The following is a 60,948-nucleotide window of genomic DNA, read 5'->3' as shown; positions in this document are numbered from 1 at the left end:
CCAGGTGAAGTATTTCTGACAGGTCATTAATGATTTTGTGGACTCTCACTACTATTAGAAGGAAAAGTACATTGGAGTTGTTTAAAATTGCATGTTCTATCTGAATCATGAAAGTTTAATTGTGCAGCATCGAAACGTTATGCCTTTACTGTCATATTTTAAATTTGATGGAATAAACATTATGTTTTATGCAAAAATATCTAGTGAGTGTTTTCTTGGACAATAGGTAAAATTATATTATTCGCATTAATAAAGTCATAATATAAACTAATTCAATCTACTAAGTTATTTTGCAGATGTGCAGTAAATCACTGAATGGTTCAGTTTACCAAAAACACAGATGTTTTTTCAATCAATACATAAAATACACATATATAAAACCATGGGGCTGTATAAAGATTTAAGTACTGTTCATATAAGCAAACAACCTTGCATGGCTTTTAAAATTAAATGCATCAATTCATGCTAAAGGGAGATTTTTCCTATTGAATATAGATCAGTACATTTTTAAAACAATATTTATATTGAGCTGTCGAAAAAAGGATGTTAAAACACAGTATTTAAATTAAATATTTTATTGAAAGCACTGAATATACTTTTTATGCTAGTAACTTGTGCCAAACTACAAACAGCCATAAGCAGGATAAAATTTCATAAACCACATTTTTAGAACAAAAGGCAGTCTGAATATATCAAATTACAATTTAGTTTTCTCCCTTTTTAGAAATAAGTGCACAAAACAAAAGTTACCAATCCTTTAGTATAATACAAAATAAAAGCTGTCTGGGCAAAATGTGGAACATATATTAGATCTCAACGTCATCAGAACAGGAAGCTTTATGATAAAGGTCAAGATGAAAATTAATATAAACCAGTATTTTCAAGGTTTAAGTGCTTACCAATCAAATTTATATGATAAAATAGCAAAGTTTGCTAAAAAAAAAAAAAAAAAAAAAAAAGACTTTCCTATACAAATAAATACTCACACTTATAGTAAAACTCAGCCAATTAAAAGAAAAAAAAATAAGGCAAAGTAATTTAAAAGTTGAATTGGTTGCCAATAAAATGCCCATGTTGTAAAATGTCATGGGAAAATGGCAGAGATGTTTGTGTATTTTTAATAAAATTAGCATACATAGCTTATATCGGAAGCAGAAATCAGCAATGTACCAAGTATTAGGCGGTAAAGCTTTAGTCATTGCTAAAATAGTCACCATTTTAAGAGATCACTTCCACTACAGTAATTTTGTGTCTGATGTCCCAATATAATAGCTAAATCTTATTTAGCATAACACAACTGCATATTAAAGCAATATAAAGTGGCTTTTAGGCATTTTGCAACAAACAATATAATTGAGCCTTGCAATTTGCAAAATAAGAAAAATATCCTAAAAGCGCTGAATATTAAAAATTTAGTGTTTGCAAATTAGATCTGAAAATAGTTTACTACAAATCAATACCACCATGTAAAATACCCCCGTTAAAAACAAGTGCTTTATATCATAGGGCTCATTTTATGAGCAACTCTAGACATCTACATTTTGCAAGCTTAACCATGTTTAAAAATGCTTTTGCATGAGTGCGAATATTTGCACTTTTCCAAAATGAGACTTTACCAAAACTGATGTGCAACAATCATGATATTTATACTGCTTGCCAATGTTTATTTTGCATGTGTTAGTAAGTAAAAAAAAATAAATAAAAAAAAATAGAAACATTTGTTCAGTAAACGTTATCAGTTTTACCCTGGTTTGCGAAGAGGATGATAATGTTACTTGGGGACAGAGGACTTTATATCTCCTTTGAATTTAAAGAACACAAAGTTTAGCAAATAAACATGTTAAGCTTGTAAAATCTAGCTTTTCCACAAAGGTGTAAAAAATATCCCTGTCTTTTTTCCATCCCATATTTACAAAAATAATTATATAACAAGACTTTACAACTATCTTTTACCATAAAAAGTGCAATTCTCTTGCCCCCAAATCAGGAAGCAACAACATTCTTCATAAATTTCTACAGGATAGCAGCCTATGTCAAGCAAATAAGGTGCTTAGCTTAAAACCCAGAGCCATATTTCTCAGCGCCTCCTCTACCTAGAAGGGCAGAAAACATCAAGCCACTTTTGGAAAATAAAAAGGCGCCAAGATACAGCTAGGGCAGGATACTTCGTACGTCTGGTTAATGTTACTGGTGGAGCTGTTAACTAGCCAAATTGGCTAACTCAATCAGAGCCAAAGCGCCATGCATACGCTCTCTCTGTTCTCGCTGCTCCTGGAGGCATCGACGAGTTGCAGAGAGTGTTCCATTCTTCTCATCATCATCTTCATCTGACTGAAGATACTCTAATGGGTCTTGTTGCTCCTGGTCAGCTTTCTGGAGAGATTTTACCTTTAACGTAGGTGGCAGTTCTCGTGTCTCCCAGTGTCTAAGTATAGTAAAAGACAATATTAAACACTAAGCATTTAATGGTGTAATAAAATCTCAAAGAATTGTATCATTAAACAATTTCTCATTTCTTACTCTTTTAATCCCTGTAAAAAATAAGTTAAACACAAAGATGTGTAACCTGTGTCTCTGGCATGATTTTTTGTCCTGCTCAAGGGCGGCAATGCATGACTCCTGCAGAGGCGTTAAATACATAGTTACGGGACAATGTACCGCAAAAATGTCTCCACTTTAATTTGCTCCCAACCTGTTGGAGTATATTTTTTAAAACAAATTAACATCCTTTTTACTGCAATTATTTTTCAATAGTCCACCCACCATTTGCCATATTTGGAGGAGCCAACCAGGGCATTAGTCTGCAGACAACAAGGTTAGTCACAGTCACAAAGTTAATGTAAAGTACTGTTTTGCAGCAGTTATCAGTTAAAGCCCATTAGTAAAAGATATGTAATAGAGTTAGCCTTGAGAAGACAGCAGGATACTTTTCATGTAGGAAATGCTCTATTTCAGAATGAAAAGGGGGCAAAATAAATAATTAAAATATATTGCATCGTTGCTTTATTATGTATAACTGAATATTTTATTTAAAAATCTGAAGGTGTTTACTGTCCCTTTAAGTATTGGCTGTAGAAAAGCTATGTAAACACAACAAAAAGAAATTACACTCCCAGTGGGAAGTAGGAGATTTTCAATTGTTCACTGTAAGTATTGGGCTTTGATATACATACATAGATAAAATAAGGAATAATGTGTGTATAGAAAGGGATAAAATAAGGACATCTGATTTCCTTGAAAGATCAGCTCATTTTAATTGGGAGTTGTGCTAAAGGGACAGTCTAGTCCAAAACAAACTTTCATTATTCGGATAGGGTATGTCATTTTAAACAATTTTCCAATTTACTTCTATTGCTTTGTTCCTTTGGTATTCTTAGCTGAAAGCTAAATCTAAGGTTCATATGCTAATTTCTAATCCCTTGAAGGCGGCTTCTTAGCTCAGGGCATTTTGACCGTTTTTCACCACTAGAGGGTGTTAGTTCATGTGTTTCATGTAGATAACACTGTGCTCACGCACGTGGAGTTCCTAGGAGCCACTGATTGGCTAAAATGCAAGTCTGTCAAAAGAACTGAAATAAGGGGCAAGTCTGTCAGAAGAACTGAAATAAGGGGAAGTTTGTAGAGACTTAGATACAAGATAATCACAGAGGTAAAAAGTGTATTAATATAATTGTATTGGTTATGCAAAACTAGGAAATGGGTATAAAGGGATTATCTATATTTTAAAACATTAAATATTCTGGTGTAGACTGTCCCTTTATAGAACAAAACCTATTTAATTTACAAAAACAAACTATAGATAGATTATATTTAATATACATTATAATCTAAAAGGTAATTAATAATGAAATATAGATTCGTTTTCAGTTATATAGCAAGATGCTGTATATTCATGGCTGTACTGTTTAATTATTTGGTAAATTAATTCCATTAATCCATTCACAGTGTCATGCTCCCCAGAGATTGCTGTCAGATTATGTATGGCAATTTTTCTATCTTGAAGATATTATTGGAATTTGGTTTTGAAGTTCTAAATACTGTGAATTTGTGTTTGCACAAATAACATGCATCTTCTTCACAGCAAAAATATTCTAAAATAAACATATAGAGTTTAGAAATAAACCTTAAAAGGGACATAATCATGAAAAAACGTTTGGGTTTCAGATAGAGCATACCATTTTCACATTTACTTCTATTATCAAATTTGCTTCATTCTCTTGGTATCCTTTGTTTAAGGAGAGCAATGCTCAACTGGGGCCTAGCTGAACACATAGGAAGTGACAGGGATAAGCAGCTAGTTTACAGTAGTGCATTGATTCTGAGCCTTCCTATGCATGCTTTTCAACAATGGATACCAAGAGAATAAAGCAAATTAGTTAAGAAGCAAATTAGAAAAAGTGTTTTAAAATTGCATGTTCTTTCTAAATCATGAAAGTTTCATTTTGACTTTACTGTCCCTTTAATGCCATTACTCCCCTGTAAATCTATGTACACAGAATCAACCCATACTAAGTAAGGCAAAGACACCCCAGCCAAAGGCTTAAATACCTCCCCCACTCCCCAGCCATTCTGCCTAGGGAACAAGGAACTGTAGGAGAAATATCAGGGTATTAATGGTGCCAGAAGAACAAAAACTAAATTTAAGTCCGCCCACCAAAGCAACGGGCGGGAGCCGTGGACTCTCCTCCCCTCAATGGAAATAAAATTATCAGGTAAGCATAATTTATGTTTTCCATCTAAAGGGGAGGAGAGTCCACGGCTTTATTCATTACTTGTGGGAACGAATACCCAAGCTCTTGAGGACACTGAATGAAACGGGAGGGCAAAAAGAAGGCGGACCCTAATCTAAGGGCACCACAGCCTGTAAAACCTCTCTCCCGAAAACTGCTTCCGCCGAATCAAAAACGTCAAATTTGTAAAATTTTGTAAAAGTATGTAAGGAAGACCAGGTAGCTGCCTTACAAATCTTCTCCATAGAGGCCTCATTCTTGAAGGCCCAAGAAGAAGCCACCGCTCTAGTCGAATGAGCCGTGATCCTCTGAGGAGGCTTATGTCCCGCTGTCTCATAGGCTACGCAAATCATGCTCCTCAACCAAAAGGGCAAAGTTGAAGAGGCTTTCTGCCCCTTGCGCGTCCCTGCATACACCACGGAGGGAACTAGTTTGTCTGAAATCCTTTGTAGCCGGAAGATAAAACTTCAAGGCTTGAACCACGTCCAAATTATGAATTAGGAGAAGAGGGGTTAGAACACAATCTTAAGAAGAAATCCCAAACCAGTGCGAAGAACAGCATTATCAGTGTGAAAGACCAAATAAGGAGGCTCAAATTGCAAGGTCGCCAACTCAGAGACTCTGCGCGCCGAAGCAATGGCCAACAGAAAGAGAACCTTCCAGGAAAGAATCTTAATGTCAATAGAGTGCATAGGTTCAAGCGGAACCCTCTGCAACAGCTTCAGAACCAGATTCTAAAAACAGGCCTGATTTTAGACAGAGCCTGAACAAAAGACTGAATATCAGGAAGCTCAGCGAGCCTCTTGAATAACAAAACAGATGATGCTGAAATTTGTCCCTTTAAAGAACTTGCGGCAAGCCCCTTCTCCAACCCTTCCTGGAGAAAGGACAGAATCCTGGATACCTTAATCTTGTGTCAAGGATATCCATGCCTCTCACACCAGTACAAGTAAGTCCTTCACACCTTGTGATAGATGTAACGAGTGACCGGCTTCCTGGCCTGAACGAGAGTATCAATCACTCTCTCAGAAAACCCTCTCTTGGCCAAGACTAAGTGTTCAATCTCCACGCGGTCAACCTCAGAGAATCTAGATTTTGATGCTGAAAAGGACCCTGCATCAACAGATCCCTGTGACAGGATAACCTCCAGGGAAATTTCCGACATGGTTTGTGGATCTGCGACATCCCCACCAGATCCGCAAACCATGTCCTCCACGGCCACGATGAAGCAATCAGAATAGCCGAAGCTTGCTCCTGCTTGATGAGGGCCACTAAACGAGGTAGATGTGGCAACGGTGGAAAAATGTATACTAGGTTGAACCCCCAAAGCATCTATCAGCTCCGCCTGGGGATCCCTGGACCGCGACCCGTATCTGGGTAGCCTGCAATTGAGCCTGGATGCTATGAGGTCTATCTCTGGTGCCCCCCATCTGAGACAAATCTCTGCAAACACCTCGGGATGGAGAGACCATTCGCCCGGATGAAAGGATTGCCTGCTGAGGAAATCCGCTTCCCAGTTGTCCACGCCGGAATATGGATTGCTGAGAGCGAGCAGTTTTGGGACAATATCCGAGAAACCTCCCTCATTGCTAGAGAGCTTCTCGTCCCCACCTGGTGGTTGATGTAGGCCACCGAGGTAATGTTGTCTGTCTGGAATCTGATAAGGTTGAATGACCCCAGTAGAGGACACACCTTCAGAGCATTGTAGATTGCTCAGAGTTCCAGAATATTGATTGGGAGGAGAGACTCCTCTCAAGACCATTTTCCCTGTGCCATCTTGGCCCCCCAGACAGCCCCCCAGACTCGCGTCCGTGGTCACAATCTCCCAGGACGGTCTCAGGAAGGATGTCCCTTGGGACAGTTGTTTCCAGACGGATCCACCAAGAGGAGTCCCTCGTCCAAAGAAATTTGTTGGCCAAGGTCCGTATGATTGCCGTTCCACTGTCTCAACATGCACAACTGAAGAGGTCTGAGGTGGAACCTGACGAATGGAATGATATCGATGCTGGACACCATGAGCCCGATCACCTCCATACTCTGAGCCACCGAGGGATTGGAGGAGGACTGAAGGGCAAGACAGGTGGACGCAATCTTCCTGCGTCGCTGATATGTGAGAAAATATCCTCATGGATATAGAATCTATTATCGTTCCCAGGAACTCCACCCTGTTGCTGGGAATCAGGGAGCTCTTTCCTGAGTTTATCTCCCAACCGTGGGATTGGAGCAAAAGAATTACGGCGCCTGGACTAGGATGTCATCCAGATAAGGGCGCCACAGCAATGCCTCTGGATCTGGCCACTGCAAGTAGTGCCAGAACCTTTGTGAAGACTCTCGGGGCCGTAGCCAGACCAAAGGGAAGGGCCACAAACTGGATATGTTGGTCCAAGAATGCAAACCTCAGGAACCTGAAGTGATCCCTGGGGATTGGCACATGAAGGTAGGCATCCTTCAGGTCTATTGTCATCATGAACTGACCCTCTTGAACTAGGGGCAGAATGGATCTGATCTTTCCATTTTGAACGATACAACAGCCAGAAATTTGTTTAAACATTTTAGGTCCAGAAACGGAACGTGCCCTCCTTCTTTTGGACCACGAAAAGGTTTGAATAGTACCCTAGACCACTTTCTGCTGGGGGTACCGGTACAATTACTCCGAGGGAAGAGAGATCCCTCACACATTCTGGAAAGGCGTCTCTCTTTTCTGGTCTGGAAGACAGGTTTGACAGAAGGAATCTGCCCCTGGGCGGATGAGATCTGAACCCTATCCTGTATCCCTGGGTGATAACCTCCAGAACCCAAGGGTCCTGAACATCCTGCAGCCAGGCTTCTGAGAAGATAGATAATCTGCCCCCAACTTGGTCCGTAGACAGATCGGGGGCGGCCCTTTCATGTTGACTTTGTTTCGGCGGTCTTCTTGTTCTGCTTAGACTTATTCCAAGACTGAGCTGGTTTCCAAGTACCCTTGGACTGATCCGCTTTCGTGGCGGGCTGTTGGCGTTGGGCCTTGTCTGCACGAAAAGTAGATCCCTTAGGCTTAACCTTCTTATCCTGCGTTAGGAAAGCACCCTTGCCTCCCGTAACCGTGGATATGATCGAGTCCAATCCAGGACCGAACAGGATCTTTCCCTGAAATAGAAGGGATAGCAGTCTAGACTTAGAAGTTATGTCCACCAACCACGACTTTAGCCTCAGAGCCCTGTGGGCTAATACTGAAAAACCTGACAGCTTAGCATTCAGGCGAATAACTTGCATATTAGCATCACAAATAAAAGAATTAGCGACCCTCAAGGCCTTAATTCTCTGAGTGTAGAAATCAGGCAGCGAAACTCATCAACGCTGATTGCTTATGGAGCTGTTAAAATGAGTCGGGATGGTTTCACAGAAAGACTCTCCCTGCATCTCCGGACTCTAACTTTCACCCAAGCTCTCACTGAGAGGCTGACAGGACTACCTAAAACTCCAGTCCCATTCCGAAGAGTACTACCCTCCATAAGAGACTACTCCGAATCTTCTGACACTTCTCTGCCAACCTCCTGTGCCGAAAGGCAAAGAATGACTGGGGGATGAGGGAGGTGGGGGAGGAATTTAAGCCTTTGGCTGGGGTGTCTTTGCCTCCTCCTGGTGGCCAGGTTCTTTATTCCCACAAGTAATGAATGAAGCCGTGGACTCTCCTCTCCTTTAGATGGAAAAAACAGACTTCAAGTTATAATTAACTGGAACGAACCCCAGGTAAGCCTAAAACTCCCATAAACATAATTCCCAAACTGAAACTGTTTAGACTGCAAAGGGAAATACACAGACCTGACTCATGGCAAATATATACAATATACATTTAAAACTTTATAAGATAAAGTGCCAAACATAGCTGAGAGTGTCTTAAAAAATTATATATACTTACCAGAAGACACCCATCCACATATAGCAGACAGCCAAACCAGTACTGAAACATATCAGTAGAGGTAATGGTAGAGGAGTATAATGTCTATCTGCAAAGGGAGGCAGAGATGAATCTCTGCAACCGATTACAGAGATTCTTAGAATAGATTTCCATAGGTGAAAACATGACATTGTTAGGCAATACTCCCTTCACATCCCTCAGATAAACACTGTACTTTGAGAGGAACTGGGCTTCAATATGCTTAGAAGCACCTATCACAGAAGAAAATCAAGCACAACTTGCTTCACCACCTCCACAAGGTATGAGTGAGGTGGGAGGTGTATTTATAGGCATTTTGAGGTTTGGGAAACTTTGCCCCCTCCTGGTAGGAATGTATATCCCATACGTCACTAGCTCATGGACTCTTGCCACTTACATGAAATAAATTAAATATAATGTCATTGTTTTAGTTAAATAAAACAATTTAAAATTGTTATTAAGGTAATCATTTTTCTCCTTCCAATAAAGTACAGCTGTAAAGTTGATCAAATATGAATCATTAAAGGGATACAAACTTTCATGATTCAGATAAACAACTCTGTAATTTACTTACATTTAAAAAATGTGCAGTTTTTTATATTTATACTTTGAGTCACCAGCTCCTACTGAGCATGTGCAAGAATGCACAGAATTTACGTATATGCATTTGTGATTGGCTGATGGCTGTCATATAATACAGGAATAGTGGAAATATAAATAACTTAGACATTTGTCAGAAAAATCTACTTATTTGAAGTTCAGACTTGGGCCCTGATTTTCAAAGATTCCTCAGCTTGGAGAGAAATTGTAGTTTAGACTTCACAAAGGCTGAATTCACTGAAGTTTCAAAAGAAAAAAAGGCGGAAGTCTCCAGGACTGCAAGATCTGTCAAGCAGAGACAAGCCCAGTGCAATATAGCACTGCATTATATGAGATTTTTGTTACACTTACACTATGTGCTTTGTATTTTATATTACTATACATTTGAGATTGGGTCCTTTCAGTATTATTGCATTTAAAGGGACATTCCAGACAAAATTGGAATCCACATGGATGCATTAAAGGTTTGAATAGAAGCATTTTTGTAATATACATGTATTAGCAAAAATGCTTTTAATAAAAGTTATAGCTGTTTGAAATGTGTATTTAAGTATGCACCGTGCACCAGCATTTAAATACAGCACTTGCACAGAGAGCCTAAAGTGCTTGTATCCTCTGGTAATGACTCAATTTGTTAATTGTTGACATGAGACAAGCCATACTGGTGCTCCAAGCAGCTGCAGTATTTAAAATGCTGGTGCACTGAGAATATCTAGCTATGCTTCACATGCACGTGCAGAGAAAATGCTAACAATAAAACAGTGATAACTTTTACTAGAAGCACATTTGCCAATACATATATATTTCAAAAATGTTTCTATTCAAAGATGTAATTCATCTTTGTACATTTACATTTTGACTGGAATGTCCCTTAAGTTTTGCATTCTCATTGTTTTTTTTAAAACATTTAAATTTTGATCTAGCAGGGATACACATTCTGATAATGCTTTGAATGTTTCTGTGTTACTTTCTATAACTTAGGATCATACTTTGTATATTTCTATGTATCTTTTTTCAAAATACATTGCACTTTGTCAGTTTACAATGGAGACAATATAGTTTCAGAACATGGGAGGGACAGGACAGTTTCTTGGGCTGAACAAGGAAGTTTCCAGGGTATGTCTGAAGCTCTCTCAGAAGTCTTGTGAAATTTTCTAAGCATCTTAAACAAGCTGGTCTCACCAGCTGTATGAAGATAAAGGTTGCCCAAAATTCACAAGACACTTACTTTAACTAACAGAAAAGTAATGTATACTAAAATAGACAAAAGCAAGTTAAATTGTAGTGAAAACATTTCGGTTTAACTTGGAATTGATGCAAACGTAGCCTTTATATCAGCCCCAGGGGTTCTCCAGACACGTTCTCTCTTCCATGTGAAATTTTGTATCCCAGATAGCTTCATTACTTTATATGGAAGGCATCTCACTGGGATTTCCAGGTTCCTCTCCTTTTCTTAGAAAATTCAGTACTATAATCTCTCTCCAAGCTAAAGAATGTTTGAAAATCTGGCCAATAGAAAGTAATGATGCGTTCTGGGAAACTAAAGAGGACAGTTTTAATTTAAAGGCATGCAAAGTGCAATCTAATTTGTAAAAGATACACATACACACACAAAATATGATACAAATTTGTTAAAGCTGCACGGAAACTGTGACGGCATAATCAGAATTTGTAAAATCATAAACGTACTGCTGTATACAAAATAAAATTCAAAATAGAAAGTTTAAATATAATAAAATTTTATCTGAAGCGTAAAGTGATATAAAAACGAAATTTATGCTTACCTGATAAATTTATTTATTTCTTGACACTGTGAGTCCACGGATCATCTAATTACTATTGGGAATCAATACCCAAGCTAGAGGACACAGATGATAAGGGAGGGACAAGACAGGGAACCTAAACAGAAGGCAACACTGCTTGAAGAACCTTCCTCCCAAAAGAAGCCTCAGCCAAGGCAAAAGTATCAAACTTATAGAATTTAGAAAAAGTGTGAAGAGAGGACCAAGTTGCAGCCTTGCAAATCTGCTCCACAGAAGCTTCATTTTTGAACGCCCAGGAAGAGGAAACAGCCCTCGTAGAATGAGCCGTAACTCTCTCAGGAGGCTGCTGTCCAGCAGTTTCATAGGCCAAGCGAACAATACTCTTCAGCCACAAAAAAAAAAAAAAAAAAAAAAAACGTAGCTGTAGCTTTCTACCCCTTACGAAAATCCTTAGTTGCCTTTAAATAGAATTTTAAAGCACGCACCACGTCCAGGTTGTGCAGCAGACGTTCCTTATGAGAAGAAGGGTTAGGACATAAGGAAGGAACAACAATCTCCAGATTAATGTTCTGATCCGAAACCACTTTAGGGAGAAACCCTAACTTAGTACGCAAAACTACCTTATCCGAATGAAAAATAAGGTAAGGAGACTCATACTGTAATGCCGAGAGCTCTGAAACCCTCCGAGCAGATGAAATAGCAACAAGAAACAAAACCTTCCAAGATAACAATTTAATATCTAAGGAATGCATAGGCTCAAACGGAGCCTGCTGAAGAACTCTAAGAACAAGGTTAAGACTCCAGGGAGGAGTAACAGGTTTAAACACAAACCCGATTCTGACCAAAGCCTGACAGAACGATTGTACGTCTGGTACATCCGCCAGACGTTTATGTAACAAAATAGACAATGCAGATATTTGACCCTTCAAAGAACTTGCTGATAAACCCTTCTCCAAACCCTCTTGGAGAAAAGACAAAATTCTAGGAATCCGAACTCTACTCCAAGAGTAGCCTCTGGATTCACACCAATGCAGATATTTACGCCATATCTTATATTAAATCTTCCTGGTAACAGGCTTACGAGTCTGAGTCATGGTCTCAAAAACCGACTCAGAAAAACCACGCTTGGATAAAATTAAGCGTTCAATCTCCAAGCAGTCAGCTTCAGAGAAACTAGATTTGGGTGAAGGAAGGGCCCTTGAAGTAGAAGGTCCTTCCTCAGTGGAAGTCTCCAAGGAGGGAGATGACATCTCCACTAGTTCTGCATACCAGATCCTGTGAGACCACGCCGGTGCAATGAGCATCACCGACGACCATTCCTGTTTGATTCGAGCAATGACCCGAGGAAGGAAAGCGAACGGAGGAAATAGGTATGCGAGACTGAAATTCCAAGGGCCCGCCAGAGCATCTATAAGTACAGCCTTAGGGTCCATTGACCTCAAACCGTACCTCGGGAGCTTGGCATTCTGACGAGATGCCATGAGATCCAGTTCCGGCTGTCCCCATTTGAGAATCAAGCTGGAAAACACTTCCGGATGGAGTTCCCACTCCCTCCGGCTGAAAGGTCTGTCTGCTCAGAAAATTCGCTTCCCAATTGTCCACTCCTGGAATATGGATCGCAGATAGACAGCAGTTGTGGGTCTCCGCCCACTGAATAATCTTGGCTACCTCTGTCATGGCCAAGGAGCTCTGAGTTCCTCCCTGATGGTTGATGTAGGCCACAGAAGTTATGTTGTCCAATTGGAACCTGATAAACCGGGCCGAAGCTAACTGAGGCCAGGCCAGAAGAGCATTGAAGATTACCCTCAGCTCCAGAATGTTTATGGGTAGAACAGACTCCTCCTGAGTCCATGTCCCCTGAGCCTTTAGAGAGCCCCAGACTGCTCCCCATCCCAGCAGGCTGACGTCCGCTGTCACAATCACCCAGGTGGGTCTGCAGAAGCAGGTTCCCTGGGAGAGATGATCCTGAGACAACCACCAAAGAAGAGAATATCTTGTCACCTGATCCAGCTGTAATCGCGGAGACAGATCTGCATAATCCTGAGCATGCATAACTGCAGAGGTCTGAGGTGGAAACAGGCAAACGGAATGATGTCTATGGCAGCTACCATCAGACCATCATCACCTTTATACAGTGAGCCACTGACGGCCGAGGAGAAGACTGAAGCGCCAGACAAGAGTTGAAAATCTTTGATTTTCTGACCTCTGTCAGAAATATTTTCATTGATAGGGAATCTATTATAGTTCCCAAGAACACTACCCTTGTAGCTGGAATTAAGGAACTCTTTCCCAAATTCATCTTCCATCCGTGAGAGCGCAGGGAGGATAACAACATCTTCGTGTGGGAGTTTGCTTGTTGAAAGGATGGCGCCTGAATCAGAATGTCGTCCACTTAAGCGCCACTGCAATGCCCCGCAACCTGAGCACCGCCAACAGGGATCCCAGGACTTTTGAAAAAATCCTGGAAGCTGAGGCAAGGAAGAGCCACAAACTGGAAGTGTTTGTCTAGAAATGCGAACCTCAGAAACTTGTGATGATCGCTGTGGATGGAAACATGCAGGTATGCGTCCTTTAAATCTACTGTAGTCATAAATTGACCCTCTTGAACCAAGGGAAGAATGGAACGAATAGTTTCCATCTTGAAGGACGGTACTCTGAGGAACAAGTTTAGACTTTTGAGATCTAAAATTGGTCTGAAAGTTACCTCTTTTTTGGGAACCATGAACAGATTGGAGTAAAATCCCAGACCCTGTTCCTGCATTGGAACAGGAACTATCACTCCCAGGTCGGAAAGGTCCCGAACACAGTTTAAGAACGCCTCTCTTTTTATCTGGTCTACAGATAATCTTGAGAGCAGGAACCTGCCTCTGGGAGGAAAGGTCTTGAACTCTAGTTTGTATCCGTGGGACACGATGTCCCCCGCCCAAGGATCCTGAACATCCCGAACCCAAGCTTGAGCGAAGAAGGAAAGTCTGCCCCCCACAAGATCCGGTCCTGGATCAGGGGCAGACCCTTCATGCTGACTTTGAGTCATTAGCGGCTTCTTAGATTGATTTCCCTTGTTCCAAGACTGGTTGGACCTCCAGGAAGGCATGGACTGTTCCTGCTTGGTAGAGGGAGAGGAAGGCTTACCCTTAAAGTTTTGAAAGGAATGTAAATTACTCCAACGTCCCTTCTGCTTATTCCTCTTATCCTAAAGGAGGAAATGACCCTTTCCTCCCATAATGTCAGAAATAATTTCCACCAATCCCAGCCCAAACAAGGTCTTACCCTTGTAAGGAATCGCCAAAATCTTAGACAGACGACACATCCGCAGACCAGGATTTCAACCATAAGGCTTTGAAGGCAAGCAAGGCAAACCCAGAAATTTTTGCTCCCAGCTATCCTGGATCCCTTCAAGGGGAGTGTCTGTCTGAATATAATCAGACAACGCATCAAACCAGTATGCCGCCGCACTAGTGACGGTAGCAATACACACCGCGGGTTACCATTGTAAACCCTGGTGTATAAACATCTTTTTGAGCAACCCCTACAACTTCTTATCCATAGGATCTTTAAAAGGAACAACTATCCTCTATGGGAATAGTGGTTCTCTTAGCTAAAGTGGAAATCGTTCCTTCCACCTTGGGGACCGTCTGCCAAGACTCCTTGATAGAGTCTGCAATAGGAAACATCTTCTTAAAAATAGGGGATGGAGAAAAAGGGATGCCACGTCTCCCCCATTCCCTAGCAATAATCTCTGTAGCCCAAACTGGTACAGGAAAAACCTCCATCATGGAAGGTACATCAAAATACTTGTTAAGTTTACTAGACTTCTTAAGATTGAGTACAACAGTAGTGTCGGAGTCGTCCAAGGTAGCTAAAACCTCCTTAAGTAACAAACAGAGGTGTTCCAGCTTAAACCTGAAGGATACAACTTCAGCATCAGAAGAAGGAATTACACTGTCTAAGATTTCACCCTCAGATGCTACCAAAGTATACTCCTCCTCAGATTTCTGGGAGGGAACATTCGGAATAGCCACTGTGTCAGAAACCTTACGCACTGATTCCTTACATTTCCTCTTGCGCTTTCTCTGCAGCATGGGAAAAGCAGACAATGCATCAGATACCGCAGAAGACATGAGGCTAGAAGACCCCTGGACAGCATCCGCTTTAGACAATGTTGGCATCAAAACACAAAGAACAAGAAACATTTTGCATGGCCTCTTGATCCATCTCTACTCACAATTGATCAATTTAGAATAAATAAATGTATAAACTAGGTTGAAATTAACACACTAAAAAAAACGTTACTGTCCCTTTACATGTTAAAACGTAACTTTTTTGCTTGAAAAAAATTAAGAAACTGTCATAAATACTCCGGACAACCTCTACACCTCAGCTTAGCTTTGCTGAGGTGCCTACCTTCCTTGCTGCCACCGGAGTGTGTATTCTGTTAGCAGATGTCCGGATTCAACCTAAGCACTTTATCTGTCAGATCTGAGGCTGCTCTCCCGCTTCACCGAAGCACAGCGTACAAGACTGCAATATCGCAGTTACAGAAAACATGCCGCCACAGCTAGCTCCGCCCATCGTGGGCATATCAAAAAATGAACCTCCCGGTCGGCAATTGTCTCTAAAATAACACCGCCGGGAGTAAGTGAAACACACACCACACATTGAGCCACAATCTCCTCGCCCCCAGTGCCTGCCATTACTGCCATCCATAACATAATCCCCTATACCATAGGAGAATGTCTATTGTGTCCCATAATAAAATTAAAGTGCCAAAGTTTTCCTGTATATGTCCCATAAAAAATTAATTCAGCACTTGCCTTCAGAAATCTGCCAGGCAGCAGGGCAGCTCACTAGGTTTGAGAGGCATGTTCCCTCACATGGACCTGTGGAAGAAAAACAAAGACTGAGTAATCTTACTCAGGCTTTCAAAGTTAGGGCAGCATTAAATACTTGGGAGGTGCAGTGAGGATTGTACCTCACAAGTTCCCATTGCTTAAAAGACACCACTGCTCTACTGAAGAGACTGATATGGACTACAGCTACACCCCAGGACAAAGCAGAACAAGCTTGCACTGCTGAAAAATAATAAAATCTTGCTTGAAGAATCTTTTTTCAAACACCTAAACTTTACCACCTCCTTGCTCTTAACGTAGGCAAAGAGAATGACTGGGGTTGGAGGGAAGGGAGGTGATATTTAACAGCTTTGCTGTGGTGCTCTTTGCCGCCTCCTGCTGGGCAGGAGTGATGTTCCCAATAGTAATTAGATGATCCGTTGACTCACCGTGTCATTAGAAATAGAAAGCACAAAGTATAAATGCAGCAAAACTGTCATTTCATGCAGTTCTATATTGCATTGGGATTGTCTTTCCTCCAAATATATAAAAGCAGGGAACACCCCTTGGAGAAGTAAAGTAAAATCTGCCTTTTGAAAATTTCACTGGGGATCTTGCAGTGCTGAAGGGTCATTTTAGAATATCTCACCTGATCAGAGAGGTTTTGCATATCAGGGTCTAAGTGCTATTGCATTGTCTTTGTATCATGCATTTGTTGAATATGCAAATCTACTGTATTTACTAGTCCTTTAACCTATTAAACTGAAGATAGCTCACCTTCCAATAATTAATTTATTTCAATGCTCTATCTATGCATATCTGATGCTATATAACCAAACCAGTAACGGTCTTATAAGTGGAAAAATAATCTGAAAAGTCATTCTAAAAACGAAAACAATTATTTTTAAAATCGGTCTGACTAGTAATTTAAATCAACTCTACCCTAATAACAAGTCATTAAAAAAACTAAACACAAAAAGGTAAAACCACTTTTACAGTACACTGTCCTGCTAAGTTTCCCTCCCAGGTGCCATGCATTGCCACTCCTGCGCAGGACAATAGTACAGGAGTGAACAATTCTTTTTGCAAAGATTAAACAGTGAAAAATGAGTATATGTTAATACAGGTAGAATGCCCAGGTGTAATTGCAATTTACGTAGCAGCATTGCTTATTATCTAGGTGCATTTTACATGTCTGCTCAGTAGGAGCTGGTACATCAGAAAGCATGCATATAAAATGATTGTCATGTTTAGATAATGGGAGTGAACTGGAAACTTGTATGCTCTATCTGAATCATGAAAGTTTGATTATTAGTTTAGTGTTCATTTTATGTATACAAAGGTGGAAGCAAGTTAAAATAACAAGACCAACCATCCATCTTACATTTGTGAGACTCAATGTCCTTTCACTCAAAGTGAGGAAAGATTTTAGTCAGCTTCTATTATTGTACTTGACAACTCTCTAATCGGCTAGGTAGCTATGCCAATGCGTTGGAACACTAATTTGAAACATTCATGTGTATGAAAGAAAATGTGTTTTGTTGTCATAAAAAGAGGTTAAAAGGGAGAGAAAGGTAAAAAATGACATGTGCATGGGTGCATTTGCATATGAAATAAAAGCATTTTTGCAATATACTTCTATTAGTAAAAATGCTTGTAGTAAACATTATTACTATTTTTTCTGCGACATGTGCACATATCCGGTGAGGGCCATGCACCAGTATACAAGCTCAGAGAGCTGAAGATGGTGTGTATTGTGTCAGTGAAGACTTTGTGTTATACAAGCTGACTCTCTGAGGTGTGGTGTTTGAATACTGGTGCACTGCCCACACAGGATATGTGCATATGCCGCTAAATAAATAGTAATAACAAAATGTATGCTTACCTGATAAATTTCTTTTTATTTTATGGAGGTGCCTGGAAAGAAAGAAAATTATCAGGTAAGCATTAATTTTGTTTTCTTTTCAATGGCATGGAGAGTCCACAAATCCATTCCAATTACTAGTGGGAAGGAACCAATACCCAAGCTAGAGGACACAGAATGGAAGGGCGGGAGAAAAAGACAGGCGGACTTGAACAGAAGGCACCACCGCTTGAAGAACTTTTCTCCCAAATGAAGCATCAGCCGAGGCAAAAGTATCATAGAATTTAGAAAAGGAAAACAATGAGGACCAATTGGCCACCTTGCAGATGTGCTCCACAGAAGCTTCACTTTTGAAAGCCCAAGAAGACAGCCCTAGAGGAAAGAGCCGTAATACTCTCAGGAGACTGTTGTCCAGCTGTCCAACACTTCTTAACCAGAGAGAAAGAGAAGTAGAAGTGGTCTCTTGACCATTAAGTTTACCAGAGACGACAACGAACAGGGCAGTTGGTTGCCGAAAATCCTAAAATGCTTGAAGGAACATTATAGAGCACGCACAACATCCAGGTTATGCAACAGGCGTTCCTTCTGAGAAGAAGGAATAGGACAAAAAGAAGGAACAACAATTTCTTGATTGATTTTGCGATCCGATACTACCTTAAGAAGAAAAACCCAATGTAGTACGAAGAACCGCCTTATTTGCATGAAAAATAAGGAAAGGGAATCACACTGTAGAGCTGAAAGTTCGGAAACTCTGCAAGCAGAAGAAATAGCAAAGAGAAACAAAACTTTCCAAGATAGCAACTTAATAGCAACAGTATGCATAGGCTCAAACGGAGCCTGCTGCAAAACTCTAAGAACAAGAATAAAACTCCATGGAGGAGCAAAAGGTTTAAACATAAGCCTGATTCTGACCAAGGCCTGAATAACAGATTGAACATCTGACAGAGCTGCCAGATGTTTGTGTAAAAGAAGACAGCGTAGAAGTCTGACAAAACCTTTTTACAGGCCATCCTGACGAAAAGATAAAATGCAAGGATTCTCACCCTTATGGTAAATCTTGCGAGAAAAACAGGATTACGAGCCTGAAGTATGGATCAATAACCTTCTCAGAAAAAAAAAACCCTAGCAAGACTAGGTGTTCAATCTCCAAGCAGTCAGCGTCAGGGATATAGAATATAGGAAGGGACCCTGAAGTAGGTCCTTCTTCAGAGGAAACCTCCAAGAGGGAAGAGATGACATCAGGAGCTATTGGAATCACCAACACCTTTTCATGTTTGATACGAGCTATTACTCGAGGAAAGAGAACAAAACGAGGAAAAAAGTACGCTAGATCGAAGGCCAAAGGCACCGCCACAGCGTCAATCAGAACTGCTTATGGATCTCTTGATCCTGGTCCGTACCTTGGAAGCTTGCCGTTTAGACAAGAAGCCATTAGATCCAACTCCGGAAACCCCCACCTGAGGTTGAACATAGAGAAAACTTCCGGATGGAGAGCCCACTCTCCGGGAAGAATGCAAGTCAACGCCTTCATGGTAAAGGAACTCAGAGTTCCTCCCTGGTGATTGATATACGCCACCGAGGTGATGTTGTCCGACTGAAATCTGACCAAAACTAGACGAGGCCCAGATGATAGAACAATGAAGATTGCTCTCAATTCTAAGTTGTTTATTGGGAGAGAAGACTCCTCTTGAGTCCAAAGACCCTAAGCCTTTAAAGAACTCCAAACTGTTCCCCAGTCCGACAGGCTGGCATCTGTGGATACAATCTCCCAAGATGGAATCATGAAGTATGTTCCCTGAGACAGATGGTCCCCAAGATAGAGAGTCTCTCTAGAGGACTCAGATAGAAACTAGCAAAAGGAATAATGTCCATGGAAGCAAACATGAGTCCAATTACTTCCATGCACTGAGCCACTGATGGACAAATAGAGGACTAAAGTGAAAGACAAGAATATGATATTTTCTGACATCCGTCAGGAAAATCTTCATGGACAGAGAATCTTTGATCATTCCCAAGAAGCACACCCTGGGTGTGTGGTACCAGGGAACTATTTTCCAGGTTTACTTTCCACCGTGGGAACAAATAATAGACAACAGAGATTCTGTGTAGGATTTTGCTAAATGAAAAGACGGAGCCTGAACCAAGATATCAGCCAGGTATGGCGCCACGGCTATCCCCTGAGATCTGACCACCACCAAAAAGGGGCGCTTAGTACCTTTGAAAAGATCTGCGGAGCCGTAGCAAGGCCAAAGGGAAGGCTAACAAATTGGAAGTGTTTGTCTAGAAAGGCAAACTGCAGGAATTGGAGATGTTCCCTGTGAATAAGGACATGAAGATACGCGTCCTTCAGGTCTATGGTAGTCATAAACTGACCCTCCTGAACCAAGGGTAGAATGGAACGTATAGTCTCCATTTTGAAGGATGGAACCTTGAGAAATTGTAGAGACACTTGAGGTCCAAGATGGGACAAAAAGTTCCCTCTTTCTTTGGAACCACTAGGAGGTTGGAATAGATCCTTGACCCTGTTCCTTCAGGGGAAGTGGGACAGTCACTCCCAGACAAGTTAGCTCCTTAATGCAGATTAAGAAAACCTCTTTTAAAAACTGGAATACGGATAACCTTGATAGGAGAAATCTGCCCCTGGAAGGACAAGAATAGAATCATATCATGTATCCTTGGGAGACTACTTCCACTGCCGCAAGATCTGGGACATTGCAGTTCCAAGCCTGTTGAAAAAAAAAGGACAACCTGCCCCCAACTTGATCCAAGACTGGATCGGGGGCTGCCCCTTCATGATGACTTAGACTCAGAGGAAGGTTTCTTGGATTATTTTCCAAGGTTGATTCAAGTGTGAAATAACCAACTAAGCCAGAGCGCCACATGCATCTCCTCTTGGAAGAAGAGGAGGAAGGCTTCTGTCCTTAATACAAAAAGAACGAAATTTAGAAGTCTGGCGAACCATAGGTCCATCTTCACATCTTGAGGCAGAAAGGCTCCCTTCCCACACGAGACAGAGGAGATATCAGCCAAAACTGGTACTAAAACAAGGTTCCTCCTTAAAACAATCTACCGACCAGACTTATCAACAAGGCTCTTAATCTACCGCACCCCAAGATCCCGGTCAGACTCCCTCCAGGTACTGACCAGACTTGGCACTGCTGAACTTTCGAGAACAGACAGGATTTAGAGCAGTGTTTTTCAACCAGTGTGCCGTGGCACACTAGTGTGCCGTGAGAGATCCTCAGGTGTGCCACGGCAGACTGACAACAGTGTGACATATTTTTTTAAACTTTGCTTGTTTTTTACTCCCAGTGCAGGGGTAGTTTGTAGGAGGCATGGCATAACAGCACAATACATACAGCATGTGTGTGTTTGTGTGTATGTGTATATATATATGCTGTATTAGGCTACAATGTGTGATTTTTTTAAAATTTTGGGATGGTGGTGTGCCACAGGATTTTTTAATAAAAAAAAAGTGTGCCACGGCAAAAAAAAGGTTAAAAATCACTGATTTAGAGCATTCAAGGCAGAGTGGCGGACACTACAGACTAGAGTCTTTATATTATTATTATCAGGTATTTGATGAGCGCCAACAGATTCCGCAGCGCTGTAAACAGTTGATATATAGGATAGCTTTTGTAGGGATCAAGTGGGTAGAGGGCCCTGCCGAGAGTTACACTGTTGTAGTCGGCTCTTATGAAGGTGATCTGCAAACAGCTGGGCTCATAGGCTTACATTCTAAGGGGTTCAAGGGTAAAGCAATGGAGTTAGGAACAGTAGAGTTTTTAGGGAGCGCTTGAAGCTGTTAAAACTAGGGGAGAGTCTTGTGGAGTGAGGCAGGGAGTTCCACAAGATGGGGGCCAGTCTGGAGAAGTCCTGTAAACGGGAATGTGAGAAAGTAACAAGAAAGGAGATCCTGAGCTGATCGAAGGGGACGGGAGGGAGAGTATCTGGAGACAAGTTCTGAAATGTAGGGGGGAGCAGTGCAGTTGAGAGCTTTGTATGTCAGAGTGAGGATTTTGTGTTTAATCCTAGAGGCAAGAGGAAGCCAGTGAAGGTATTGGCAGAGAGGTGCAGCAGATGAAGAGCGACGAGTAAGGAAGATGAGCCTGGCAGAGGCATTCATAATGGATTGTAAAGGAGCTATGCGGCAGCTAGGTAGACCAGAGAGGACAGAGTTGCAGTAGTCGAGGCTGGAAAGGATGAGAGAGTGGATTAAAATCTTAGTTGTATCTTGTGTAAGGAAATGTCTAATTTTAGAGATGTTTTTAAGGTGGAAGCGGCAGGCTTTAGCCAAGAACTGAATATGAAAAGTGAAGGAAAGATCTGAGTCAAGTGTGACCCCAAGACATCTGGCATGCGCGGTAGGGGTAATGATGAAATTATTAACAGTTATAGAAAACTTGGGGGTAGAGACATTGGAAGAAGGGGGAAAAATAAGGAGTTCAGTTTTGGAGAGATTTAGCTTAAAGTAGTGAGAGGACATCCAAGATGAGATATGAGAAAGACAGTTAGTGACACGGGTTAGTAAGGAAGGAGGTAGGTCTTGTGCAGAGAGGTAGATTTGGGTGTCATCGGCATACAAATGATATTGAAACCCATGGGACTATTAAGGAACCAAATGATGACGTGTAGATTGAAAAGAGAAGGGGACCGAGGACAGAGCCTTGAGGTACCCCAAAAGAAAGTGGTAATGGGGCAGAGGATGCTCCGGAGAAGGCTACACTAAATGTACAGTTAGTCAGATAGGAAGAGAACCACGAGAGAGCTGTGTCGCAGATACCGAAGGATTTGGAGCAGATACCGAGGGTTTGGAGCAGAAGAGGGTGTTCAACAGTGTCAAAGGCTGCAGACAGGTCAAGGAGGATAAACAGAGAGAAGTGGCCTTTGGATTTTGATGTAAGTAGGTCGTTGGTAACCTTGACAATTGCTGTCTCTGTAGAGTGATGGAGACAAAATCCAGATTGCAGTGGGTCAAGAAGAGAGTTTAGTGTAAGGAAATGGGATAGACGTGCATATACTAGCTTTTCAAGGAGTTTTGAGGCAAGAGGGAGTAGGGAGATAGGGCGGCAGTTGGATCGGGAGGTTGGATCGAGGGAAGGTTTTTTTGAGGATAGGTGTGACCAGTGCATGTTTTAGAGATGAGGGAAATATAGAAGTGCTGAGGGAGAGGTTGAAAATGTGTGTGAGTATGGGGGTGAGGGTAGAAGAGAGGGAGGGGGAATAGCTGTGAGGGGATGGGGTCGAGGGGACAGGTAGTGAGGTGGGAGGACAGTATAAGGGCAGAAACTTTGTCCTCGTTAACAGGGGTAAAAGAGCTGCAATTTTGGATATTTGGGTTTTGGGTGATTGTGAGCTTTTGAGGGGGTGGGAGATTGGTAGTATGGTGAGAGCTGATTTCACTTCTGATGGAGTCAATTTTGTTATTGAAGTGGCTGGCAAAATCTTGAGCTAAGAGAGAGGTTGTATTAGGAGGTGGGGGTGGGCGGAGAAGAGTATTGAACGTGGAGAACAGACGTTTTGGGTTAGAGGAAAGAGTAGAGATGAGATTAGAGAAGTATTGTTGCTTATAAAGATTAAGGGCAGAATCGTAGGAGTTCAGGATGAACTTATAGTGAAGAAAGTCAACTGAACTCCGAGATTTCCTCCAGTGTCGCTCAGCAGTACGGGAACATCTGCGTAGGTACCGTGTCAGAGAAGTATGCCAGGGCTGAGGATGAGAGTGTGGTTTCTGAGCTATGGTTGGAGGGGCCAGATTGTCAATGACCGATGTAAGGGTGGAGTTATACTGGCAGATAGATTGGTCCGGGCAGGAAAAGGAGGTGATGGATGAGAGGTGAGGTTTGAGAGAGCTAGTGAGCTGTTGCAGATCTAATGACTTAGTACTTCTGTGAAGTTTGGTTTGAGGGGTAGAGGGAGGGGGAGTTGTAGGTAGGGAAGTGATGTTGCAAAAATAAAAAGATAGAAGCGCTCAACCTGGGAACGAACAATAACATAATAGCTTGTTCTATGGCTAGTTACCACCCTAGAAGCAGCCTCTTTTTGCTCAATATGTGCCTTTCACAGAGAAGAACTTTCTTGTAGCATATCAGTCTGATCCTGACTTCACAGTACAGTCCAGCCCCAAAATACCAGGCAATCCCTCTCTGAACGAGAGAAACGGCAAAACCCCAGATGTACGTTTCGGCCTATTGTGGGCCTCGTCAGTGAGGTGCAGCCATATCCCTCTAGGCACACTGAGCAACGGGTCCACGTCTGGATTCCCGCATCACACTTAGGGAGACTTCCCTAAGTGTCATAATTTGTATAAATAAAGAGAGAAGCGCTCAACCTGGGAACGAACAATAGCATAATAGCTTGTTCTATGGCTAGTTACCACCCTAGAAGCAGCCTCTTTTTGCTCAATATGTGCCTTTCACAGAGAAGAACTTTCCTGTAGCATATCAGTCTGATCCTGACTTCACAGTACAGTCCAGCACCGAAATACCAGGCAATCCCTCTCTGAACGAGAGAAACGGCAAAACCCCAGACGTACGTTTCGGCCTATTGTGGGCCTCGTCAGTGAGGTGCAGCCATATCCCTCTAGGCACACTGAGCAACGGGTCCACGTCTGGATTCCCGCATCAGACTTAGGGAGACTTCCCTAAGTGTCATAATTTGCATAAATAAAAAGAGAGAAGCGCTCAACCTGGGAACGAACAATAGCAAGTGATGTTGCAAGTTAGGAGATTTATACCTTGACCTGCCACCTGTATCGCCAATGAAGGCAATCACTCCATCCTTAATGCCCTTATTCTCAAATATGTAACATTGCACAGCAATACCTACAATACAGAGTAAATATAATTAAAATAAATTATATCAGTAGAGAGTCTACAACTACTGAATAAAATCTGAATCATCCCTCCTAGGGGAAAAATGTAGAATATGAATTAAATTGTGTCAGTAGGGAGATACCAACTACTGATGAAATTGGAATTATCCCCACATGGCAAATAAAAAGCACAATGTGTGCCAAAAAGGGATTAACATCAAAAGAGCTACTATAACTTTTCTTTCATGTAATTAGCAAGAGTCCATGAGCTAGTGACGTATGGGATATACATTCCTACCAGGAGGGGCAAAGTTTCCCAAACCTCAAAATGCCTATAAATACACCCCTCACCACACCCACAATTCAGTTTTACAAACTTTGCCTCCGATGGAGGTGGTGAAGTAAGTTTGTGCTAGATTCTACGTTGATATGCGCTCCGCAGCAAGTTGGAGCCCGGTTTTCCTCTCAGCGTGCAGTGAATGTCAGAGGGATGTGAGGAGAGTATTGCCTATTTGAATGCAGTGATCTCCTTCTACGGGGTCTATTTCATAGGTTCTCTGTTATCGGTCGTAGAGATTCATCTCTTACCTCCCTTTTCAGATCGACGATATACTCTTATATATACCATTACCTCTGCTGATTCTCGTTTCAGTACTGGTTTTGCTTTCTACAAACATGTAGATGAGTGTCCTGGGGTAAGTAAATCTTATTTTCTGTGACACTCTAAGCTATGGTTGGGCACTTTATTTATAAAGTTCTAAATATATGTATTCAAACATTTATTTGCCTTGACTCAGAATGTTCAACATTGCTTATTTTTCAGACAGTCAGTTTCATATTTGGGATAAATGCATTTGTTTCAATCATTTTTTCTTACCTTAAAAAATTTGACTTTTTCCCTGTGGGCTGTTAGGCTCGCGGGGGCAGAAAATGCTTCATTTTATTGCGTCATTCTTGGCGCAGACTTTTTTGGCGCAAAAATTTTTTTCTGTTTCCGGCGTCATACGTGTCGCCGGAAGTTGCGTCATTTTTTGACGTTTTTTTGCGTCAAAAATGTCGGCGTTCCGGATGTGGCGTCATTTTTGGCGCCAAAAGCATTTAGGCGCCAAATAATGTGGGCGTCTTTTTTGGCGCTAAAAAATATGGGCGTCATTTTTGTCTCCACATTATTTAAGTCTCATTATTTATTGCTTCTGGTTGCTAGAAGCTTGTTCACTGGCATTTTTTTCCCATTCCTGAAACTGTCATTTAAGGAATTTGATCAATTTTGCTTTATATGTTGTTTTTTTCTTTTACATATTGCAAGATGTTCCACGTTGCAACTGAGTCAGAAGATACTAGGAAAATCACTGCACAGTGCTGGAGCTACCAAGCTAAGTGTGTCTGCTATAAACTTTTGGTATCTGTTTCTCCAGCTGTTATTTGTATTGCATGTCATGTCAAACTTATTAATGCAGATAAAATTTCCTTTAGTACTGTTACATTACCTGTTGCTGTTCCGTCAACATCTAATTTTCAGAGTGTTCCTGATAACATAAGAGATTTTAATTTTTAAAATCCATTAAGAAGGCTATGTCTGTTATTTCTCCTTCTAGTATACATAAAAGTCTTTTAAAACTTCTCTTTTTTCAGATGAATTTTTAAATGAACATCATCATTCTGATACTGATAATGGTTCTTCTGGTTCAGAGGTTTCTGTCTCAGAGGTTGATGCTGATAAATCTTTGTATTTGTTCAAGATGGAATTTATTCGTTCTTTACTTAAAGAAGTGTTATTTGCATTAGAAATAGAGGATTCTGGTCCTCTTGATACTAAATCTAAACGTTTAAATAAGGTTTTTAAATCTCCTGTAGTTATTCCAGAAGTGTTTTATCTCCCTGATGCTATTTCTGAAGTAATTTCCAGGGAATGGAATAATTTGGGTAATTTATTTACTCCTTCTAGACGTTTATGCAAATTATATCCTGTGCCATCTGACAGATTAGAGTTTTTTGGGACAAAAATCCCTAAGGTTATGGGGCTGTCTCTACTCCTGCTAATGTACTACTATTCCTACGGCAGATAGTACTTCATTTAAGGATCCTTTAGATAGGAAAATTTGAATCCTTTCTAAGAAAAGCTTACTTATGTTCAGGTAATCTTTTTAGACCTGCTATATTTTTAGCGGATGTTGCTGCAGCTTCAACTTTTTGGTTAGCAGCTTTAGCGCAACAAGTAACAGATCATAATTTTATAGCATTATTATTATTCTATAACATTCTAATAATTTTATTGGTGATACCATCTTTTGATATCATTAGAGTTGATGTCAGGTATATGTCTCTAGCTATTTTAGCTAGAAAAGCTTTATGGATTAAACTTGGAATGCTGACATGTCTTCTAAGTCAACTTTGCTTTCCCTTTCTTTCCAGGGTAAATAATCATTTTCGTTCCTTTCCTCACAACAAGGAACAAAAGCCTGATCCTTCATCCTCAGGAGCGGTATCAGTTTGGAAACTATTTCCAGTTTGGAATATATCCAAGCCTTATAGAAACCTATAGCCAGCTCCTAAGTACCTATGAAGGTGCGGTCCTTATTCCAGCTCAGCTTGTATGGGGCAGATTACGTTTTCTTCAAAGAAATTTGGATCAATTCCGTTCTTAATCTCTGGTTTCAGAAACATTGTTTCAGAAAGGTACAGAATTGGCTTCAAGTTAAGGCCTCCTGCTAAGAGATTCTTTTCTATCCCGTGTCCCAGTTAACACAGCAAAGGCTCAGCATTTCTGAAATGTGTTTCAGATCTAGAGTTGGCTGGAGTATTTATGCCAGTTCTGGAACAGGGGCTGGGGTTTTATTTTATCTCTTCATTGTACCAAAGAAGGTCAATTCCTTCAGACCAGTTCCGGATCTATCATTATTGAATCGTTATGTTAGGATACCAACATTCAAGATGGTTACTGTAGGACTATCCTGCCTTTTGTTTAGCAAGGGCATTATATGTCTACAATAGATTTACAGGATGTGTATCTGCATATTCCGATTCATCCAGATCACTTTTAGTGTCTGAGATTCTCTTTTTAGACAAGCATTACCAGTTTTGTGGCTCTACCGTTTGGCCTAGCCTCAGTTCCAAGAATTTTTTTCAAAGGTTCTCGGTCCCCTTTTTTCTGTAATCAGAGAATAGGTTTTTGGTATTTCCTTATTTGGACGATATCTTGGTACTTGCTCAGTCTTCTCATTTTCGAAGAATCTCATACGAATCGACTTGTGTTGTTTCTTCAAGTTCATGGTTGGAGGATCAATTTACCAATCAGTTCATTGATTCCTCAGACAAGGGTAACCTTTTTAGGTTTCTAGATAAATTCAGTGTCTATGACTCTGTCCTTGTCAGACAAGAGAAGTTTAACATTGATATCAGCTTGTCAAAACCTTCAGTCACAATCATTCCCTTTGGTAGCCTTATGCATGGAATTGTTGGGTCTTAGGACTGCCGCATCAGATGCGATCTCCTTTGCTCGTTTTCACATGCGACCTCTTCAGCTCTGTATGCTGAACCAATGGTGCAGGGATTACTCAAAGATATCTCAATTAATATCTTTAAACCGATTTTACGACACTCTCTGACATGGTGGACAGATCACCATCGTTTAGTTCAGGGGGCTTCTTTGTTCTTCCGACCTGGACTATAATCTCAACAGATGCAAGTCTTACAGGTTGGGGAGCTGTGTGGGGGTATCTGACGGCACAAGGGGTTTGGGAATCTCAGGAGGTGAGATTTCCGATCAATATTTTGGAACTCCGTGCAATTTTCAGAGCTCTTCAGTCTTGGCCTCTTCTGAAGAGAGAGTTGTTCATTTGTTTTCAGATAGACAATGTCACAACTGTGGCATACATCAATCATCAAGGAGGGACTCACAGTCCTCTGGCTATGAAAGAAGTATCTTGAATTTTGGTTTGGGCGGAATCCAGCTCCTGTCTAATCTCTGCGGTTCATATCCCAGGTATGGACAATTGGAAAGCGGATTATCTCAGTCGCCAAACGTTGCATCCGGGGGAATGGTCTCTTCACCCAGAGGTATTTCTTCAGATTGTTCAAATGTGGGAACTTCCAGAAATAGATCTGATGGCTTCTCATCTAAACAAGTAACTTCCCAGTTATCTGTCCAGATCCCGGGATCCTCAGGCGGAGGCAGTGGATGCATTATCACTTCCTTGGAAGTATCATCCTGCCTATATCTTTCCGCCTCTAGTTCTTCTTCCAAAAGTAATCTCCAAGATTCTGAAGGAATGCTCGTTTGTTCTGCTGGTAGCTCCGGCATGGCCTCACAGGTTTTGTTATGCGGTTCTTGTCCGGATGGCCTCTTGCCAACCGTGGACTCTTCCGTTAAGACCAGACCTTTTGTCTCAAGGTCCTTTTTTCCATCAGGATCTGAAATCCTTAAATTTAAAGGTATGGAGATTGAACGATTGATTCTTGGTCAAAGAGGTTTCTCTGACTCTGTGATTAATACTATGTTACAGGCTCGTAAATCTGTATCCAGAGAGATATATTATAGAGTCTGGAAGACTTATATTTCTTGGTGTCTTTCTCATCATTTTTCTTGGCATTCTTTTAGAATACCGAGAATATTACAGTTTCTTCAGGATGGTTTGGATAAGGGTTTGTCCGCAAGTTCCTTGAAAGGTCAAATCTCTGCTCTTTCTGTTCTTTTTCACAGAAAGATTGCTATTCTTCCTGATATTCATTGTTTTGTACAAGCTTTGGTTCGTATAAAGCCTGTCATTAAGTCAATTTCTCCTCGGAGTTTGAATTTGGTTCTGGGGGCTCTTCAAGCTCCTCCATTTGAACCTATGCATTCATTGGATATTAATTACTTTCTTGGAAAGTTTTGTTCCTTTTGGCCATCTCTTCTGCCAGAAGAGTTTCTGAATTATCTGCTCTTTCTTGTGAGTCTCCTTTTCTGATTTTTCATCAGGATAAGGCGGTGTTGCGAACTTCTTTTGAATTTTTACCTAAGTTGTGAATTCCAACAACATTAGTAGAGACATTGTGGTTCCTTCATTATGTCCTAATCCTAAGAATTCTAAGGAGAAATCGTTGCATTCTTTGGATGTTATTAGAGCTTTGAAATATTATGTTGAAGCTACTAAGTCTTTCCGAAAGACTTCTAGTTTATTTGTTATCTTTTCCGGTTTTAGAAAGGCCAGAAAACTTCTGCCATTTCTTTGGCATCTTGGTTGAAATCTTTATTCATCTTGCCTATGCTGAGTCGGGTAAGACTCCGCCTCATAGGATTACAGCTCATTCTACTAGGTCAGTTTCTACTTCCTGGGCGTTTAGGAATGAAGCTTCGGTTGATCAGATTTGCAAAGCGGCAACTTGGTCCTCTTTGCATACTTTTACCAAATTCTACCATTTTGTTGTATTTTCTTCTTCTGAAGCAGTTTTTGGTAGAAAAGTACTTCAGGCAGCGGTTTCAGTTTGAATCTTCTGCTTATGTTTTTCATTAAACTTTATTTTGGGTGTGGATTATTTTCAGCAGGAATTGGCTGTCTTTATTTTATCCCTCCCTCTCTAGTGACTCTTGTGTGGAAAGATCCACATCTTGGGTAGTCATTATCCCATACGTCACTAGCTCATGGACTCTTGCTAATTACATGAAAGAAAACATAATTTATGTAAGAACTTACCTGATAAATTCATTTCTTTCATATTAGCAAGAGTCCATGAGGCCCGCCCTTTTTTGTGGTGGTTCTGATTTTTTTGTATAAAGCACAATTATTCCAATTCCTTATTTTATATGCTTTCGCACTTTTTTTCTTATCACCCCACTTCTTGGCTATTCGTTAAACTGAATTGTGGGTGTGGTGAGGGGTGTATTTATAGGCATTTTGAGGTTTGGGAAACTTTGCCCCTCCTGGTAGGAATGTATATCCCATACGTCACTAGCTCATGGACTCTTGCTAATATGAAAGAAATGAATTTATCAGGTAAGTTCTTACATAAATTATGTTTTTGGGTTTGCAAGACAGACAGGAAAGTGGAGTTAATAAAGCCTGATTAGCAATGTAGCCCTGACACAAAAGGTTTATATAGAGATTTTTTTTTGGATACACCCTGCTATATTAGGCAACACACCTATTTTTATAAAACAAAGGATCAGAAAAGGAGGAACAGCAGGGCTGTAGAGAGAAAGCAGCTTAGAAGAGTCTTCCACATGAAATCTAATATAGGTATGCAAACAGCACATACCCATTTAAAATTGCAGAAACATAAAATGTTTTTTTCAGTGCCCATTTGAAACATTACAATATTAACTGCAGAAGTTAACACTAACACCAGAGGTATAAAAAGCGGGACATCAGACTTACTAGGACAGGATGGGAGAAAACCAAGAGCACATGCCACTACACCAATGATTTATTATGTCTCTGCAATGGACATCCTAGTTGTAGCAGAGAAAAATGAATGTTCAAAATGTCTATAATGTGTTCAATTCATAAGTAACATAGTAGACGAGGTTGAAAAAAGACAGGAGTTCAACCTATACAAATCTAATATACTTACAAAAAAGCTCCAGTTGAGCTTAAATTAATCCCATTAAAATGTGACCCATTTAACACAAATAATCATATCCATGAATTCTGTTTCTAGCCAGAAATGTATCCAAACCATTTTTAAAGTATCTAACGCATTGGCATTCACTACCTCCTTTGGTAATGAGTTCCACAATTGTATTGCTCTTACAGTGAAAAAACGTTTACTTTGCTGGAGATTAAATCTCATTTCCTTCTGCCTTAAATTGTAACCTCTTGTCACAAACAATTTTCTTGGAATAAACAGAGCTTCTGCCACCTCTGTATATGGGCCTTGAATATATTTATATCAAGTAATCATGTCACCTCTCAGTTGCCTTTTTTCTAGAGAAACCAGACCCAGTTTGGCTAGCCTTTCCTCATAGCTTACATTCTCTATTCCTCTTATTAGCTTTGTGGTCCTTTTTCAAGGTCTGCAATGTCTTTTTTTTTAGATTGGTCCCCAGAACTGCACTCCATACTCAAGGTGATGTCTTACCAGGGATATAGTGACAGAATTGTGCTTTCATCATCAAAAAATAATAATTATATACTGGAGGAAAGACCTTGAAAGGGTAAATTGAGAGAGTATAGTTTATTTACTTGTTCTCAGAATGGTCTGTCCTGCCCCATACATACATGTGCCCAAACACCATGCCTATGGTTTCTGCTGAAGCAATCACAGACAAAGAACTACATACTCTTAGATGTGAGTGTGTAAAGAGTATGTAAAAATCATCATGCTATTGGATTGTTCTCCACATGATAGTTGCTTTTCCAAAAAGTCATAAATGACTCTGTGATATATTGCAGCTGGCATTTATGGGATGTCCCTAACTGGATAAAATAAAGGGAAGGGAAAAAAGGAGGCTCTAGTAGTGTCTCAAAAACTATCATCACCATAATTGGAGGTAGTACTGTGAAAGGTGGGGGGGAATAAATATAATCAAGGGTTGTCAAACCATTTACGAGCCATGAAGTTCCAAAAAGAAACAAGTAAAATTCTTTATAAAATAGGTTTTATTAACTCACTTTGCCAACCACTCTGCTGTATCCTTATCCCCTCCTTGGTTTTTGCTTCTGCTTGGTTCTTCTCTCCTTAACCTTGCATAAGGATGCTTTGAACAATGACGATTTGCATGAGTAAACCGGCTTGAACAACCTAAATATAAAGCAAATTCAAATGTCATAGTTGCCCACAGGACAGGAAAATAAATAAGTTTCTCTGAACTGTAAGATAGCTTACCATTTTCTGAGCACACAAAAGGTTTCTCTCCTGTATGAAGACGTTGGTGTGTTTTCAGCTGTCCACTTTGCACAAAGGCTTTCCCACATTCAGGATAGTCACACAAGTAAGGCCTCTCACCTACCAAAAATCCATAATTAATATTGGTGTGTTTTTATTTCTAACATCTGCTAATAAATTGAACCTTGTGTTTTACCGGATTTTATGAAAAAGTACCAACTTTACATAATTATGTAGTTGGCATTGAGGTTTTAAGATTTTTAAACAATTTGTATTCAGAACAAATATTTAAAAGTATTAGAAATGATATCTCCACTTATGACAAAACAATAAACTTAAAAAAAAAAAAAAAAAAAAAAAAAAAAAAAGGTTTCATGTTAATGTTAAAGTGAAAGTCAATCCTAGCATTGTACAAACGCTAGGATTGACTATTGAAACAAATAAAGGGGACTTTTATTCATGAAGTATAACATACTTCATGTAGAAAGCTCCTTTATTTGTTTTAACTGATCGCCGTTCTTAGCTGCTACAGAACGGCGATCGCTTAAAACAAATAAAGGAGCTTTCTACATAAAGCATCTTATACTTCATGAATGAAAGTCTCCTTTATTTGTTTCAATAGTCAATCCTAGCATTTGTACAACGCTAGGAATGACTTTCACTTTAATATTGGCTATGCATTTATCACAGTTTTTTCTCATTATTCTTGTTAAAGTGAAACACACTAAGATCTAGATTTGCACAGGTCTTAGTGTGTTTCACTTTCACAAGAATAAATGTGGCTCAGAAAAAAGCCACAAGCAGCCGCCTTCTTCTGCATTTGAATCATAATGAATTAACAGAATGCCCATGTCTAGTAAAATCAGCTGTGTGGTGCACCCATTAAAAAGATCCTGGGGAGAACTCTGAATATAATGATAAAAAAAAATCTTCTGAAAATTACTAAAACATACATTTCTATATAGATGTATGCTAATATGACTTAAAGGGACACTGAACCCATTTTTTTTCCTTTTGTGATTAAGATAGAGCATACAATTTTAAGCAACTTTCTAATTTACTCCTATTATCAAATTTTCTTCATTCTCTAGGTATCTTTATTTGAAAAGCAAGAATGTAAGTTTAGATGCCGGACCATTTTTGGTGAACAATCTAGGTTGTTCTTGCTGATTGGTGTAAAAATTCACCCACCAATAAACAAGTGCTGCCCAGTGTCTGAACCAAAAATTGGCTGGCTCCTTAGCTTAGATGCCTTTGTTTTCAAATAAAGATAGAAAGAAAATGAAAAAAATTGATAATAGGAGTAAATTAGAAAGTTGCTTAAAATTGCATGCTCTATCTGAATCACAAAAGTAAAAATTTGGGTTCAGTGTCCCTTTAAAGCAAGAATAGTATAATGTTGTAGGAGAGAGGGGGATAGATAAGCAACAATAAAATAAATAATTGTTTAAACAAAATTAATCTTAAAGGGACATGAAACCTAAATTTTTTCTTTCATGATTCAGATGTAGAATACAATTTTAAACAACTTTCCAATTTACTTCTATTATTTAATTTGCTTCCTTCTCTTGTTATTCATTGCTGAAAAGTTTATCTAGGTAAGCTCAGGGGCAGCAGAGAAACTAGGTTCTAGCTGTTGATTGGTGGCTGCAAATATATATTGATTGGGATTGGCTCACCCATGTGTTCAGTTAGAAAACAGTAGTGCTTTGCTGCTCCTTCAACAAATGATACCAAAAGAATGAAACAGATTAGATAATAGAAGAAAATTAGAAAGTAGTTTAAAATTGTATTCTCTATCTGAATCATGAAAGAATATTTTTGGGTTTCATGTCCCTTTATTGGTAGACATTGCAGTCAAAATGGAAATTAACATTAATTTTGAATAGAAGTATTTTTTTTGATATTTTTCAAAAAAATACTTCTAGCGAAAACTACCAATGTTACAGTAATTACATTGTATCTAAGCCTTTGCAAACTGCCCCCTTGCATTTTTAGCCAATCAGTACTCACTCTTAGGAGCTTTACGTGCCTGAGCTCAATATGTTCTATATGAAACACATGAACTAATGCCCTCTAGTGGTGAAAAACTGTCAAAATGCTTTCAGATTAGAGGCGGCCTTCAAGGTCTAATAAATTAGCATATGAACCTCCTAGGTTTAGCTTTCAACTAAGAATACCAAGAGAACAAAGAAAAATTGGTAATAAAAGTAAATTGGAAAGTCGTTTAAAATTACATGCACTATTTAAATCATGAAAGTTTTTTTGTTTTTTTTACTTGACTGTCCCTTTAAGTAACAATACTGGTTTAACTAATTGTAATCACTATACACGCCACCTACAAAAATGCTCAAGCACTGCTGAACGTGCCTGGAGGAAATCCCGCTCTGAACCTGATTTCATGCACTATAAGTTCATTCTTTACTCTTACACATCTGCCCTTCGCTTAGCTAAGCAAACCTACTTCTCTTCTCTTATAGCCACTCACTCTTCAAACCCTAAAAGACTCTTCTCCATTTTCAACTCTCTCCTCTACCCACCTGCACCACCCCCCTCATCTGCATTTAGTGCTCAAGACCTTGCTGACTATTTTTTCAATAAAACACTTGCCATCCGAAGAAACATCCCAACACAACCCTGCAATCTCCCAACTTCGATTGCAGTCACCCCCTCTGCACCCTCCTCCTAACCACTGAGAGTGAAGTGGCTTACCTTTTGTCTTCCTCACACCTCACTACCTGCCCACTTGACCCTATTCCTTCACATCTAATTCCTCCTCTGTCTCCCACCCTCACTCCGGCTCTTACTCACATATTCAACCTATCCCTTTCTACCAGCTCATTCCCTTCCTCCTTCAAACATGCAAAGGTCACCCCCACCCTCAAAAAACCCTTGCTTGACCCTAACTCCCCTGCAAACTACCGCCCCATATCACTGCTCCCGCTAGCTTCAAAATTCCTTAAAAAACTAGTTTGATTGCCTAACTCAATTCCTGTCCTCCAACTCATTGCTCGACCCCCTGCATTCTGGCTTCCGTCCCCAACACTCAACTGAGACTGCCCTCACCAAGATTACTAACGATCTCCTTTCTGCTAAAAACAAAGGCTACTACTCTATACTCATCTTACTTGACTTCTCTGCTGCCTTTGACACTGTTGACCATCCCCTACGGACTCTAAGCTCTCTTGGGCTCTGTGACACTGCCCTCTCCTGGATTCACTCTTATCTCTCTAACAGATCCTTCTCTGTCTCTTTTGCTGGAGACTCCTCCTCTCTATTGCCTCTGTCTGTTGCAGTACCTCAAGGCTCTGTCCTGGGTCCTCTACTCTTCTCTATTTACACTTCATCACTGGGTAAACTTATCAACAGCTATGGCTTCAGCTATCACCTCTATGTTGATGATACCCAAATCTACCTATCCACCCCTGCACTCTCTCCTTCTGTCAATTCTCACATCAGCGATTGCTTATCTAGCACTTCCTCCCGGATGGCCTCTCACCACCTAAAAATAAACATGTCCAAGACCAAACTACTTCTAATTCCCCCATCTAACTCTACTCCAGTCTCTAATTTTTCTATCACTGTTGGCGGCACCCCAATCTCCCCATAACCCCAAGTCCGCTGCCTCTGAGTCACGCTTGACTCAAATCTGTCCTTCATTCCCCACATCCAATTGCTCTCTTCATTCTGCCGCAACCACCTACGCAATATCTCCAAAATTTGTTTGTTTCTGTGTGCTGAAACTACTAAACAGCTAATCCACTCCCTGGTAATTTCCCGACTTGACTACTGTAAAAACGTACTAACTGGCCTTCCTCTCTCCCGCCTCTCTCCCCTACAATACATCCTAAATGCATCTGCCAGGCTAATCCACCTCTCTCGAAGCTCTGTTTCTGCTGCACCTCTCTGTGAGTCCCTTTACTGGCTCCCCATTCACAACAGAGTTAAATTCAAAATTCTCACCCTGACCTACAAAGCCCTCACCAATACTGCCCCACCCTACCTTTCCTCACTCATCAACAAATATACTCCTGCCCGTCCCATAAGATCCAACAATGACCTGCTTCTTGCGTCCTCTACTATCACCTCCTCTCATGCTAGACTACAGGACTTCTCTCGTGCGGCACCAACCCTCCCTCTGGAACGCACTTCCTCGAGCTGTCAGACTTGCCCCTAACCTCTCCTCCTTTAAACGTTCCCTAAAGACCTTTCTGTTCAGGGAAGCTTATCACCCGACTTATTAACAAACTAACTTCACTTAACTAACAGTTACCCTATATCTCCTCACTAATATCATTCTCACCTTTATAGTCCCCACCTCCTGTTTCCCATCCTCCTACCCCTCTAGATTGTAAGTTCCCACGGGAATAGGGCCCTCAATTCCCCCTGTATTTGTCTGTAAAATTTTGTCTTTTATCGTATTGTTTCTCCATTGTACTGTTATCCTTGTACCCATGGGCAGCGCTGCGGAATCTGTTGGCGCTTTATAAATAAAAAATAATAATAACCCAGTTAAAAGGTTAGTAATACTATAGCACATAGGAAACAACTAAGTTTTTAAGCCGTTTTGCCTGATCGAAGGTATTTTACATTTTAAAAATACTGGCATTATGTAACAAGCTATGTCTAGTTATGCATGCAAGTCACCAAAACATACAGCTACCTAACATAATAGAATAAAGCCATAAGCAGAATATATAATATTAATGCCCTACTGCAGTAGAAAATGTACCAAGAGAACACAATATCCATTCAAGCTTCTCATGCTTTCTATACAACATACATGATCCTTTCTGGCATTCCAGGATAAGTATGTCCTTTGGTGGTTTCATCTCACTTACAACCTTAAATATACATGCAAGCATCAATTTTGTGGTATTGTTGTGATCCAGCAATATAATAAAAGGATTTTGAAAGAGAAAAAAAAAAACATATGATCATACGAATTAATATTAGGCTGGATTGTCTACTAAAATCCTTACCAATATAAAAAAATAGAGATCATAAAAAGGAGTATAAAATGCCTTTACAACAGAAAAAGAAGGAATAATAGAACAGTGTTTGTCTTTTAAATGAACACTAAAGTCAAAATTAAACTTTCATGATTCAGATAGAGCATACAAAAAAAAACAAAAAAAAACAAAAAAACAATTTACTTCCATTATCAAAATGTGCACAACCTTTATATATGCACACTTTCTGAGGCATCAGCTCATACTGAGCATGTGCAAGAGTTCACAGTATATGCATGTTTAATTTGCCCATATGTCACATGGTACATGGGGGGGGGGGAGGTGGGATAAGATAAAAAATACAAAGAATATTATAGCTAACCTGTGTGAGTTCTTTTATGAGCTTGCAAGGATTTCTCCCGAGGAAAAACCCTATTGCAGATATTACATCGGATCCTACTGGAAGAGAGTTCACCTTCATTTATTAAATCTCGAACAGTCTCTGCTCTTGGACGGCCTCGACGAATCCCATCCTACAGAAAAACACCCATTTTAAAATAATGTTTATAAAAATATGTACATTGTTTTTTTGTACTTTTTCCCCCCTAAAAATAGACATTTATAAGATTAAAGGAATATAAAAACCATTTTTTTCTTTCATGATTCAGAGCGCATGCAATTTTAAGCAACTTTCTTATTTAGTTCTATTATAATTTTTTCTTCATTCTTTTGTTGAAAAGCAGGGATGTATGCTTAGGAGCCTGCCCATTTCTGGAGCACTATATCGCAGCAGTTTTGCAAGAATGTCATCAATTTCCAAAAGCGCTGAATGGCAGCACTTTTTCCTTCAATGTAGTTCTCCAGATACCTAGCTAGGTATCTTTTCAACAAAGAATATCATGGGAACTAAACAAATTTAATAGTTTAATAATTTTTAAATGGTATGCTGTCTATCTGCATAAAATAATTATCTTGGATTTTGTATAACTTTTAACTCAGTATTTAAATATGTATCATTTATGACATAATGCTCAACAATAAACCTTTTACCCATAAATCATATAGGTCCATTTTAAATATGTATAGGTTATCTTATAATGCTGAACATTCACCCTTTGAGCCTTAAACCATATACTACACAGCAGTATAGAGCGGATCAGTTGTGCTCAAATAAGGAAATCCTGTATTTATAAGCCTGTATTATAAATTTTTGCAGAGCACTTTAGAATGTTGACTAAGAAACATCCGACAAGATTCCTACATATTTTTCAGTTGTACGAGAATCTTGTACACCGCGTTGTGATATTGAGGAAAAGAATGCCTAGGTTTTGCATGACTAATTTAGATGAAAATAAAAAGGTAGGAATCTCACTTATGAGTGTAATCAGGCAGTTAATGATTTTGTGTTTGTTCATGGGTATGGAATATCCCACAAGCCTATGGTGATCTAGAGAAAAGATTTTGTGTCTGCGGCCATATTAGTCTAACTTGCTCATATTGCTTTAGAATTGATATATAACACAAGATGGAGTGGGAAATTTCCCATAGAAACACAGATTTTGATAACAGAGCAGATGTGATAGAATTTTCATGTTTACGTCCACTTTCTGAAGCAGAAGAACCGACTGAGGATGAGCAAGAATTTACACTATATATTTAAGAGTCTGTGATTTGCGGATAGCTGTCACATAAGAGGGAAATGAAACTGCAATGTGCCAAGAAAAAAAAAAAAGATCAAACGCTACTTTGACAGTGTTATTGAAGTATCTTTTTATTATATATTTGAGATTGTTTTGCAGCTCCTTATATGTTTACCTCTACTGAAGCGAATTAGGGAAGGATATGAGATAGAGTTAGGCCAATGGAGTGTTCTCCCTAGTGTTTTTCACACCACCCACCTGATTTAAGTAATAATCTGCCCCCACCTGACAACTTCATAATACCACCTGGCAGGCAAAACTTTCTGTGGAGAACACTTATGACATTAGAAGTCTGCACTAATAATTATCCAAATAATAAAAAGACACAATTTTCAAAAAGCCAAAATTACATAATTTACAAAGTTGTTTTTTTTTTTTTTTTAAATCATTGTGAAGCTATTCTGAAACTCAAACTGTTTAATACAACCTGAAAGTATTTCATATAGGTCCTTTAATTATTAGGTCCTACTTCGGCATATCCCACTTATTTCCTCAAACTTATCTAGCAATCACAAAATTATATTGTTCATCGTCAGTGGTGACAGACTGCACTAGGAGTTAATAATTATGGGATCTCTATATCATGGACTATGATACAAAATTTGATACAAATTAACCTGGCTCAAAAATGATCTATATATAATATTGATTTTTACCCGTTTATCATGTCTGGTCAAAATAGTAAAATTATAGTTAAAAACAAAATGTTACCATGATCTAGAAGATGGGGAAAACCACTTAAATAACAGATAAACTGTTCGCTCCTTAAAGGGACATGAAAAACATTTTTTTTTCTTTTGTGATTCAAATATAGCATAGAATTTTTTTTAAAAAAGTTCCCATTTTACTTTCTTTCCAGTGTTATTTGTGAAAGGGAAGCTCTAGAAACCTTGTCTTACTATGTAATGTTAGTCCAATAAAAAAGGTACTAAAGCATACTGCAATACTCTTGTTATTCAACTACTGGAGTAATATTACAATTGGGTTCAGTGTCAAGGGACACTGAACCCAATTTTTTTTCTTTCATGATGCAGATAGAGTAAGCAATTTTAAGCAACTTTCTAATTTACTCATATATTATCATTTTCTTCATTCTCTTGGTATCTTTATTTGAAAAGTAAGAATGTAAATTTAGATGTTGGCCCATTTTGGTGAACAACCTGGGTTGTTCTTACTGATTGGTGGATAAATTCACCCACCAATAAACAATTGCTGTCCAGTGTTCTGAACCAAAAATTGGCTGGCTCCTTAGCTTAGATGTCTTTTTTAAATAAAGATAGCAAGAGAACGAATAAAAATTGATAATAGGAGTAAATTAGAAAGTTGCTTAAATTTGCACACTCTATGGGTTAAGTGTTCATTTAAAGGGGAAGTAAACACCTTGGGGTTTTTATATGTTTAGCTATGCATAATGAAACTTTACAATTAATATTTTTTTTTATTATTACATACTTTATCTGAATCATGAAAGAAAAATGTTGGGTTTCAGATTCAAAACCTTAAAACCTATATAGATATGCATGGATACTCACATACTTGTAACCCAACAAAAGGGGTTAAAGGGACATGGAACCCAAAGTTGTCTTTCATTATTCAGATAAAGGTTCTCAATTTACTTATATTATCAGCATTGCTTTATTCTCATGTTCTTTGTGGAAGAAATGCCTAGGTAGGAAGCGTGCACATACCTGAAGCACTACATGACAGGCAATAGTGCTGCAGACATGTACACACCCCTGAGCTTACATCCATGGTTTTCAACAAAGGATAAGAAAATTGTGGTTTTATGTCTTTTTAACCCCTTCACAATGTTCCATGCCAGCCTATGAGCGAAGGGCTTTAAAACGCCATTAGGACAGCATGGAATGTACTACAATATATGGCGTCCTGCAGCTTCCCCCTTTGACCATGATCCAATTGAATGATTTCATTTTTTTACTAATAGTGTTTACCACACTATTTGTACTGCAACAAAGGGGTTAAACACGTATTCCAGAGGCGCAATCCCTACAGGTCCTGAGCAGGACGCAAACAGAAATTGGCAGAATCATGCAAGTCTGATTAGCTCAATGACTGTGCCCTGCTCAGGAACATGAATTTATGTGGTTAAAAGGAACATTCCAGTCAAAATTGGAAACATATCTTAAATATACATGTATTCGCTTCTAATAAAGGCTTATAGCCGTTTCAAAAGTGTACTTAAAGGGACATGAAACTCAACATTTTTGCTTTCATTATTCAAATAAATAAAGCAATATTAAAAAAGTTTCCAATTTACCGTACTTCTATTACCAAATTTGCTACATTCTCATTGTATTCTTTGTTGGAAAGGTACCTAGGTAGGTAGTGTTCATATACTTTAAGCACATGACAGGAAATAGTACAGGTAGCCCTCAGTTTACACCAGGGTTAGGTTCCAGAAGGAATGGTTGTAAATTGAAACCCAGTTTATAATGTAAGTCAAAGGGAAGTGAGGGAGTTGGGTTCCAGGCCCCTCTCAAAATTATCGTAAGTAACACCTAATACATTATTTTTAAAGCTTTGAAATGAATACTTTAAATGCTAAACAGCATTATAAACCTAATAAAATAATCACACAACACAGACTTCACTTGCATTTTTCTGCAAACAGTTCTTTCTACGCATTCCTATCTGGACTGATTTATAGACAGGAAGATGTTGTTCCTTTGAAATCTGCTTGATAGCTCAGCTCTGGTTAACTGATTAATTTCAGCATGCTTGCTTTACTGCAACACAAGCGGACAGCTCCACCTACTGGCTATTTTAATCTATGCGCTGCTTCTCAATGCTTTTTCAATAGCAGTCACATGACTGGGAAAAAAGGTTGTTATTCTGAAACGGTGCAAATTGAAACATAGTAAACCGTGGTCCACTTGCCATCTAGTGCTCTTGCTAATGTATAACAATGTTGCAAAACTGCTGTAGACACGTGCACACACCTGAACATACCTTGTTTTTTAACAAAGAATAACAAGAAAAAGGAAATATGATAAAAGTAAATTAGAAAGTTGTTTAAAATGGTATGTTCTATCTGAATCATGAAATTAAAAAAATGGGTTTTTGTCCCTTTAAAAAGGGACAGTATACTATAAAATTGTTTTTCCCTCAATGTGTTTCCAATTACTTTTTTTTACCAGCTTCTGAGTAAAAAATGTATGATATTTGCTTTTTTTTTTAAAGGGACACTGAACCCAAATTCTCTCTTTTGTGATTCAGATAGAGCATGAAATGTTAATCGACTTTCTAATTTACTACTATTATAAAATTTCTCTTTGTTCTCTTGCTATCTTTATTTTAAAAGCAGAAATGTAAATCTTAAGAGCCAGCCCATTTTAGGTTCAGCACCATGGATAGCACTTGCTTATTGGAGGCTGATATTTACCTACCAATAAGCAAGCATAACCCAGGATATCAACCAAAAATGGGCCGGCTCCAATGCATAACATTCCTGCTTTTAAAATAAAGATAGAGAACAAAGAAAAATAGGAGAAAGTTGCTTAAAATTGCGTGCTCTGAATCCCGAAAGAAAAAATTGGATTTAGTGTCCCTTTAAGGCTTATTTGTGTATATGAATAAGCAGATTTTGTGCTTTGAAGCCACAACCTAATAAAATGGGTTGAGCTTGTAGGAATAATCAGATCTCCTTACTTTATCACATTTTGTACATATACCTGCTTATTTATCTTTTATATGTCCATAAACCAATCAGCAATACTTGGAGAGAACAATGGAAAATTACCATGTTATTACTTTATCTCTTCTATACCCCACTGTGAGTGCAATTTTTTCTGCTGGGTGAGTGTACACAGCTTGGACTTGAGGCCAAAAACTTTCAGGGTGGGTGGGGGATACCACAGGCTAAATAAACTATTTTAAATTCCAATATAAGGATAATGGAAATACTTTTAAATAATTTAATATACTCCAGCAGGTAAAGTGGATCATTGGGAACAAATTAAAGGGTAGAACATATGAGTAAACTGTCCCTTTAAAGGGACACAAACCCCAATTTTTGTTCTTTCATGATTTAGGTAGAACAAGCAATTTTAAACAACTTTCCAAATTACTTCTCATTTAATTTCCATCCTTCTCATTCTTTGATATATCTATCTCTATCTCTCTCTCCATTGGCTCACCCATGTATTCAGTTAGAAACCAGTAGTGCATTGCTGCTCCTTCAACAAATGATACCAGGAGAATGAAGCAGATATGATAATAGAAGTAATCTGGGAAGTTGTTTGTTTAACATTGCATGTTCTATCTAAATCATAAGAAAAATTGTTTTGGATTTCCTGTCCCTTTAAGTGTACACTAGCATTTTAAACAGCACTTGCTCAGAAAGCCTAAATTGCCGAGATGATGCAAGCCCCACTGACTCTGAACAGCTGCAGTATTTAAAATGCTAGTGAACTGAGAATAGTTATGCTTCACATGCAAGTGATAACTTTTGCTAGAGCATTTTTGACAATACAGTACATGTATATTGCACGTTTCTATTCAAATATGTAATCCAGCTATGTTCATTTCAATGTTGACATCTACAAGTAAATAGGACTAAGAAACTGTTAGACATTTGCCACGGACCATGCACATTTTAGTTACATAGTTATGCAACTTCAGAACATAAATTAATTAGGAGCCAAGCACAAGCATAAAGTTAACCCCTCGCAACCATTTGCATGCATTTTTCTACTGAAATATTTAGGTGGCTTAAAGGGACATGAGACCCACATTTTCTCTCATGATTTAGAAAGAGAATGCAATTTTAAACATCTTTCTAATTTACTTCTATTATCTAATTTGTTTTATTCTCTTGATATTCTTTGCTGAAAAGCATATCTAGATATGCTCAGTAGCTGCTGCACATAGAAGCCTCATGTGATTGGCTCACCATGTGTATTGCTTTCTCTTCAACGGATATCTAAAAAAATGAAGCAAAATAAATAATAGAAGTAAATTGTAATGTTTTAATTTATATTCTCTATCTGAATCACGAAAGAAAGATTTTGAGTTTAGTGGCCCTTTAAATTAATTGAATCTAAAAATGAGTTATCTATGCACCAATCATTTCAGTAGATATCGCTTAGGATTTTAGTTTTGTGTGAAAAGAGGCTATTTTCAATTCGGGAACTGAAAATATTTGGAGTTATAAAAAGTGAAAGAACGCAGGTGGTTATTAGTACTTTAAATGTGCAGGTCTGAGTGATCATGTTCTGTATATTAGATGATTATTGTACTGTGTAGCTGCATTCTAGGCTGTCCAATACTAAAGCCAATCATGGCGCTGCACTGTGGCATTTAAAAGTCTAACAGTAACATTAAAGGGATGACAGGAATGCATGCGTATTAACCGTAATCTGACAGCTTACAAGACAGAGACAGGGAGCAATAACTTCTACCACAGACACAACAATCTTTATTTGCAAAACAAAAACGCTTTATCACGGGGTTAGTTAATACATGCAGACAACTCACTTTAAAGGCACACTCAATCAGCTACTGCGGGAGTTGCACCAATTTAAACCTCCCTTGCCCCATTCCTCTCACTAAAGCAGCCTGCCATGTAGTAGCATGTTGTGTTATATGTCCTCATGTTAATTAGCTTTCATCTGAAAATCCTCTTCTTTAAATCTCTACTCACCCTCAGCCCACCCGCACTTTCATCGTTCCCGCCGGATCCCTCTTCCTCTGGGGTGCCGATAATAACATTACCAATTCTTCCCCGTGTACCGCTCTCTCTTGTGGCGTGGGCGGACTGAACGGGTGTTGGTTGGTGTCGGACAGGGGGCCCCGGACTAAGGGTGACATTATGAGCGTTCTCTCCCCAACGCCAGGGGTAGACCATGAAATCACTGAAACCAGGACTGGTTGGGACAGGGCTGGGTTTGGCAGTCGATCCTGGAGTGCCTGCAAAAAACGGAGGCCGACGAGGCTTCAAAGGAGTGCGGGCGGCAGGAGGGGAGACGGACTTAATGACTGAAACCAGAACCCGCCGGGGTGGGGACGTGTCTGGGTTAGAAGGTGGCTGGAGACCCGTGAAAGAACATACATCGGACTGCATCATGCTAACGCCAGAGAGTGTCTGCTGCTCCCTGGTCTCGCTCACCAGATGAGCAGACTATACAACCCATTCGACCGTTCCGTAACAGGTCAAGGGACAACACGTCCCCAATGTATAGAGTCCCTTCACAAGCTTTAGATATCCAGGCGAGCCCTTCACAAATGCGTCTATACGGTCCTATCCTTTCTTTTTCCCGCGTTAAGTTTCGCGCCTGAGATGAACCAATCCCCTTTCCATTAGCAGGCGCTAGCGTTACCCTAGCAAGACAGACAAATCATACAACCAATCAGTGAACATAACTGAGAGGCGGGGGGGAATTTGTGTCATTGCAGAATCCATTTTACTGATTGGTTTAACGCAGGCTGCTATATGACATTTTAATGACAGATTGGTGGAAGCACTCCAATGACGCGATTCAACTAGTATAAGAACGGTAGACTTAGGACGACCCTCTTTATTAAACAAGGTACGGTTGTTGACGTATACGATGATTCATCCTGACTTCGTGAGCGGAGGAGGCGAAAAAAATACATTTGATGGACATATTTGATGCGTGTCGTTAAGAACTGAATGAACGCGCAGATAGGCGTTTCCAAACTTTCCATGGGACACCGCCCCCGCTAGGCGCCAAACAGCTCTTAAATTGTTCCCGCGTACTGATTTAAAGCCTCAAGAAGTGATGTCAGTTTTCAACCCACCTGTTGTTTACGAGCGCGTTGAGACAAGACCTTTTGGTTGGGATAGAAAAAAATAAATAAAAACATAATAATAGCGCTGACTAACAATGTGTGAAGTAGGAGAATATTGTTTGCAATCGTCGCTTTACATCATATTAGAAATGTATAGCAGTGATTTCTAGTAATTTTCTCCTGCTGGACACATTGCTAGTACTATTATGCGTTGTGTATTTTATTTATTTTTAAATTGTTTACACGGAAATGTTAAAACATACAACGAATACAAAAAATGTAGATGAATAAGTTAATACATAAATAACTCTTCAGTATAAACCAATTCTTAACAATCAATCCACATATTACAAAATGTAAGCTTTGTAGCCACCCTGTCAAGCAAGTCTTGGCACAATTTTTCCGAAATATAGCCCTTGAAATAATTAAGAGGTCACTGCAAAATTATCAGTTTCTCTGGTTTTGCTATTTATAGGTATTTAAATAAAAGGGACATTTTTGTTTTACTCTACACTTCTGAGAACATTTCTCCCAAATAAAAATATTGCCATTTGGAGCATTTATTTGCAGAAAATGGCAACTGGTCAACATAAAAAAAGATGCTGTGTTTTCAGACCTCGAATAATGAAAAAAAACAAAAAAAAAACAAGCTCATATTCATTTTAAAACAACACAATACTAATGTTTTAACTTAGCAAGAGTTCAGAAATCAATATTTGGTGGAATAACCCTGATTACATTCACAGCTTTCACGCGTCTTGGCATTCTCTCCACCAGTCTTTCACACATTGCTTCTGGGTGACTTAATGCCATGTCTGGTGCAAAAATTCAAGCAGCTCGTCTTTCTTTGATGGCTTGCGACCATCCACATTTCTCTTGATCTCATTTCAGAGGTTTTCAATGGGGTTCAGGTCTGGAGATTGGGCTGGCCATTACATGGTCTTGATCTAGAGGTCCTCCATCCACACCATGATTGACTTGGCTGTGTAGCATGGAGCATTGTTCTGCTGGAAAACAATTCTAATAGTTGGGGAACATTGTCAGAACAGAAGGAAGCAAGTTTTCGTCCAGGATAACCATGACCGTGGCTTGATCGTGTCCTTCAAAAAGATAAATCTGACGAATTCCAGACCTGCTGATGCACCCCCAGATCATCACCCATCCTCCACCAAATTTCACAGTGGGTGCGAGACTCAGTGGCTAGTACAAACCTCCAGGTCTTTGTCTAACCAATAGATGACCAGCTGTTGGGCAAAGGTAAAAATTGGACTCATGAGAGAAGATGACCTTACTCCAGTCCTCTAGAGCCCAATCCTGTCAAGCTGAGGTGATTGCCACTTGATGTTGAGTGATGGTCCAGCAGTGCAGAAGTAATGCAGAGGACAGTCCAGAGCAAGTCTAGTTAACATCTGGGGGGGGGGGGGGTCGTACACAGGATGGCAATTTAAACAAGGCTTCAATACAAAAAGAGAAAGCAGGTGGTGAAGTCCAGAGAAAACAAGCAGAGGTCAGGAATCTGAATAATAGAACAGGAGCTGAGAAACTTACAGCAATGTCCAAGCAATTTGTTAGAGTGAGCTGCAGAGTTTTATAGGGGAAGACCCCTCCTCTGGGAGTGGCCCAGTAGGATGAGAGCTAATGCAAAGTATAGATCCTTTTTAGTGAATGCAGCTGTAGGTTTACTGGGAGTTTTGCTATCTTGCAGTACCTCACTTTCACCACATAGATTGGTGGTGCTCACGTTCCTGTCTGTATACTTTTGCGCGGTAGGCCTCAAGACTTGATTATTGGCAGAATATGCAGAGATGCAGCTGATAAAAATGAGGTAATAGAGGAGAGGAACCTGGACAAGCTGCAGATTTAGCAGAGGGCACAACATATTGAACCAATCCCTGCTATTGATTTTCTCCTGTCACATTTTTTTTAAACCAATGACAGGGCAGGCCAGTCTGCGAAACAAAACACCCTTCAAGAGATATGCGCTAACACTTTTTTCCTTGCCTGATACTGCTATATCGCTGAAACGCATGCACATAAGCGTGAAGAATGACATGCCAGTGCTCTGACGTGGAGAGGGGAGGTACAGCTCTCGCCTGGATGAGAATATTAACAGGAAGTAAGGCCGTGGGAGGAGCAAGGAGCGTTAACACTGGAAGTAAATTATAATTTTATTACATATTGGAATAACCTAATAAAAAAAAATGTGGCAATTTAGGTTAATAATTGTTGAATATTAATATTAATGCAGGGCCTGCATAGTGACAGGCATTGCCGGGGCTTCCAGTTACATGTGGTGACGTCACACGCAATGACGTGATGGCGTCACAGCGCAAACTTTTTTTAAAATTAACAATACAAAGTATAGGGAAAGGGGGCATACTGCTTAAAAAAAATAAAATCCTTCTTAGCAAAATATGCATTTTCTTGTAAAAATATACATTTTCAGCTACTGACTTTGATAACATAATTATATATTTTGAATTATATATTAATATTTAAAATAATAAAAACACACAAAAAAAAGATGTTTAAAATATGTACAATATTTAAAATATGCATTATACAAGAAAATGCATATTTAAAAATTGTATATAAATGTAATGCTACTCTAAATTTTTAACCCCTTATGTGCCTTTACCGCAGAGCAACCTAACCCAGCAACATGATTAACCACTAACCTCCCATAACCTATTAACCTAACCAGCCCAACCTATTAACCCCTAAACCGCCACAACCCTAATGCAAAAAAAAACCTAACGTATTAATTCATAAACTACTAATGCCCCCATTGCAAACTACCCCTACACTACTTAACTACCTAACCGCTAACACCCCAGACACCTAACCTAACACCCCCTGATTTACAGAAAATAAAAAACACTAACATTACAAAAAAAATTGCAAGAAAAAATAAAAAACACTTTGAAAAACAAAACAGGCCTATACTAAAACTAAAGTCCACCCCAAAATAAAAAAAACCTGTATTAACACTAAAACCTACACTACAAATTGCCCTGAAATGGCATTGCCCTAAAGCAATTACAGATCCTATCTTGAAAAACCTACACTAAAAATTGACCTGAGAAGGGCATTTGGAAGGACATTGTCCTAAAGTGATTATAGCTCTTTTACTTTAATAAAAAAAAAAATCCCTATTCTAGAAAAAAAACCATATCCTACAAAAAGATTGCCCTGAAAAGGGCATTTGGTTGGGCATTGCTCTTAGAAGTACATTTTGTAGGGCATTGTCCCTAAAGGGATTAAGCTCTTTTGTCCAAAAAAAAAAAAATCTAAATAAAAATCCTACCCTAAAACTAAGATTGCCATGAAAAGGACATTTGGTTAGGCATTATTCTAAGGGCATTTTATAGGTCATTGCTTCAAAGTGATTAAGCTCTTTTACCCAATAAAAACAAATCCCTATTCTAAAAAAATCTTAATCTAAAAAAAAAACTATCCTAAAAAAAGATTGCTCTGAAAAGGTAATTTGGTAGGGCATTGCCCTAAAGTGATTAAAGCTGTTTTTTAATTAAAAATCCCTATTTAAAAAAAAAAAATAAACAATCTTAAAAAAAACTAAGAAAATAAAATAAGAACCCTATTCTAAAAAAAAGCATACCCCAAAAAATACTTATGCTAAACCCCAAAGTTTCTACTTACCCATCTTGAATCTGGCTCCTATGTGATCAGCTCTGGCAATGCTCGTCTTCATCCCGGCAGCGGTCTTCATCCATGGCAGCAATCCGCTGGGGCTGTCCTCTCCCACCTGGTCTTCATCCATCTTCTACATGATGCTTCTTTGCTTCTTCTGATCTCATTCTATTAGCTAATTTGAATTTTAAAATCAGCCATTCGGAATGCAAGGGGGTACCTCACATTCAAGCTTCAGTGTGCGGTGGTGACCACATGAAGAGGTCATCAGATGGAAGATCAGAAGAAGTGAAGAAGCATTGGATGAAAGATGGATGAAGACCAGATGGAAGAGGACAGCCCCAGCGGAGCTCCACCATGGATGAAGAGTAGCACATCCGAAGCTGCCAGAGATAAAAAGTGCTATTTATACCCCTGCAGTTCCCTCAATAAAATAGATTTCCCAGGATACAAGTCTCGGCTGTGTCACTGGGATGAATGGGTTATTATAACTTTGTCTGTCTGAGCTACTATCACTTAAGGATCTTGTTATACTGAGCATACTGTGACCCACAGGTGTGAGCAACAGAACCTCTTCACTGGAGGGGTGTAGTAGATTGCTGGAGTCTCTCTGCTAGAAGCTGGTTCTTTTCAGGTCCCAGAAAGACCACAATGACTGACATGATTTCAGAGATGATGGAGACAACTCCAATAATCCAGAACTGCTCTGGACAAATATTTGCTGGGATACAGATTTAAGTAGCTCAGACTTCTCCTGATTCTGGCATAATACCATCCCATTGCAAACATCCCTAACCTATTAACCCCTAAACCGTTAATACCCCCATCACAAACTAGCCCTATACTACTTAACTCCCTTACAGCTAACCCCCTCCCAGACCCCTAACCTAACACCCCCTAAGTTACAGAAAATTTTAAAAAACACATTACAAAAAATGAAAAACATGTTACAAATAAAACAATACCAAAAACAGTAAGGCCTATCCTAAAGTCCCATTTAAAAAAAAAAGTTCACCCCAAAATAAAAAAAAAAACCTACAATAACACTAAAACCTACTGAAAAGGTCATTTGGTAGGGCATTGCCTTAAAGCAATTATAGCTCTTTTTTAAAATAAATAAAAAAAATCTCCTTTCTAAAAAATAGCCTGGCTTAAAAAAACATAAGAAAAAAGCAAAAAGCCTATCCTAAAGAAAAAGACCACACAAAAAAATCCTAACACTAAACCCCAAAGTTTCTACTCACCCAACTTTAATCCGGCTCCTACATGATCGACTCAAGCAGAGCTCTTTTTCATCCATGGCAGTGGTCTTCATCCATGGCTCCGCTCCGCTGGGGCATGATCTTCCACCAGGTCTTCATCCATCTTCCATCCAATGCTTCTTCTGATCTTCCATCCAACGTCCTCTTCATGCGGTTACCGCGGCACATTGAAGCTTGAATGCAAGGTACCCATTTATGTAGGGGTTCCCTTGCATTCCAATTGGCTGATTTTCAAAATAATACTAAAATCAGTCAATAGAAAAAGCTCTTATTCTATTGGCTGATTTGAATTTGAAAATCAGCCAATCAGAATGCAAGGGCACACCTATATAAGGGTGTATCTCGCATTCAAGCTTCAGTGTGCAGCGGTGACCTCATGAAGAGCACGTTGAATGGAAGATCAGAAGAAGCAAAAAAGCATTGAATGGATGAAGATCGGGTGGAAGAGGACATCCCCAGCTGAGCGCTGCCATGGATGAAGATGGATGAAGACCGCTGCCATGGAAGAAGAGGAGCACCATCAGGGCTGATCATGTAGAGGCCGTATAACCTAGGAGCCTGTTCAACTTTGGGGTTTAGCGTTAGGATTTATTCGGGTGGGCTCTTTTTTCATGATAGGGTTTTTTATTTTTTTCTTATTTTTTTTTTAAGATAGGCTTTTTTAAGAGATATTTTTTTTAGGATAGGGTTTTTTTTAGATTAGGATTTTTTTTAAAATAGGGATTTTTTTTTCTTGAGCAAAATATCTCAATCACTTTAGGGCAATGCCCTACAAAATGCCCCTCCAATGCCCAACTAAAAACCCTTATCAGGGCAATCATTTTTTATGATAGGGGTTTTATTTTAGAATATTGATTTTTTAATAAAATAAAAGATCTGTAATCACTTTAGGGAAATGCCTTTTCAAATGCCCTTCTCAGGGAAATTTTTACTGTAGGTTTTTTAAGAGAGGCTATTTTTTGAGGATGGTGGGGGCTACTTTGGTTTTAGAATAGGGATTTTTTTTAAAAGCAAAAGAGCAGTGTCCTATAAAATGCCCTTTCCAGGGCAATTTTTAATGTAGGTTTTAGTGATAGTATAGGGTATTTTTATTTTGGGGTGAGCTTTATTTTTAAATGGGACTAACTGTTTTTTTGGTAGTGTTTTTTGTGGTAATGTGTTTTTTTTGTAATGTTAGTGTTATTTATTTTCTGTAATTTAGAGGTCTAGCTTTTAGGTAGTTAAGTAGTGTAGGGGTAGTTTGCAATGAAGGGTATCAGCAATTTAGGGGTTAATAGATTAGAGGGTTTCTTGTGTTGAGGGGTTAATAGGTTAGGGCGTGGTTAGGTTAATAGGTTATGGAAGATTACGGATTAATAGTGAAGCAGGGTTATGGTGTGCTGGTGGTGAAGGTGCATAAGGGGTTAATAGTTTAGCGTACCACTACATTTATATACAATGTTTAAATTATATGCATTTTCCTGTATAATGCATATTATTTTAAATATTGTAAAGATTTTAAACATATTTTTTTTGTGTGTGTTCTTTTTATTATTTTAAACAATATATAATTTAAAATATATAATTGTGTTATCAAAGTCAGTAACAACATAGCTTCTATAGTTATAATAGGACTTTTTTGTTGTTTTTTGTTGTTGTCTTTATTAGTTAGGTATAGCGAAGACATGACGTAGTTGTAGGTGTTCAGTGGCAGTTAGCTGGGTGTTCTTGGGGAGTAACCTGCATTTTAATTGGGATACATCGCCAGTAAGACAATATATTCCAAGGGTAGCGCTGCAGGTTAGGTATAGGGTTTCAGACATATTTGTCTCGCCACCTTTTCAGTAGCGAGATTTTCCAGTGTGAGACAGGTAGTGTAGGTTTAGTAACAATAAAGTTAGGTATGTATTATTTGAAGTGTTCCTACACAGAAACCGTTTTTTGTTTAAGTAAGTGTACTGTCTGTGCTGTGTAGGAACACTTCAAATACGGCACCTCCCCTCAGTGAGTTTGCCAAAGAGTGGCAATGTTAGTTGTCTTTTGCAGAAGGCGCAATCCCTATTGTTTCCAATGGGAGACACAGCGCCACTCATCGGCACTTCGCGGGTCATCCCCTTTTTTTTAAAATATATCTCCAGACTGTAGGCTTGGCAAGGCCAAAAAAACATTTTTCAATTGGTCTGGCGATGTTTCCAATATCAATCCTGAGAGAGAAAGATGGAGCTGGGGAAAGAGAGCCTAGTCCCTAGAATGAGTCCCCAAAGCTAGAGAGTGAAGCAGTTAACGTTTACCCAACCAAAGTTATTGAACCCCAGGAATTATTTACCAAGGTAGTGCAAGAGAATGTAGATGAGCTAGTAGTCAGCACTACAGCTAAGACACTCACTGCCTCATACTTTCAAGCACAACTGCTAGAAATGGTACAATATATAAAAGACAAATTGCCCTTCACAGATTATGTCCTGAGACTTCTTAAGGGGGCTAATGCCATTGTGCTACATTAGGAAGTCGTCACAGAAGTTGTAGCCCATGGTCCAGATCTACAGAAAAAAAGAGTAGACACCCAGAGCAATGCATGTGTCAGTATATTTATGAAAATCTTAGTAGTGCTATCCAAATAATATATCAGTTTATGGCAGGGTTATAAACACAATCTTATATTAATTTTCCTTAAAAATTGAAACCCTAATCAACCATGCATCTACTAGACCATACAATTAATATAAATATATGAATTCTTTTATTTAGTTAATATCCATAAACATATTGAAGTATATTCGCAATAAAAGGAAATGAAACAAAATTTATATGCGTTAAAACCAACTCTTAAGATATGCTATCCTTCTTACAAAACCCAGAAAAATATACCTTCACAATTCAGCCTTATTTATTTAATACAATGGGACTAAAACCTTTAACATCCAAGCAATACAATTCTAAACGGTGCTCTTTCAACAATAGGATAATATATATATATTCTGCTATTTAACTGCAATTTATCTTAATACAGAATTAACTTACAATATCAGAACTTGCACAGATGATTTACTTAGCAAATCAGATACAGATTTAAAAGTATAATCTGCTCTTTAAATCTATTAACTGTAAAGGCTATGCATATGACTTATCTTACAAAACCCAGAAAACTGTATCTTTAAACTGCAGTGACTTTAAAATATCACATGTAATTAGCAGCCCTTTTCTTATACTCTATATATATATATGCACGTTACCAAAATGAGATCCAACTTCAAGATTTTTCACATCTCATATAAAATAAGTGTAATTGCAATGGAATAGGAGAGTATGGCCCACTTTGTTTTTATAGTTTGACTGTGTCCCACGCAAAACAGTTTCAGTCAGTTACCAAATTTTGCAGCCAGTGTGTTTTCCTTTCCTTCTGCATACAACTTATTAGTCTAATCATAGGTGTGAAATATGGATGGCCCTTCGAAACCTTGTCCCTCTATTGGATAATCTGAATATCCCATTTCCAACAGCCAAAAAGCTTTCTGGCTGTAGTTCTCTCATGGCAACACTGGGTGGCATCATTACAAACATACATAGCAACATTTGAATCAACTTAAATCAGTATTTCTATTAAATGGTTATTCATTTTATCATAATTTACTGCAACAACTATTCACAATATTTGTTTTGGATAAGTTATATCTTAATGAATTTTCTGATCATTTTGATATGAAACATCAAATACATCTAGCATTATATTAAAATAATTTATATTTCATAGTCATATCACATCAAATATATATCTCATAGTCATATCACATCAAAGTAACTTCCATATTTTCATCTCACTATATTTTAAAAGATGTATGTGAAACTTTATAAACATTTATTTGCACGTTTATATGATATGACTTAATTCATTTCATGCAGGCATTCCGTCTCTTTCTAAGTGCATAGATTGATGCTCATGACCAATGGTTGTCTGCAATAAAAATAGAAATAATTATTAGAGATGATCCAAGCATTAATATGTCTATGGTCCATAAGTATTTATTTATATTCTTAAAAACACAGAGGCTAAGTAAGATCTTTTATGTTTTCAAAACATATATATCATTTCTATGTATATCTGAATTTATTTCCTATATAAATATCCCCTGCAGCAATTATCTATTTAATACAATGTGCTTAATTTCAATATAAATATCATGAATCATTCTAAACATACAAGGAAAACTGGCATTGTTCCCCTTGCAAAATGTATTTAATTTTATTTGTGTCACCTTCCCCCAAGATGGGGGTCTGCAGTACGTCTTCAAATATCAGAGATTCAGTGAGATAGAACTGTTGTTATCACACGTGTCAAATTCCAAAGGGGTCCTTGAACGCATTCTATTCTCACATCACCAAATGTTCTGAAGTTATAAAACTCTGCATATATAGTCAAATGAATAGGGTCACTGAGCTATTTCCTTTAGAAAAGAAATGTTTGTGTGTTTTACACTACAGGGGTCGTGCTTCAAAAGGCTCTGCTGATCGTCAATCCTGATAGACGTGTATTAGAAGCTGTGTTCAACAAACTCATGTTCAATTAATCCTGAGGTCTCATCTAACATATACAGTGTATAAAATATACATATATATATATATACATATATATGTACACATATGTAATATTCATCACAATATTCATATACTCTGACACATGGAACTACAGCGGTAACAACCAGTGTCAGCAAAGTCAGAAGTGCTGACACAGAGAGTGGTGAGAGGCAGAGAGGAAGAGCTGCCTCATCAGATATTAAGAAAGGAATGTGAGGTTGAAGCCCTTGTTCCCCTGCAAACGGTGGTGAAAATGAGATCCCTCATGGAGCACAGTGATCCCCAAATACAGGATGAAGAGGCAGTCAAGCCAGAAGTAGTGACACAATGTGATGGAGGGCAGAGAGGAAGAACTGCCACATCAGATATTAAGGTAGGATGAAGCCCTTAATTCCCTGCAACCGGTGGTGGAAATAGGATCCCTCATGGAATATGGTGGTCCCCAAATACAGAGAGAGGGATCAGCTAAGCCCAAGGGACTGGCTCAGAAGCTGAAGGAATAGAGAGAAGAAGCACCTCTGCACCAGCAGCTGGTTATAGAGGGATGTGAGATAGTCACCCCAATCCTCAACCCCAGATAGAAGTCACCAGCATCAGCTACAGATTTTAAGTCACAGTATGAAGAGCCATGTAACACTTGTGCTAAGTCTGAATTTGGTGGGAGACAGGACAGAAGCGCTCCATTCTCAACCACAACTAAAGACTGGATATGAGCAGATTACATCCTTTCGTTAACATATTTGCAAGGGACAGGATCCACACTAACATACCTTTCCTATATGCAACAGCCCCCTGAATTTGTAATCAACAGTAAATTAACTGTGGAGCTGATGGAGTCCCCACCACTCCAAAGACAGTATTTTAAGCACCAGTGTGAGGCAGCAGCTATTGCTTTCCCACCACAGATGGTGAGTGATTACCTAAAAGCACCCAAGGATCCCCAGCAGCAGAACTTGGTACATATAGTAGATATTGTGCTAACTACAGTGACATTTCCTTTTCCAATTCAGCTTCTGGGAGGTAAAGACCTGTCCCACAGATATTCAAACAAATGAAAGGGACAGAAAGCCCTGACTGACAGCTGGGATTTTCCCCACCCAGTGTGTTTGACATCAGGATCTACACCCAGAGCCCCATCTTTGCAGTTCTAGCTGGACTTGGAAGACAGAAAAGTCAGGGACACATTTAACAAACTAAATCTGGTGAGTGTGACAAAAACCCCATTAAAGGGACACTAAACTCAGAATGTTTCTTTCATGATTTAGGTAGAAAATACAATTTTAAACAACATTCTAATTTATTTCTATTATCTAATTTGCTTATTTTTTAGATATCCTTTGTTGAAGAAATAGCAATGCACATGGGTGAACCAATTACATGAGGCATCTATATGCAGCCACCAATCAGCAGCTACTGCGCCTGTCTAGATCTGCTTTTAAGCAAAGAATATCAAGAGAATGAAGCAAAATAGATACTAGAAGTAAATTAGAAAATTGCTTAATATTGCATGCTCTATCTGAATCATGAAAGAAAAAAAAATTTGGGTTTAGTATCCCTTTAAGACTCCCTACGTCTAAGACTACCCATTACTATAATAAACTGTGAAGATTTTTTTCTATGGACAGTTAAAATACTAAACCCCTGGTGGAATTTTAAACCTCCAGATATTTCTTGTTGCTAGGGATTGTTATGAAGGACTGAGCCGGCCGTATAGTTGGAATATGAGAGAAAGATTTCCACAATACAGCCTTTTTTATAAAAGGGGAAGAAGTGTCACAGATGCCCCATCCCTGAGCTTTTAATGGGGACATAAAATAATTAATTTTAGAATTATTATAATAATGGGAAGTTTATTTTAAAATGTGTATTGTACATTGTTATCATGAAAAGTAAGAGCTGCAATGCTAATAAAACAATAAGCCTAGAAATCCCTTTACATTCCCTGGTTGTTTCATGTATTAACAGCATGTGGAGATTAACAAGAATATGCAGCAAGACAAACTCAATGTAAAACTCCATAGAAAGAAACATTCCTCTGATTGTCTAAAACACATTCCTTTGATTGGTTCTGTTTTAGGTAATCAAGAGTCAAGTTAATGACCAATCAGGAATTGCTGCAGTTTACAATTTCTGGAATCTTCCTGCTATAAGCTGGTTCTTTTCAGGACACAAGAAGGCTACGCTGACTGCAGGACTGACCGCTCCTCCCTCCAGCAACCTCTAGCAACACCCTGTGACCTACACCACCAGCAAAAAGATTACGACTCACTGAAGGCTCAGACGATGGTTAGCATTTTTTGGCATTAAAGTATTTTTTAATTAATGTATGTACATTTTTTTTTAGACATAATGCTATTTCACACTTAGGGCCAAATTACAAGTGGAGCACTAATTAATGCTCCCGTCTGAACCTTAAAGCACTAAAAGTAAGCTTTTAGCATGTGTTGCGCTCATATTATGAGTTGAAAGTAAACTGTTTTCACTCGCGCACTAACCCGACGAGTGCAAAAAGCCAAACTTAAAATATCGCATGTGCTTTCACGTATTCACCCCATAGAAGTCAAGGGGAAAAAACTAACACCCTACTCATGCAGAAACCCGATCGCACATTCTCAAACCCGATCGCACATTCTCATGTGCGCTAACACGACATAAAAATATTAATATTTCACATTCCAATGTTCCTCACATAGAAGAATATGTTCTATTTATTCATAAATAAATATTTCTACATATATCTGATGGTATTTTGGTACAATATATATCTATACCTATATATATATAACTTAAGGGTGTCTGGTGTGGGTTTTTTGCACATTTGGTTTTTGTATGTCTGAGGAAGGGGCTAAACCCCCGAAAACGTTCACATATTTGGAATAAACTTTTGAAAAGTCCTGGTGAGTGCACTCCTTCTTTTGCCTCTACTATTCTGTCTGTTGCACCCCGGGCACTTGTGACTTGTTATCTGGAGTGCTTGTCTTCTTTGCATCTATACCTGAACTTTGGCTACAGCACCCGTCTCCATTTAGGATTACAACACCAGACATAACGGTTCTTTTTGGACTTGTACTATTCACTTCGAAGGTGGGTTTCCACAATACAGCAGGATCTGGCTCTTTTGGGGCCCAGCATACCACGGTATTTTACAACAGGAGCTTACCATACCCACAGAGGACACAGTAGCAGGAGCTACCACCTTTCACTTTACAGAGGAGGATGCAACCCAAATTCTTTTTGGGGCCCTGCCTACAGGCCCAACTACTGAGAAGCCACTTTATGTATATACACACCTGTTAATACTTAAACAAAGAGAAAAGGACTTAACCCTACATGGCAATTTCCTATCTGAATATCATAGGAAGGGATTCATACCACGAAATGTCCCCACTTTGGGAAGGGCGAATCCAGCTTTCTGTGACAGATGGTGCCAGATTCTAAATAAGTGCTCCATGGACCTAATCCTGCTTGTTATACAGGAGATATCCAGGCTTTTGGCGCAAACCAGGGCAGAAATAACACAATATGAGCAACTTCACCTGAATAAACTTCAGTCCGATACCTCCACGGAATGGATCAATAAACTAACAGAAGATCTCACTAAATATGAGACAGAACTCATTGACTTTAAAAACAACAAAATGGAAATAGTGATTGATGATTACCGTGACAAAAGGGTATACAGATGGCTGCAGACAGGACAAGAGAGACAGAGGGACCATTACTCCAGGCCCAGACGACAACGATACCAGAGACCACGTCACCTGAACACTCTGGACAGCTCAGGTTCAGGTTCTGAGGGAGAACTAACAACAGGTCCGGCTCGCAACACCCATGAGGTACCAAGTGGAGTACAAACGAGATAAAAAAAACGGGCTAGGCCGAGGGCCCATACAAGGCGGGGGGGTTCGTACAGAAGACCCCCATGACAGCGGAGATACTAACAGAGGACATTGTGGTTAATCTAAGCAACCACATGTTGACTCCGATTGAAAATCGTGTCCTCAACAAAGGACTGTCTTTTTTATCCCTACCTGCCAATCAAATAGCTTTGACCTTTTTGTGGATCATCAACGGTTCCAAAGACAACTCTGACTCAAAGAAAGATTCCAGGGACAGGAATCTGAAATGGAACAATTTCGTAAGAAGTCTACGTATGACCCTGGCTCCCAGAATGCGAGCATACAGACATATGCACGCCTAATACAATCCGGTATGGAACAATCTATCGAAAAAAACAGGAACAGCACCTTCAATAACCTTAACAAGGAAGAAAGACTTGCTCTCAAGCTCCTCACAGAGGATGACACTATCATTATCAGAGAGGTGGACAAGGGTGGTGCTTTGGTCCTAGTAAACTACTGTGACTATAGGACTGAAATCCTTTGCCAACTAGACAATGTACTAACATATCACAGATTACCAGGGGATCCTACCAATACATACAAGAAAGAAATTGATGCCTACCTTATAGAACTATCGGAACTTAACATTATCAACCAGCCTACTTTGGAATTTCTGATGGTAAGCCTCCCTAGAATTCCATACTTTACCTAAAATACACAAGAGCATGGCTAAACTTCCTGGCAGACCCATCATGTCTGCAGTGGGCTTTCTCTTTCAGCCCATAGCACGCTTTGTGGACTTCTTTTTACAACCTCTGGTCAGAGACATGAATAGCTTTCTAAGGGATTCTCCAATGTTACTGGAATGTCTATCCACTATTCAATGTACTGAAGGGGATCTGCTGGTGACACTGGATGTCACCAGCCTCTACACCGTAATACCCCACAACGATGGGATTCAGGCTATCAGACAACACCTTCTGAAATACCCCTATGTGGGGCCTCCGGTAGAGGTGCTGGTTTACCTGTTGGAGTTTTGTCTAAAAACCAACTATTTCAAGTTTGAAAAACAATTTTTTCTCCAACTACAAGGGACAGCAATGGGGTCGAATGTGGCACCCTCATATGCCAACCTCTACATGACACAATTTGAAACTATGGATACAGACCTATTCAAGGACCAGCGGATAAAATTCTATAAACGCTACATAGATGATCTGCTGCTCATTTGGAGTGGCTCCATGGAAGACCTACAACTCTGGTACGAGCAACTAAATATGACATCTATGGCCTTGAAATTCAAAATGCAACACTCAGAATCCTTCATAGATTTCCTGAATGTACGATTGTTCAAAGATACACAAAAATTACACTCAACTCTTTTCAGAAAAGAAACCGACAGGAACTCTCTGTTACATTATACGTCCTGTCACCCACCTGCACTTAAGAGCGCTTTACCAAAATTGCAACTGCAACGTGTCATAAGAAACAACTCATTGGATTTGAACAAAGATGCACAACTACTTGGAATGGAAAACAGATTTACACAACAGGGATATCCTCCCAAACTGCTCAAGACCCAGAGACTCCAATTCCTAACAGAACGGGAGACTACCAGGGAAGACCGGAATGCTGAAAGAATGACCTTTGTAACCACTTATACAAGTGATAAACAGCAAATTAATAAACACCTACATGACAACTGGCATGTCATCACCACTGACCCAGCATTACCCTTCAAACAGATGGCCCCCCCAAGAATTTGCTTCAGATGATCCAGATCCCTAAGGGATATTTTGGTTAAAACTGACCCCATTAGGAGCTACACCAAGGGAACCTGGCTCAATCTTGAGAAGAAGGGGGTCTTCCGGTGCATTGGTTGTACCACATGCAGTGGACT

General features: G+C 39.3%; 1 protein-coding gene across 1 annotated transcript; it reads right to left on the bottom strand.

Annotated features, from left to right (window-relative positions):
* Window positions 1-944: 944 nt before the first annotated feature.
* On the bottom strand, window positions 945-45,240 carry ZNF367 (zinc finger protein 367). The gene is made up of 5 exons (XM_053700597.1): window positions 44,634-45,240; window positions 37,654-37,804; window positions 32,320-32,439; window positions 32,106-32,235; window positions 945-2,425 (listed from the first exon to the last, which is right to left on the bottom strand). The coding sequence occupies exons 1-5, from the start codon at window positions 45,054-45,056 to the stop codon at window positions 2,200-2,202; spliced, it is 1,050 nt and encodes a 349-aa protein (XP_053556572.1). The 5' UTR covers window positions 45,057-45,240; the 3' UTR covers window positions 945-2,199.
* Window positions 45,241-60,948: the final 15,708 nt, after the last annotated feature.

This window comes from Bombina bombina, chromosome 2, assembly GCF_027579735.1.
Source record: "Bombina bombina isolate aBomBom1 chromosome 2, aBomBom1.pri, whole genome shotgun sequence".
Taxonomy (NCBI): Eukaryota; Metazoa; Chordata; class Amphibia; order Anura; family Bombinatoridae; genus Bombina; species Bombina bombina.
The sequence above is the reverse complement of the archived record's forward strand: the minus strand, read 5'-3'. Positions and strand labels throughout refer to the sequence as shown.

Bases quoted from the DNA above. Each gene is read 5' to 3' on its own strand.
- ZNF367 (XM_053700597.1), bottom strand. From the start codon at position 45,056: ATGATGCAGTCCGATGTATGTTCTTTCACGGGTCTCCAGCCACCTTCT. The intron at 37,805-44,633 runs GTGAGTAGAGAT...GTTTTTCTGTAG, and splicing joins AAAGTGCGGGTGGGCTGAGG to GATGGGATTCGTCGAGGCCG. The intron at 32,236-32,319 runs GTAAGCTATCTT...CTTTATATTTAG, and splicing joins TTTTGTGTGCTCAGAAAATG to GTTGTTCAAGCCGGTTTACT.